The 72,089-nt window shown below is 35.1% G+C and overlaps 2 protein-coding genes across 2 annotated transcripts; both read left to right on the top strand.

Annotated features, from left to right (window-relative positions):
• The first annotated feature begins 23,147 nt into the window (after positions 1 to 23,147).
• LOC108322086 (senescence-specific cysteine protease SAG39) lies at positions 23,148 to 24,263 on the top strand. Its single transcript, XM_017554057.1, has 2 exons — positions 23,148 to 23,586; positions 23,671 to 24,263. The coding sequence occupies exons 1-2, from the start codon at positions 23,148 to 23,150 to the stop codon at positions 24,261 to 24,263; spliced, it is 1,032 nt and encodes a 343-aa protein (XP_017409546.1).
• Positions 24,264 to 24,542: 279 nt separating this feature from the next.
• On the top strand, positions 24,543 to 25,726 carry LOC108322087 (uncharacterized). The gene is made up of 3 exons (XM_017554058.2): positions 24,543 to 24,683; positions 24,786 to 24,830; positions 25,094 to 25,726. The coding sequence occupies exons 1-3, from the start codon at positions 24,579 to 24,581 to the stop codon at positions 25,478 to 25,480; spliced, it is 537 nt and encodes a 178-aa protein (XP_017409547.1). The 5' UTR covers positions 24,543 to 24,578; the 3' UTR covers positions 25,481 to 25,726.
• Positions 25,727 to 72,089: the final 46,363 nt, after the last annotated feature.

Below are 72,089 nucleotides of genomic sequence, written 5' to 3'. Positions count from 1 at the left end.
GCTCAAATTCTTCCATCATAGGCACCAATTGGAAATCCCGAAAAGTGATACATCTCATTGGTGGATCATAGTACTGGGCTAAAACAGTAATGGTTGATATTTGAACTTCCACCTCTAACAGGCTCAACAAATTCCCATACTCCTTCCTGAATGCATCCTTTTGGGTTGTCTTCATTTTCTTCAGCAGTTCTCTCAGGCCATCCATATTACCCTCCTTTACTTCAATGGCTAACCTTTCCTTTAAAATGTCTGAACTTGAACCCCCCTTGACTTCAAATCTCATGTTAATTTCCTTTTTATCTTAAAGGCTTAGTCACAAATTTATAATTTCCTGACTAGAACCAGTGACAAGACCATAAAAATGCATGAGAAAAAGAAAGAAAAGAAAAAAAATGTATCAAAAGATATAGTGATATGTACAAGGTGTTGGATTTTATTAAGAAAAAATGAGGGTTATAAGGCCGCACAAATCTCCCATTGTGCCCTAAAGAAGGTTCAACGCTTTAGATTCAAGGTCAAGTATATGCAATCTCACAAGGATGGTCCCCTGAACCTACAGATCAATGGTCACTAGAGCTTTGACCCCCTTCACAGCATCTCCACAACAGTCGAGTAATCAACTAGGTGTAAAAACACAAATGAAGATAACAGACTCTAGTTGGGGTTCTCACGATAGCCAAACAGGAAGTATGTCCCAAGTGGCACCGCTACACAACCCCTCTAATTCCAAGTTACACTCGAACCCGGGTATAGGGTCCCACTCATGATATGCATAGTGTCTGTGTGTGAAGGGAGAATGCAATGCATACCCAAACCCTCACCTGCAAAATAACTAGAAAATTTCCCAGGCAGATATAAACATGTTTTGTACCCTAGGATTCAATATGGAACAATCAAAACAACTCACATGCAATTATGCAAAATATCAAACATAGATAAGAATATACAAGTACGAAACAGGAAGGGGATGTAAAACATAAAGCAAAACCACATCGCATTAGAGCATCTAATTAAACGGCCTGACTCTCACAAGTCCCTAGTGGAGTCGTCATCTGTCGCAACAGAATCGCGACGGAACGACGATCCGAGAAAAGACGGGTTTTAGAAAAAAGAGATTTTGGAGTCGCCACCATAGTTTATTCTGGAAAACTACGGAAAAACCATAAAATGATAAGACACGGTCCATGAAAACCAGATTCTGGGTTCGGGAGTCGGTTACGCGTAGGAAAGGTATCAACACCCTACAATGCCTGCCCGAAGGCAATACCTTTAATTAGATGTGCAAAAATGATGTGGTCTACAAAATGTTTAACTATCCCCTAAAATAAAACTCTAAAGAAACAAAATATATTTTTTAGATTTTTGGGCCCGACAAGGATTGACCTTGCTCCTACGTATTCTCATTCAAAATGAGAAATCAGGGTTACGTAGTTCTTTTGAAGCTATTTGAGAAAGTTTGTTTGGAGAATTGTTTGAGAATTTTGTTTGGAAATGATTATGAATAATTTTGGATTTTGGGGAAGTGAACCTGACAAGGACTAGCCTTGCTCCTACGTATCTCCACTTTTGATGGAGAATCAAGGATCACGTAGTTCTAGCTGAGAGATTGTTTGTTGTTTGAAAATGCATACGTTTTTAATTTTTGAAGATTTTATGTTTTTAATATTTTCGAGAAAAAGAAGGTAATGAGTACTAGGCCGACGCGGACGGTCACACGAGTACTTGTACCTTTGGAATGATATTTAAATATTTTTAATTATTTTTAAAAGAGAAAGAATAGTATTAAGCACCTGGACGATGCGAACGATCACACGAGTGCTAATACCATTATTTACTTATTTAGGAAGGCTTGAGAGTATTGAGTGCTAGGCGGATGTGGACGATCGCATGAGCACTCATGCCATTATTTATTTTTTTTTATTGAAGATATTAAGTACTAGGCTGATACGGACGATCGCACAAGTACTTATATCATTATTTAATTATTTAAATAAGAGAGAAATGTATTAAACACTAGGACGATGCGGACGATCACACGAGTGTTCAACCTTTAAAACATATTTTGTTATTTTTATTAAAAGAAAGAGAAAAATGTTTTTAGCATAAGGACGACGCGAGAGGTCACACGTGTGCTTAACCTTTAAAACATATTTTTGTTATTTTTTATAAGAAAGAGAAAAGGTTTCTAGCACAAGGACGACGCGAGCGGTCACACGTGTGTTTAACCCTTAAAACATTACTTTTGTTATTTTTATAAGGAAGAGAAAAGGTTTTTAACACAAGGACGATGCGAACGGTCACATATGTGCTTAACCTTTAAAACATTACTTTTGTTATTTTTTATAAGAAAGAGAAAAAGTTTCTAGCACAAGGACGACGCGCGCAGTCACACGTGTGCTTAACCTTTAAAACATTATTTTTATTATTTTCTATAAGAAAGAGAAAAGGTTTCTAGCACAAGGACGACACGAGTGGTCACACGTGTGGTTAAGCTTTAAAACATTATTTTTGTTATTATTTTTTATATCTATTTTCTCCCTTTAGTTTGGTTAGAGTGCAGCAAATAAACAAAGCCCAATAAATAAATAAAAATAAAACACCAGATATAGGAGTGGGGTGATGAGTCAATATTTTATTCACTTCACTTAGCTTATTGTACCGAAATTAATCAGGGAATTGTTCTTAATTGTTCAGTATTTTCTCGTTTTTACTGATTGAGCTTAATCCGATCAGAAATTCTTATTTGAATTATCTGAGACTATTTATTTACATTATTAAGTGTTGGAAAATTTTGGAAATACAATATTGGATATAGGGATTAAACGAGGAAGGCACGCTGATTCCATGGAAGAAGAGAACAAATCATTTTCATTTAGATTGAGGAGCACATGGCTTATAGAGTCCCCATCAAGGACCTGTGCTACATCACATGAGAAGCTTTTAAAGAATATATATATATATTTTGGTTGGAATGCATAATACTGTTTTCAATGAGGAAAATAATTTTACATTAAAGAGAAAGTGGGTTGCCAAATTTTAAGCAAATGTCACGGCATGGGGACCATCAAAAGTGATCTTTTTCATTTTCATTCTATCAAAAGCTCACGGCCTAGTGCCATGAAAAATTTATTTTGGAAGCATCTAAGTTGGAATAATAGTGGGATCCACCACACCCTTTCTTGCTACGAGGTTTCCAATTTGGAGAAAAGCATTCAGTTTTTGTCTGGAACAATTCTTTGCTTTCATCCAAAATTTAACAAGTGAAGGAAGAAGGAGAGGGCCATGTCACACAACTTTCACGTGAAGCAACACCTTGATTATTAAATTTTAAGGATTATTGATTGATTTGCAAATTACACTACATAGCCAAATGAAGACAGCACAAAAGAAGAAAATGGGGAGCTCCAGAGGGAGTATATTTTAGTTAGAGGAGGCTCTCGCCTCTTTCCATTTTCCAGCAAGCTCTCTTAGTTTCTATTTTCCAAACAGTGTAATGTAGAATTTCATTTCTGAGCGTGTAGTGTATCACAGACAGTTTGTTAGTTTATTTTGGAATTTTATTTTCAAGTATTCAATCTTTTGATGAATTTCATTTTCAGTGCTTTTAATTTTACCGTCTCTTTTATTTTATCGTTATTGTTTTCTACACCGTTCAATTCTACCGTTTCTGAATATTTACTGTTTCATTTTTACCGTCTTTTACCGTTCAGTTTTTACTGTCTTTAAAATTTATTTCAGTGTTTTTAAATTCTATTTAACTTCCAGTCCACTTTAAATTTACCGCATTCAACCAAAATTCATGTTTAATTTCAAGTTTTTAATTTATTTTATTTTTCCGTGTCAAAAACATCTACAAACCCCCCCTCCACTTCGTGTAAAAAAATCTAAGACTAAACCTACAAATTGGTCCTTGAGAGACGACCTAGGAGTCACTTCCTAGAATATACTGCATTAATTTTATGCAATCAAATTTGACGGGTCGCGACGCCCGTATCATGGGGGTTATCATACAAGAAGTTACATACAATAAAAACTAAATAATCAAACAAATAATAAAAGCAAAGAAATCTATTAAGAATAGGAGGGCAGAGATAAAAACTAGGAGTGCAACTCGAAATTTCTTATCCAGGCCGCAAGATAGGGGTGCAGCAGCAAAGTTGAGGTGCCAGAAACAAAATGAGTCCAATGCTCAAACCTCCTTTTTTTTGTTTGCAGAAGCGGAATGGGCTTAAGCCCAAACAGAAGGGGTGTGAATGGGAAATACGTCTCAACAGGAAGAAAGGAGGCAGCCCACGCTAGGCCCAAAACCTCTTTATTCAGAAACTCATTAGGGGTTCAACTGAATCCTCTCATTTTGCTATTTGCCAACTACGAACCAAATCTCTCTTCTCCCAACCAGGAACTCCGATGAAGGGGCGTAACCTCCGCACGCACACTGCCGCCTCCGCCAGACCGGCCGCCACCAGCCGTAAACCAGGGCGCCACCCGTGCGTTGATCACCGCCATAGACCCCACTGGTTGCTGCGCCAAGCTTCTTCGAACCAGCCACCACGCCACTGCTTCTTCGAACCAGCCACCGCGCCACCACCTCTTCCAGTCTTGGCGTCGGCGGCAACCCCAAGCGCCACCGGAACCGTCTCCAACCACGGCGCCATTGCCTCTCTCTCTCGTCTCTCTTCGAAAATGACAACCCAGGGAGGGGTTCGCCTCCGCCGCACATGCACACGGGCCGCCGCCTCCATCGATTTTGACATCGCCGGCGACAGCAGATGCGCCTGAAACCACCGGCGGCCGCGGCGCCAGATTCTCTCGTCTCCTTCGCCCACGCCCATCGGAGCAGCTCTGCCCTCCGTCTTCCTTCCCGCGCAATGGAGAAACCCTCCTGTTCCACGACGTGTCTTCACCGTCATGAACGACGCCGACCGCCGCTTGCTAAAACTGCCAGAGACGTGCTTTCTTCCCCATCGAATCACTCTATCGTCTTCTCCGAAAATAACCTCAGGGAGAAAGATCTCCCTCGTCAACTTCCGATTTGGCGCGGCTCGAAGACAGGGGTTTTCGCTTCCTCTCCTTCTCTTCTTCACGCACGGCCCAGACTCGCCGCCGGTACACGCGGCTGATGCCGGCAACCGCCCTGACTCCGCCACCAACGGGCTGGGATCCTAACTTAAACTTTCTCTTTCAAGTTGGGCTTACCTTCTTACAGATCCACCGCCGCGAGACGCGGCTCCTTACCGGTACCGTTGATCACCATCACTAGACCACGACATCGTGGCTGGAAATATTATGTTTCTTGCTTGAGGATTCCATTTTGTTGATGATTGGAGATGGCTTCAGTATAGAACGAATGAGGTTTGGCAAATGATTTTTTTCTGTTGAAGATGGTAGGGGAAATGAAGAAGGTGATGTGTGAAGAGAAAATAATGAGTATTGTGTTGTTCTGTTGGAAGTGCAGGTGATAAAAGGATGTCATTGGAGATGAGGAATTGGGAGTAAAAGGGAAATGTGGTTGGGGTGGTTACGGGTCAGAGGAGCAGAGGGGTGGAGAGCAAAAGGGGAGATCGTGTGTCAGTGTGCGTGAGGGAGGAACTCAAACACTTTGGACAAAAATACTGCATAAGGCAAGCTTGCCATTAGAAGTCTTGTTTCCTTCATCATATTGTCGCTAATCACATTTGCTCATTTAGTTTGTATATGCCTTTTCAACACATCAATCAAGTATATGTCTTTAGATGTTAGTTAGGCGTGATTACTCCCCTGGGAAGCATAATCCATGCCAAGACAAATGCACAGAGTCTATCATCTCGTTTCATGCCTCATGCTCTAAAGAGATTGTAGTCCCTAGGTTCATCTGGGTATTTGAGACATGCCTGATATAGGGAAAGCTTATGAAGCCTAGGAAACCCATGATGGGATTTTAAACCACCAAGGTAAAAACTAATTATTGTTGTCCAAATCTCTTCATTGAGCCTAATGTTTACGCCTTTGACTCTAAAGGTAACAATACCATCGACAACTTTCATATTGGCATAGAAAACCTTAATTAGATTGGGGTACCAAGTACTTGTCATTTGCACAAAAATGATCTAAGCCTAGACAACTAGTCTTGGAAGAGGAATCCTTCGTTGCAGAAGTATTGGATGTCTAGGTATTTATGTGTGATAATGCTTTGTACTCTTCAGTAGCAAATGAAGTTCTTCTCTGCTTCATCGTTACTAATCTAGCCATCAAGATCAGTAGCCCTTGTCTTCTTTGTAGTGCATTTGGAATATTTTGGATTTAGAAGATGATGAGGCCATGGTAGTAGTGCTTGATGTAGAGGATTACGGTTTTATGTGTGTGAGAGATGACGCAAGGCAGGTTAAGGTTTATGAGTTTTAATAAATTTAAATTTGAATATTCAATGTTAGTTTATCTGCCTTTCCCTTTTCTTTTTAAAGTTTCAAAATTTAAACAAATATGAGTATAATGAGGATTGTTTATAATCAGTTAATGGAATAGTATAATTTATTAAAGCAGAGAATAATTAATTCATTTAAGTGAATAAAGTGTATTAATCGATTAGATAAGTGAGCTAATTGATTAAAGCAAATAGCAATTTTACAACTTGATATGATTTTAGTAAGATTAATCGATTATAGAATCGGTTAATATTGATATAGACGTGTAATTTCTACTGAATTAGGATGAGCATGCAACATCTAAGATGCCTAATTCATTTCTAATGGTGTAGAATTTATCCATAGGAAGTGGTTTAGTAAAGATGAGTGGTGTCAATGTATTCAATCTTACATTCTCTTTTTCAGACATGATTCCTTATAAAGTGATGTTTGATCTCTATATGCTTAGTCTTGGAGTGAAGTATTGGATTTTTAATTAGGTTTATAGCACTAGTATTATCACATTTGAGTATTTGATCTAGGTAGATACCATAATCTTCCAATTGGCTTTTTATCCATATTGATTGAGCACAACAACTACTAGTTGCAGTATACTAAACTTTAGTAATGGATAATGCTACACAAGCTTATTTCTTTGAGTGCCAAGAGATTAAAGAAAAACCTAGTAAGTGAGGTTTCTTTACAGTTGTTCATCTTGAACTTCTTTAGTAGCTTATTGCAGTATTTTTATTGATGGATAAAAATGCCTTAGTTGAATCATTTCGGAGGTCCCTATTTGTGCATAATCATCTCAAATAGGTCGTCGTATATTTTTGTCCCAATTAGGTCCCTTTTTTCTGTAAAATTGAGCTAATTTAAACCTTGTTGTTAATTGGACTAGACGACGTTAAAATTTCTGTGTGTTGGCTTGCTGACTGCGAAATTTTTAATAACGTGGCATAGTGTGATCGCCTTCCATATAGTCATCATTAACATAATAAATTATCAATTCCTCAAAAATATGCACGACGTCATTTCCTCTTTCTTCACCTCCTATTCCTATCGAGCCTCCCGTATGCTACCTTCCATTGTTCAAAACATTTCTCATTCTTTCAGATATCAGAAAAGGGATCTTCACCTTCTTCGTTTTGATTCCAACTTCCCAAATATGAAACTCATACAGAATATCTAGCTCAAACCCGTTTTCCATCTTTGCACAATTCAAAGCCCTAACACTCCAAAAATGCCATCACCGTTAACCTACCCTGTGGTGGTCGACGACAAGGACCTCTACAATGCCGCACTATGGGCCATGATCAACTCCGCCTCCGCCTCGCACTCCTCTTCCAAGAGAAAGGCCCTTATCACCTCCAAACCCGCACAATGCCATCCCCCTTCCTCGATCTCCAACCCGTTGCCACCACTGTCGAAGTTTCAGAAGGTTCTTCGCCACTCCGACGACAACGGCGAGGTGGTGCAAGACTGATGGCCCCACTTCCTGCCGTAGAAGGCCTGAGGTTGTGTGCCTCCAAAGAGAATAGCCTTCTCACGCTGATCAGGAGCGTGCAGAGGACGTCCCAACCGAAGGACTTCTCGTCGCCTGATGCGCAGGAGCTAAGCTGCTACACATAGGTCTCACCGAGGTAGTGCTTCGCGAGGAACGACGTAGAGGAGAAGGAAAGCAACGTTGGACATAGCTTGCTTGGAACGTTTCCTTCGGTTTCGTTGCTTAAGGAGTACCAAGATGTTGCTTTGGCGGTGATTATCTTCATAACTTTGTTTCAGTATTCGAATTTCAGTTTTGTGGGAAATTAGATGTAGGAGACGTTTCTCTGTTAAGAATTGAAGTTTTTGTTTTAAAGTGAAAATCTAATTCTGATCACAAAACAATACAATCAACAAATGTAACTTTTTTCTTCCATACAGTCCTCATTAAAATAAATTCCACCTAAGGCGACCACGTCATTAAAAATTGTGCAGTCAGCCAGCCAAGACACATAAATTTTAACACCGTCAGTCCAATTAACAACAATGTGAAAATTGACTCAATTTTATAGAAAAAAGGACCTAATTGGGATAAAAAAATATGAGTTCCTATTTGAGACGATTCTTCACAAATAGGGACCTCCGAAATGATTAAACCAAGATGCATTTTTGTGCTTTGTTTCACTTGTAGTCCAAGAAAGAAGTTGAGTCTCCCATCATGGACATTTCAAATTCTTGCTGCATACACTTAGAAAACTCTTTATATAATAGTTGATTAATGGAGCCAAAAATTATGTCATCTACATATATTTGCACAAATAAAAGATCACTTCGAGATTTTTTTTTTATAAAGAGTATAAAATCAACTTTACCTCATTGAAAATTACTTTTTAGTAGAAATTCACTTAACCTTTCATACCTTGATCTAAGTGCTTACTTTATCTATATAAAGCTTTCTTTAGCTTAAAGATGTGATTAGAAAATTCAATGTATTGGAATCTAGGAGGTTGTTCTACATGCACCTCTTCTTTAATAAATCGACTTAAGAAAACACTTTTCATATCCATTTGGAGCATTCTGAAGTTCAACATTGATGCAATGGCAAGGAGAATTCTGATTGCTTCTAGTCTAGCTACTAGTGCATAGATTTCATCATAGTCAATTCCCTCTTCTTGGCTATACCCTCTTGCAACCAATCTTTCCTTATTCTTTATGATAGCACCAGAATCATCCATTTTGTTTCAAAACACTCATTTCATTTTAATCACTTGATGAGCACAAATTCTTGGTACAAGCTCTCACACATTGTTCCTCTTGAAATGATTTAATTCATCTTGCATAGCTAAGTACCGATTTTCATCCCATAAAGCTCCATTTATTGACTTTGGTTCCACTTGTGACACAAATGCAACGTTCATCCATAACAAATGCAAACTTCTTAAAAACATTTAGGGTATCACATTTAGATGAGATAAAGAAAGTCCAAGTGAATCTAGAGATGTTATCAACAAGTAGTAATGAATAGTAATTTCCTCTTATACTTCTTGTTTGAGATGGGCCAAACAAGTCCATATGTATTAATTCTAGTGACTTCGTAGTGGATATATATTATTTTTACCTTTCCAAGACCTATGATTTTACCTTTGTTATTATCACCATATGTGACATGGCCACTAGTTTTGTAGGATATATTGTTGAATTTGATTGCATCTTGAGTAATGTGCCTTGAACAACCACAATCTAAGTACCAAATGGAATTTTTTTTCCTTTTTTATTATCCTGTAACACAAATTAGAGAATAGTGGCAGTTAAACTTGCATCCTTTCATGTAAGGGGATTTCAGTGGTTCCTTAGGAACTCATTTAAACTTTCCTTTGCGAACACTAGAATTCTTGTAATTGCATGAATTTGATGTATGACCTAGTTGAATGTAGTAAAAACATATAATTGAATAAGGTTTTCTTATGTCAATAAACTTTCTGGTTTTTAATAAATTATTGTTACCAGCATAACCTATTTTGTCTCTATTCAGCATACTTTTTTTAGAACTGAGAAGAACATAAGATTTGAACCTCCTTGTGTGAACTTAGAGAGGGTATTCATAAGATATTTGATTCTTTCCATTTTTCTTGAAAAATTTTCACAATCCTGATCACATTTCTTATTCTCATGCATGGTATTTTTAGAGGTATTTCCTAGAGATTCTAGTTTTGATTTTATACTTTCATTTTCACTACTTAGAGTCTCTATTCTATTTTCCAACCACTTATTTCAATTTTTATACTTATTATTTGAGAATTAGAGTTTCCTAGCTTCCTCGTGTAATTCTTGAAATGCATCAAGTAGTTGATAATACTTATTTTTAATCCTTTCAGAATCAGAGCTACTTACATTGCTTTCAATTGATGCAGATCCAGCCATCAAACAGAAGTTTGTGTCTTCTTTAAGACTCTCGTTGGATTCAAGGGAGGTGCTGGATGCATTGTCCTCTCATGCAATGTATGCTTTCTTTTTCTTTTTGTGTCTACTATCTTCATTCTTTTCTTCCAGCTTCTGTTTTAGTTTGAGTACAGAGCACTTTGGCTTGATGTGTCCTATTCTTCCACACTTAAGGAAAGTAGGACAAGTAAACTAGTCCTATTTTTTAAATGATATTTTGTTCCCTACAGAAGTATTGTTAGTTTATTTTTATACTATAAAATTTAGAGAACCTTTTTATCATCATATTTAAGGCTTCACTATCAGAATTTTCAACATCTCTGTCATCTATAAAGTCGGTTTTCCAAGAGATAGATTTTGCAACACTCTTAATGCAGATTTTGGTGCTATGGTATGCCTTTTCTCTCAATTTTCCAAACAAGTTAGCCATGTTCATTGTGGAGAGATTTCTAGATTATAATATTGCAATGACTTTAGGTTGCCAGGTTCTGTTTAAGATCTTCAAGATTTTGATGTTCAGTTCCTCCTTATCAACGGTTTTTCCAAGAACCAATAAATGATTGATTATATGAGTGAATCTTTTTTGGACATCATATATGCTTTATTCATTCTTCATTTCAAACATATCATATTCTTGAATCAAGGTTTTCTTTCACGCTCTATTGACCTCATTCATCCCTTCATATGTGACTTTAAGAACATGCCACATCTCTTTAATTGATTGACAAATAGAAACTCTATAAAATTCATCCAGGTTAATGTAGAGGATATAATATTTTTTGCTCTCACATCATATGTTCTCTCTTATTTTCATCAAGGGTCCATTGTGCGAATTCTTTAGGCATAGTCTTACCATTTTCAATCTTTTTGGGTTGAAAGGGTCTATTTACAACAACATCCCATACACCTTTGTCCACTAATTCTAAAAAGTTTTTTAATCTTATTTTCTAAAATGGGTAATTTTCTCCAACAAACAGAAGTGGACTGTTTATGGATGCCCCTTCAGCAAATGTTTAAGATATATTGGGCATGACAGGATCTTTTAATCAATTAAGATTTAATTAATCATCTTTGATACAAATTGTTAGAATTATAGGATCAATATATCTCAATCAAGAGGGGTGAATTGGTTTAAAACTATACCTTTCTTGAAAATCTATGGTGTATTAAACTGTTTAAAATGAACTTTTCAACCTTTTAAATATTTAACAGATAAAAAATAAAGAAAATAGAACAAGACACACAAGATTTTATACTAGTTCAACTCTAATGAGATTATAGACTTACAAAATCTCCTATGTAATCTAAATCTCCAATCAAAATAAGAATAACTTCTTCTAGTAGGGCTACACACACTAACACAAAGAACCTTTCCTACACAACAAGTATATAGTAATAATTAGGATTTACAAGAAAAGTAAAATAAATTAATACCTCTAGTGCAGATACTATAGAAAAATTAGAAACTGTTACTCTTTAGCCATTGCCCCTCATGCTTAAAGGCTTGATTTCATCCAATTGATGCTCTAACTCTTTAAGAATGCTTGAAGGTTGTTCTTTCTCTGCATATGAATGTTATTACAGTGTATTTCATGCTTGGAAAAGAAATCAAACCCATTTATAAAGCAAAAAGATAATACTGACAATTTTAATTGATTAGGTAAGTAACTTAATTCATTAAAACAGAGAACAAGCTTCTTGATGTGCATTTTTAACCATTTTAGCAATCAGTTAATAACATGGTTGTACAACATATGCATTTTAACATATTTTATCAATTAGTTAACCATAACAGGAACATTTAAACATCATCGTGAACAAATTAACCATATTTGGATCATCATTAAAGTTATTTAGCTCTCCTAACATAATTGACACATCATATATATATATATATATATATATATATATATATATATATATATAACCTTTTGTTAATTATTTAAACTTAATTAAATAAAAAAGATCATAAAAAAATTAAAAAAATATGACTCGAGTGAAAAAGAAAACTAAAACTACATTTAAAAAACTAAACAAAAACCAATGATAAAATAGTATTTAATCCAAAAAAAAACATAAACAATATGTGTTTTTACAAGCAAAGTTTCAAATAAAGACAAAGTCACATTATAATTTAGAACTAAAAACATAGTTAATCATAAAAGAATATATGTTTTTAATAATTTTATGTTAAAATAATATAATCAAGTTAAATATAAGTTTGTCGTAAAATAATTGTTGGAATTTAAGAGTATTAAAGACAATTTTTCAGATTCATGAAGAGTTACGATTATTTATGAAGAGTTACAACCATTCATGAAAAGTTAGAATTATTCATGAAGAGTTACAACCATTCATGAAAAGTTACAATTATTCATGAATAATTACAACCATTCATGAAAAGTTACAATCATTCATGAAGTAATGTAACTAATTAGAATCTGTTATCTATTGGATTTGAAATATGCCTGATCAACATCTATATTAAGGGATCATATGCTCTATTGAAAGGTGTGACTTTTTCTCTACATTTTGTCATTCACTTAACACACAAATCAATTCGTAAGAATTTTATTCTTGTTTGACGCTAATACTAATAGTGAGTATTATCGTTGTATTTCTTCTTTGTATCTCAAAAGAGGATTTCGTGATCCCCTTCACTCTTATAAGGGACGAAATATTGCTTTTAGGAAAGTGTATATTCACACCTAGAAGATTATATCAAGTCTACATTGTTGTTCATCTTGTTTCCCTAAGTTCTTGGAAAATTGTTCCAACAATCTAAAAGCAATATCTTCTCTAAGATGACAACAATTTGTGAGATGTCTAAAAACTTTCACAAATTAGACAAGTTTGAAGGCGTTGGTTTCCGATGATGGCAAAAGAAGATGCATTTCCTTCACTCAGCTCTAAACTGTGGCATGTGTTCTAAGTTCTCCCCTGTAAGACCTGTGTAAAATAAAAATATACTTTTATTTTACTATATTTTGTGTTACTAAATAATTAATTATGATATGTATTTGTGTAATGAAAATATTAAGAAAGTGAATAAAATAAATTAATTAGAACTAATTTTATCTTAATTTTTGAAAATTGTTTGAAAGAATAGTTAAGTAATGTTTCCTAGTTGTTTTATTTTCATTGGTGGGGAGGTGTGAGTCTTATAGTGATAAAAATAAAATAAAGGTGAGAAGGCTTTGTTGGGTAGAGCACGTGAAAGTGTAAGAGGCTTGAAGGGAATTTTCTAAAGTTTTTATGCTTTTGGCTTTTCATGTTTATGATAGGAGAGAGAACATAGATTTATACTTGTGCTTCCTCTTTTTGCATGATTTGAGTTTCTGAAGGTGACATTGCCGGCAGTAGGTGTTGAAATATTTTTCCATAGCTTGGCTTCTTTTGTTTTGTAGGGTTTTGGATAGATTATAGAGTTAAGTAAAAGAAACATATAGTTAAGTTGCATGGTGCGTACAAAACATGAGTAGGACTTAATGAGAACCCTACCATCTTATATAAACCATATTATGTGTGAGAGAGTGGAAAAATCTACTAAATAGTAGGCTTGGAGGATAGTTTTGGACGAGTGGAGAACATTGTTACTACGCAAGGGAAGGAAGGCATCTTGTTGGTCTTTGCTTTGAAACTCAAAGGATTTTGGAAACTCACTGGAACTAGAGGTAAGGGGGGAAACTAGGATTTATATAACTGTATGCATGTTGGGGTAGTTAAAAACTAGACTATATATGTATGTTTGATGGTGCATGTATATTGTATGATGGGTAGCAGGTAAGGGAAGCTAGATTTATTTCTTTGATTGTTGAAATAATCTGTATTTGATGCAAATCTGGGAAGAAGGGGATGAAATTGGGGTTTCTGGAAATCTGGTGCAATTCTGCAGAATTCTGCAGAACGCGCGTTCGTCCAAATGGCTCGCCCAATTAGTGGTCGGCCAAAATACTTGAGCGTTCGGTTTTATTTTCTGATGTACCAGCGTTAGCGTTCGTCCTTGGATTAAAGTTAGTAACATATTAGACGTTCGTCCCAACAGTGCTCGACAATAGTGGTCGGCCAAATAACCGTTCGGTCTTGTATCCTCTAGTAACGAGCGTTAGCGTTCGTTCTGGGCTTGTTTCGGTGAGCGTTCGACGATCGGTCTTCGTGTATGGGTGACTGTAGTGTTCGGCTGAATTTAGTATTATCAGGCTGGAATCCTGAGCGTTCGGTTTTGATGTTTTAGTGAATTAAGCGTTCGATCTAAATTTGATATTTTAGGTTTGAATCCTGAACGTTCAGTTTTTGGGTATAAGTGAGCGTTCGGTTTTAAGTTGCTTATTCTTAAGTTTTGAATCTTGAACGATCGGCTTTAGGGTATTAGTGATTAATGAGCGTTCGGCCGTTAGTTTCTGCTGATCGGTTAAGTCTTGATTTTAGCACCGTTCGGTTAGCTGTTGATATATGTCGTTCGGTCAGGGCTTATTTTAATACCGTTCGGTTGAAACCTGAATTGATAGTGTCCGGTTAAGTGTGAATTTAACACTGTTCGATTAAATCATTCGGCTAGGATTCTAGACGATCGTCCAATACTTTAGGTGTTTGGCAAAGTGAACTAGGGGTTCGATCAAGAATCAAAACGTTCGTCCAAATGGTGTCCGGATTAATAGTGTTTATTTTGAGTGTTCGGTATTAGTGAGTATAAGCGTTCGTAGTTCTATCAAGAATCAAAACGTTCGTCCAAATGGTGTCCGGATTAATAGTGTTTATTTTGAGTGTTCGGTATTAGTGAGTATAAGCGTTCGTTCTTAACTTGTAATTCTTGGGTAGCAATCTTGAGCGTTCGGCCTTAAGTTGGTATTCTTAGGTTTGAATCCTGAACGTTCGGCCTTAGTTTAATTGTGATTGTGAGCGTTCGTTCTCGATGATGTTAATCCTCAGGAGGTACTCGTCAAAGGTAGTGTTCGAACTAGGTTTAATCTTTGAACGTTCGTCCGAATAGTGCTCGGTTTTAACGTTCGGCCTGATAGTGTTGACTCCAGCAAAGTGTTCGGTTTAGTGTTCGTCCGAATAGTACTTAATCTGTGGTGCTCGTTTTTAGCGTTCGGCCAAATAAAGCTCAATCTATTATGGTGCTCGGTTTGTAGCGTTCAGCCTGATTATGCTTGATCTTATAGCGTCCGTCCAAGTGGCATTCGGTGAATAGTGTTCGACCAAATAGCGTTTGGTAAATAGTGTCCGTCCAAATAGCGTTCGGCGATAATGTATGAATCCATAATTTCTTTGGTAGTATTTTAAAACAATTATTGAGAATTGTTGGTTATTTTCTTGATCTAATATTGGTTTATTTATACATGTTATTGAGAATATGTATGAATTCGTGATTGAGCACGTTTATTCTGTTGGAGGTGGTACATACACTATGTTATTTACTTGTAACTTCATCTGTCTTTTGAGCATTTTTTTGCTAGTCTCGCGTGAGACTGAGATTCGAGTGTCACCTTCTTCTGCGCGAGGAGGTGAATGTCTCGCCCAATGACTTCGGCTCGTGTTGAGTATAGTGCATCGTTACGCGTAGTATCGATGTTTTTACTCGTTAGTCCTTGAGGAGTCGGGGAGATAGGTCTGAAGTCGCGATGGAAGACGACTCGAGTCGCCTGTTATTGAGAACAGGTTATGACGACGAATTACAAGTAAACGACATTAGTTTATGAAAGACTAGTCTGCAATGTCATGTGTGTCGATTTATATTAAATCATGGAAATTATTATAGTTTATATGTAATGGGTTTATGATGTGATATTTCTGGTTACTCACCCTGAAATGTTGTGGTTGTGGTTTCCACCTACGATGATCGTACTTGTACGGGAGTAGATGGTATTGCAGATAAAGCTGGATTGGAATAGCTCTTCGAGAGAGACGGGAAATAAAACTTGTTGGGATTTTTATAATGTTTTCTTATTTATGTTCGTTTGATTTTGTTATTTTAAGAAACAATTAAGATTTGGTTTGTTGTGATGTATGAACTTATTATGTGTGTATGGTTTGTTTATGTGTGGTATATTTAAAAAAAAAATAAACACTTTCATAAGATTCATGCTTCAAGATTATTATTATTATTATTATTAATATATCCTATAAGGGGTGTTACATCCCCAACCCAAAGAAAGCGAAACTGAGACATTGGAGGAACAATGGAAAAGAAACAAATGGGAGAATGATTATGTCTATCATGGTCACATTATGAACGGTATGTTTGATCCTTATTTTACATATATCAATATGTGGTTTCTGCAAAAGAACTTTGGGATCAACTTGAAAGTAAATACATTTCTGAAGATGCATCAAGCAAGAAATTCCTGGTTAGTAATTTTAAAAATTACAAAATTGACAAACTACCACCAAATTGGAAAGATGTTAGAAATTCTCTAAAACATGATAAAGATGGTATGAATGTTGAAAAATTGGCTGCTCATCTTCAGATAGAAGAAACAATTCGACTGCAAGATGGTCAAAAGAATTACAATCATCCTAATTCTTCTACTGTTAATATGGTGGAAGATGAAAAAACAAAAAACAATACCAAATAACAAGGAAAGGCCTCGTAATTTCTATAAAGGAAAGATGAACAAAAGGCCAAAATTTAGTAAAGAAAGTCAACAAGCCAATTGTTGGGAATGTGGCAAGCCTGGTCATTTAAAGAGGGATTGCACAATCTGGAAAAAGAAGATGGCCAAGAATGGTGATAAACACGGTCAAGGCAAGTTTAGCCAAGGTCAACCGAAAAAAGGTAATTGTACACAAATTGCACATAATTTTGTTTTGAATTTTGTGGAGATGGTTTCTTAAATCTTTTGTGTGCAGACTGATGATTCATGGTGGATCAATTCTAAGGATGAAGCCCTAAAAAAATTTAAAGTTTATAAAAATGAAGTAGAGTTACAACTAAGTGTTAAAGTTAAAAGATTGAGAACGAATAAGGATGATGAATATTATGATCCAATTTATTTTCAATCTATGGGTATTATACATGAAACAACTACAGCCTATACACCACAACAAAATGGTGTAGTAAAAAGAAAGAATAGGACCTTAGAAGAAATGGTCAACTCCATGCTGTCCTATTCAGGATTAAGTGATAGATTTTGGGGTGAAGCCGTGTTAACGGCTTGTTATATTCTAAATCGAGTTCCAATGAAAAGGAATGAGGTAACCCCATATGAACTTTGGTATAAAAGAAAGCCAAATTTGAATTATTTCAAAATTTGGGGTTGTCGGGCAATTGTAAAAGTAACAGAACCCAAAAGCAAGAAATTGGGAGAAAGGGGGATTGAATGCATCTTCATAGGATATTCTGAATATAACAAAGCATATAGATTCTATGTAATAGAACAAAATAACTATGTATCGCTTCATTCAATTATAGAATCAAGAGATGCAATATTTGATGAAAAGATGTTTTCTTCAACTCCTCTCAACCCCTTGCAAGAAATATGTTTCCATCATATGACTTTCAACTTCCATAGAAAACAAACTCTATATCAAACTGTGATAACAACCTCCATGGTTAGGTTGGGCCAAAGCTAGGAGATATGCACCGATTGTTGTTTCCTTGGATGGATGGTGTGAAAATGTGGCGGTAAATGGTCCAAGGATGATGAGCTAAGGTATGGATGGTGTAGAAGCTCATGGCCTCTAGGAGATATGGTGGTGGTTGTGTAGTGTTTGGTGGTTCTAAGAGATGTGAGGCTAACTCAAGAAGGAATGTGACTAGAGGGGACTCTAGGGTTGTTCTACTCTTGATCTAGGAAATGTATGGCCAAATTTGAGATGCAAAACATTAACAAAGTTCCAAGATGATTACAAGAGAGGAGACACTTCTCTATATAGGCAAGGGTGTCTCCTAAAAATGCTAAAAGCATGATCTCCAACCTTTGCACTCATCGGCCAAAAATAATACCCTTCTAGGATGGAGACAAGTGTCACAAATCCTCTCTAATGATGGAGGGACATGTGGCCACTACCAAAAAGAAAACCTCTTCAATCCTAAAGTGCCATGTGACCACTATGAAAGGCAAATCTTTTCCAATGGAAGTATGACACATGGCTCACTTTTCACTTGGTTTGAATGCCAACCATATGCTAATAAGGACATAATACAAGTCTTAAACAAATCTACACTACATGGTTGAGTACAATGGCCTTAACAAGCTACATTACTCTTCAAGTTATTCTCCATGATGACTCCAAAGGTGGTCCACAAGGTAGAGTTGATACCATCTTTAAGGATGACTTCCACTCTTCTTGAAAGTGTTTGACCATGGCTAGGGTATTTGTCATCAGACTGATATTGATTAATATTCATTTTATTGAACAAGAAACTTCTCGATTGACTTGTAAATATTTGTAGGTATTCGGAGGTTGTCAAAGGAATAATTGATCGGATAGAGAAAATTTGAAGATAGTATAATGTGAAAGTATTTGTTATAAGAAGTGTATTTTGTAATTGTCTTAGTTCTGGAAGATTTTGTCTTATATCTGGAAGATTTTGTCTTATATCAAATTGTAGAGTACATGGATATTTATAGACCTATAGATTATTATAGAAAATGTTAGCCTAACTTATCACTATAAGAAAAATGATTTTATCGGCGTATATTTACTCACAAATTATTTTCTTTTGGTAGATGCTAATTACCAACGGATTTATAGGTGGTCGTATGTGTTTCATTTACTAATGGATATATCTATCAGTAAGGTTTTGTTGATTTAATTTGGTAGATATATCCATATATATGTTCATCAATGAAATAAGGTCAAAATTTAGGATTTCCCTCCCCTAATTCACATTGACGAAATATTTCCTCTTTCACTCACGATCTTGTCTTCCGGAAGCTTCATTGCCTTTCACTCCCCCAATCGCCATTGCCCTTCACTCCCCACACCTCGTTTTACTTTCACTCGTGTTCTATGATGAAATAAGGTTAAAATTTCAGATTTCACTCCTCTAAATTCATTTTGGTTGAAATCTTTCTCTTTCACACTCGCTCTATTGTTCCCCAACCTCCACTGACCTTTACTATGATGTATTGGTGCTTCCGTGAGGAGGGTGCTATGATGACGTGAGCCTGCTTGTTGCGTGGAGGGTTCTTGGTTGACAGACTTTTGGTCGAGGGTCCCTTGTGGGGGTTTTGGTGTCGTCATGGTTTACGAGGGTTGCCATTGCCGAAAGAGGATATCGAGACATCTTGTTGTCGAGGTAAGTTATGTGTTTAGAATGAAATGTAAAAGTTGATGCCCATGTTCTTTGATGTTAAATGTGTGTAATAATAAGAACTACAATTTGGTTGAGAAATGTGGTTTCATAGTGTGTTAAAATTGAAGCCAACGTTGTTGTTTTGTGTCATTGGAAAAATTGGCCATATGTTGTGCACAATGGATTTCATCTCTTTTTGTGTATAATGTTGTTTGATTCACAAACATGATTGATTTTTCACTGAAATCAAGGGTAACCAAACCTTAAACTAGCCTCAACATTAGGGGTAATTGAACCTTAATCTAGTCTTAACATCCTTAATACCTTAAACTAGCCTTGTTGAAGACACAATGCAATATTCTGGTAATTAATTCCTTGAAGGTTGTTCTAGGATCAGAATTAAGCATCCTTGTCTTTAGATGGGATATTTTCTCTCTCTTTGATGACTGATCTATCTACTTCTAAGTCTCTATACCTGAGCAAATACCTTTTGAATGGCTCTGTATAGTCATCAAAGCTAAGAGACCATAAGGCCCATCATATATCATCTTCGTTCAGAGTCTTGCTCCTCTCCTTTCTTCAATTCTTTGAACCCTCACTCGTCACAAAGCATATAAACTCCTACACTGTTTCCTTTGATTCCTTTGAGATTTTTGCATTAGGAGGTAGAATCCGCTTCATGATCCTCCCAACACTAGTTATTGGCAACAAATAGTCTTGTCCCCTAATGCCATTGTTTTTAGTATTAGAGTAACTTCCAACACTGTCTACCATCTTTGGAAGGGAGCAAGGAAGGAATTCAACTCCAATAGACAACATGTGAAGGCTTTGTGTGTGAGTGTGTATAGGTATATATATATATATATATATATATAGCCACCAAAAAACAAAAGGAAATAAGTGTTGTTAAGACAAAATCGTCTATGTGCATAAATGCTTTCATGTTTTGAAATTTAATCAAATAACATTGAAACGGGATAATAATCAGAAAATGACTTAGGATGAAAACACAAGACTTAGATCCAAAATCCCAAACCCACAAAACCTAAAACCAAAATCCCCAATATAAGAAAACTTAGATAGACACTCAGGTTTGTAAATAATAGAAAAACATCTAGGACAAAACATCTAGACACATGGCTAAATGATGTTGTGCCTAAAATGTCTAAGAGAATTGAAGTTAAATGCTTGATGCTTATCATACTTGAGAAAGGTATTCAATAAAGCTCTCGAAAACATAATAGGTCGAGACAATGTCTTTGACAAAACATTTTAAAATACATAAAAGTAAAATACAAAAGAAAGCTTAAACAAGTTAAACCCTATCCGTCTAGAAAGATACAAAAATAGAAGAAGTGTTTACTTGACTAAATGATACCATGAGCTTAATCAGTACTTCGTCTAACGATGAAGTATCTATCCACGCTTGGTATCCGTGGAGATAAGAGCTTAATTGCAAAATGCTACCTAACGGTAGAAAATCAAAACTCACTTTGTTGTTCTGAGCAAGCATTAAATGACTTTAAATGCTCAACATTCAAAAACAACAAAAGTGATAAGAAAAGATATATTTGTTGCATGTACAAATTACTCTATTCTTGTGGATACTCAATGAACGGATGACAAAATAAAAACCACATCATCTAAATTAAAAAGAAAGACATTAACTTACATATTCAATAAATCAATCAATCATTTTATTCCATGGGAAGAGAACTTCTTGGCTTTTCCCATTTGTTCAATGTGAGGAGAGAATTAAAGTGCTTCATAAATAGGAATATTTGTTATCCACTTAACTCTATATTCTTCATTGCTTTCTTTTTTTTTCCTTTGTATTGGAGAATTACTCATCCTCTTTCTCTCTCAAATGCTCTCTTCGGTTAAATAATTTTTTCCTCCATAACAAGTGTTCAGATTTGTTAACAAAAAACAAGGAATTTACAAAGTGATGCACCGTCATATGAAAAATTATTTCACCTCTACCAAAATCCACCAATGTTGAGCAGTACCACAAAAACGATCTTTCCAAGTGAAAAATAGGCGTAATAACCAAATCAACCTGAAAATAAGAAGTGATTGTGTAAAACTAGACGTCAAGACTATTTTATAAGCTGAAATCAATGAAAAAAGTGTGAAACTAAGTAATCTGGATAGGTATTTATAACTTTAAAATACCTTCATCATAGTTCTGGTAATTGGACTCACAATTGGTTATAACTAAAGTGGTGGAAAATACCCTAGATTTTTGCTTAACTATACTAAAAAAAGGAAGGAATAAAAATATAATAATCAACATTTCTTGAACATCTAAACCAACTTATGAAAGAAACCTTTCAACATTACTCTACTAAAAGGTACATACCTTTCCTCTCAGTGCATATCAAATTAATGCCTCAATGTCTTTTCCCTCTATCTCAAACAAACAGTCTAGAACGACTATTTTTTTCATAGATTTCTAATGGGCAAAAATTCATCGGTAATAGTGGTGTCAGTAAATTTATCAATGAAATTTTACATCCGTCAGTAGTTATTGAAGAAAAAAATTCGTCGTTAACTACAAAAAAATTTGTCGATAAATTTTATTAGTAAATATTGCATTCTTGTTCGTCTTCTTCCCCTGCTTTCTTTCTTCTTTTATTTTATTTTTACCAATCCAAAAATGAACACATTCCCAACAAAATGACCTTTTTGCTTCAGTTTATATCAAGACGAAAAACCATTTTCTTTATCTCATTTTAATATATCTCGATTCTCAAACCGTTGTCAATTGTAAAAATAATTGCTCATATCTCCTCCCTCATGTCCTTAGAGTTAGAGTATTTTTCAAGACCCTTAAAAAAAATCATACTCATTAACCAAACCAAATAGGATATCAAGGAGATTAAAGTAACTTACATTTAAAGATGCAGGCAGAAAAGTTATTAATTAGGAAACTTTAATACTTTACATGTCTAAATTAAATTAAACCGTCTTAAAAAATAATACGCTTTCTACTCAATTTATGAGGGCATAAGTTGGGACTTGCATAACTTTTTACTAGTAAATTAACTAGTTGGAAGAACAGGTTAACTTGAGTAATTAAACCTACTACTTGGTTTCAGTCTTGTTATTCTTTCGGCTTGGCGATGGCGTACCCTGTTACACTTGATTTATTAATATTGAATAAAAGATCACTTTCAATAAACATATTGTTTTACTATATATATATTTATGTGTCAAAAATATATATTATAATTTGATTTTGGAAGATTCTAAGTTTTCGTTTGCTAGTGCATTAGCAATTTGCCTGCACAGTTGATAAAGCTTTCAAAGTTCCATTTTTTATTAGTCAGCTTTTCCAACACGCACAATCCTCTTGAGAGGTAATTTGGCAGTATGGTACATGAAGCATCTACGTTTGACAAACAATTTGTCCATAACAGCACAACCAAGCTATAATTTCTTATTACCTACAAGAAAGAGGTGCTTCGAGATTTCAGTTGAAAGGTGAAAACTAACTTATAATTCAACGTTAACATGCCTATTTAAACACCACAAACAATCCTCAATACCACTCCACAGCACACTTCCCTCAGCAACAAATACAAGAACAAGCCATCATGGTTGCAAAAAGTCAGTTCTATTATATTTTACTGACATTGCTTTTCTGCATGGGATTCTGGAGTTTCCAAGTCACATGTCGCACTCTCCAAGATGCCTCGATGTATGAGAGACATGAACAATGGATGAATCGTTATGGCATAGAGTACAAGGACCCTGAGGAAAGGGAAAAGCGTTTCAGAATATTTAAGGAAAATGTGAATTACATCGAAGCCTCCAACAATGCTGCCAATAAACCTTATCTGTTAGGCATTAACCAATTTGCAGACCTCACCAACGAGGAGTTCATAGCAAGCAGAAATAGGTTCAAGGCCCACATGTGTTCCTCAATCATAAGGTCAACCACTTTTAAGTATGAAAATGTGACTGCAGTTCCTTCTACAGTGGATTGGAGGCAAAAGGGTGCAGTTACACCCGTGAAGAACCAAGGTCAATGTGGTAAGCAAATGCTTCATTCTTCATTCGCATTTCCAAGTCAAATTATAAACTCAATCGTTATCTAACTATTAATTTATCTTGTAGGATGTTGTTGGGCGTTTTCCGCAGTTGCAGCAACTGAAGGAATTCATGCACTCACTACTGGGAAACTGATCTCTTTATCTGAACAAGAACTTGTTGATTGTGACACAAAAGGTGTGGACCAGGGTTGTGAAGGTGGTTTTATGGATGATGCTTTCAAATTCATCATTAAAAATCATGGACTAAACACCGAAGCCAATTACCCCTACAAGGGTGTTGATGGAAAATGCAATGCAAAGGCAGAAGCCATCGGTGCTGCAACCATTACTGGCTACGAAGATGTCCCTGTTAACAATGAGAAAGCCCTTCAGAAAGCGGTTGCCAATCAACCAGTTTCTGTAGCCATTGATGCCAGTGGCTCTGACTTTCAATTTTACAAGAGTGGTGTCTTCACTGGTTCTTGTGGAACTGAACTGGATCACGGTGTGACTGCTGTGGGATATGGTGTTAGTGATGATGGGAGCAAGTATTGGTTAGTTAAGAACTCATGGGGAACAGAGTGGGGTGAAGAAGGCTACATTAGGATGCAAAGAGGTGTGGCTGCTCAAGAAGGACTATGTGGCATAGCTATGATGGCATCTTATCCTACTGCATAACTATAAAACTTGTACCTTATTTCTAAGCTATGTTCTTTTGTGTATAACAGTGTATTCTCTTATGAATCATTGCATTTGGATATATCACCAATGATGAAATGAAAAATTTGTCTTTTGACTAAACATGTTATGATGGTTCATAATTCATATCGCGGCTTTATCTATTCATTTAATTTAATAAGTGTAATTGTAACTAACACTAACTAACGCGCGTGCAATCGTGGTATAAAAGGAGACGCTTTCCTCTCTCTCATTCCGTTATAAAAAATGGCAGAAGAATTACCATCAGCGATTCCGCAATCGCAAGGAAGTTCCATGAAGAAACGGCCTTCGAAGAAAGACAAACTATGGCTGGACGACTATCTCCATCTCCTTCATTCTCGCCAAACGCTTCACCTAACAATCAATCAACTTAACCAGGTTCCATTCATTATGTGCATTTTTCAATTCTCATTTTCATTGTCAATTTTCTTTCGATACTCTGCATTTCATCGTTAATTTTTCTTCTTCCTATTGCCACAGGTCATCCGCATTCACGGATTCAAGAAAATCCACCACGCTCCCAAGGTTCTTTTCTCCCTCAAGCTCTATCTTAAGTTCCTTTTGGTTAGTAACAAAACTTTGAGGGAAAACGTTGCCTATTTCACCGTTTTCTCCTTAAGTTTTTATTCCTTGATTTCTTTTAAATTCAACGCGCTTTAAGATTAGAAGTTCTAGATTGCCTTGGTAGTTTAGGTCTCTGTCCGGAAATTTTCGAACAACAGGAGATGATTATCGAATAAGTTTTCGTTTTGAGAAATTGAAAAAACCTATCTCGAATCCGTGCGCAGAAGATGCTGGTGGAGGCGGTGGAGTCGCTGGATCTTGTAGATGTGCCGCGTTCGACCTTGCGTGACAATGTGTCGACGTTTGCGGCGGTGGCACTGGTGGACGTGTTGGCGGATTTGGCAGAGCTCAAATGGCAAGAGTGCTGCGAAACCTCCGTCGAGAGAATCAGTTTCTCCGAAGGCAAGAGCGTGTTGTCTGCTTCATCTGATGAGAGCTTCCGTGTCACGAGCCAGTCGAAGAGGATGGACAAAATCCGTGACTTAATCCCTGAAGATTCCCGGAGAAGCCTGAAACCGACAAAAATGGTGCCAAAGCGGAAGAGGAGTAAGGTTCACACTCTCGACTCTGTTGCCTCAACAGCAGATTGCGCTTCTCTTGCTTCCCGTTGAGTCAATGAATGAAATTGGTCTGTATATATGAGTAAAATGTTAAATAGGAGAATGGATACGACACTAGATATGAATGAGTTCCGATGTCAGGATATTCTAAACGTGTCTCACCAAAGAGGCAAGTGTTTTCCCTTTGAACTGTTAGCCTCTTACTGTCATTTTATTTGCCTTCCATCTTCCATATTCTATAGTAAAGCTTAGAAGTCAAAACAGTATGCAAGTATAATCTTCTGTGTATGAAAGTTACTCGTCTCTGCACCTGGTCTCCGTCTCCGTAAACTTTGATAGTGTCTTTTGCTATCTGGATTATTCAATAACCACAGTCAGAAAAAAGCAGCAAAATTGAAATTGTAGATATAAAGCACCAGAATGACATGATTCTCACACTCGTACATAAAATAAATATGATATTACAATACTACCTAATTACGTAGTAGTCGATGAACATATCCCTTAATTGAAAACATTCAGTTTAGATATTCTTAGTCAATCAGTGGTAACTTAACATTATTTTTTCATTTCACTGCATATATGTTTGCCTATAAAAGGCTTCCTTCCTATTAGGCATGACTTTTCAATTAAATATAGTGAGAGGAACGGATTTCATCCTTTCATTACGGAAATTTTTTTTGAGATCATAATTCCGATTATTTTAATAATACAATATTATAAAAAAAATACTTAATATATATAAAAATATTTAAATAATAAAATATAAAATTATCTTTTATAATAATAAATAGTATTATTGAATTAAGTATAATTAGTTGTGATCTGATGGCACACTTATCACAGAAAATTTAGCACCAGTATGATAGCGAAACACTAGGTGCACTAATGCAAAATATGTTTTCAATGAAGTGCGCTGACAGTTGACTTATAATACCATAAACCATAAATCAATAATATATATTCTAATGGAAAACAATAGAATATAATGAGGTATATGAAAAAAATACTTCAAACGTGTAAAAAATTTTAAAATAGAAAACTTATGAGTGAAAACTAAAATTACAAAGCAAAGTCTAAAAACTTTCAAACGATATCAATGAATCTTATATTTAATTCTATTACAAGAAAACATAAATTTATAGCATTCACTAAATTATGATAGAATTACCATATGTCAAAAGGACGTCAAGAAAATTAAAATAAATAAAGTTAATAGTGATTCACCGAATATTAACCTTATATGTTTTAATATTTATATTTAAGTTAGTATGTGACATTAATTATAAAAAAACTAAAACAAATATTAAAAATAAATTAGCAAATATTGATTTTATTTAATTTTAATATTTTATTTATTTGAGTCTATTGATTAAGTGAATATTAAGGATTAGAGAAACTAAAATAAATATTAAAGATAAATAAAGTTAGCCATAGGGTTTAATGAACATTAACATTACTTATTTTTAATATTTTATATATTTAAATTAGTGTAACTAAGAAGATTTTAATTACAAAAATAAAAAAATAAAACTAGCTAAGGTTTAATGGATATTAATTTTTTTTAATATTTATATTTATTTAAGTTACCATACACTAAATTATATATTATAAATTTATTTACATTCTTCAGTCGAATATGGATCGTATATTATTTTTAATCTAAAAGTCCATATTTAAAAGATGTCAAATCTTCCTACTCATAATTTTTTTTCTCATTTTCTATATAAATTTCATTACACTCACATTCATAAATTTACTTATACTATATTTTTCATCCATATTGGTTGAAACTTATCTTTTTCATCCATACATTTCTCCTTCATTTACATTTTGTTCATTATCTATTATGTCCATATTCTTATATCTTCATCTCATTCATACTAATCATATCTTTTATCTATATTATCTTTTTCATTTATACTCATTTCCTGATATCTATATTATCTTTTTCATTTATACTCATTTCCTTAATGTATTATAATTGTTCATTTTTTTTTCATTTATATTATTTAAACATGGAGCTATTATACAATTTCCTTTAAGTTACTATTATTAGCGTTGTACTTCCCTCCATCCAAGTTGAAAAATAATATTAAATCAATATAATTATTCTAATAATATCCTACAATATGTACTTATTATTCTCGTAAAAATACAATTATTATTTAAGTTACTTATTCCATATTAAATTATATATTATAAATTTATTTACGTTTTTCAATTGACTATGAATTGTACATTACTTTTAATTTAAAAGATGTTAAATATTTTCATTCATAATTTTCTTCTCACATTTTATATAAATCTTATTACACTCTCATTCATAAACGTACTTACACTTATATTTTTCATCCATATTCGTTTAAACTTATCTTTTCCATCAATACATTTCTCCTTTATCTACATTTTGTTCATTATCTATTATGTCCACATTTTTATATATTGATCTCAATTCATACTCATCTCTTTTATCCACATTCATCTTCTTCCTTGACACTTATTTCCTTAATGTATTATATTTTTTTTTTCGTTTATATTATTTCAACATGGAGGTACTGTACAATTTTCTCTGAATTACTATTATTAATGTTGTATTTCCATCGAAGTTGGAAAATAATATTAAATCAATATAATTATTCTAGTAATATCCTATAATATGTACCTATTATCACTAGTACAAAAATAGCGTATAATGTCACACGTTTAACATTCAATAACAGAAAAGCTAACGTTAATCATGACCGGTGGCACTGTTGTAAATAAATTCATTCGCTCCACGTCGGTTGGATTTTACAATCTTTGTTTTAGAGGAAATAACGCCAAACGTACAACAAGCACGACGTAAAACAATAACTTTAGTAATCACTTAACGTCATCTAAGGAAACAACTAACGTCCAATACAAAATAAATAAATACTAAATATTGATTTACTTAATATGACATCAACCGTAAGAAAAGATTGACGTTGTATATTACAGCCAATAGTTATTTTTTATTTTTCTTTTAAATCAACCCATAAAACGTCGAACGAATATTGGCTTCGACGTTTTCTTATTTAGTCTCTTTTTTATTATTTTTTCCTTTTCTTTTAAACCAACCACAGAACGTCGAATTCTTTCACACATTTGACGTTTTATTTGCCAGAAATTATGTTTGTAATTTTTTCTTTTAAACCAACCGATAAAACGTCCTTCTACTGGTGGCTTAGACGTTTTATTAAGCGGTTGAATTCGAAGGGTCATCACATATTATGTCGCATTATGTGGGGATAGGACGTGATGGGCTCGCAGCAGTTGTTCTTTGTTTTTTATAAATACAGATTCGGAGCCTTAAATAACCTCTACACCTCCATTTATAAAATTTCTCGTAACAACTCCTTCAATATTGGACGTGTATCTCTTCGTTTTGACATAGCATTTATCATGGCATGCCAACAGCCTTTTCCCATATACGTGGACGTCGAGTGGTGTCAGCATATGACATGGATCTCTTCGTTTCAAACACAACATTTATCAAGCCCAACCAACTGCCTTTTCCCATATAAAGTACACGTCAGGTGGTGCCAATGAATGACGTGAATTTCTTCGGTTCTTACTAACAACATTTATCATCATGTCCAGCCAACTTGTCACTTTGTTAACATTTTTTCTTTTTTTCTTTTGTTTTCTCATAGCTCTTTCAAGGTCACAAAAGTTTGGGTGATGCATGAAGGAGTTATAGAAAACAAAAGAAATAAGTTAACAGATTTGAATTTTGTTTTAAGTAGTACCATTTGAAAACTTACACTACATAACTTCCCTAACTTGTCACTCTATTGACATTTTTTCTTTGGTCTTCTCATAACTCTTTCAAGGTCACAAAAGTTTGGGTGATGCATGAAGGAGCTATAGAAATCCAAAGAAATAAGTTAACAGATTTGGATTTCGTTTCAAGTAGTACAATTTGAAAAAATTTTCTTTTGGTTTTCCATTCATTCCTCCACTAAACGAAGACATTTGTTTGTTAATGTTCAAGGAATGGTGGAAAATAAGAGGAAAATGTTAACGCTTATGAATTTTGAAAACATTCAATATTTCTCTACGTCAAACGGGACGAGAGTTCGACGTCAAATGATCTTATTTTTAATTATCTTGAAGTTGTTTCCACCCTAAGAAATCATATAGCTCTGAAATCTAACTGAAGAAAACAACTCCAAGACAATTTAAAAAAAGAATCATACATTGCCAAATGATGAAGTTGAACAACTTTTTTATAAATTTATTTTAGTTCTCAAAATTGTTTCAACATTAAATATATTGTGAACCATATTTCTTTTTCCTCAGCACTTTCCTTTCAGTAAGATAACTTAACCATTTCTGTACTATAAAAAGCATTTTGTTGACTTGAATTTCAAAGGCCACATTCATATGAACTAAGGTCTGAATGCAGCACATTGAAATTCAAGTGAGGAAATTGCAATTTAAAGAACAGACATGTTTCTAAATCTACGGAAAGGAAAATGCCAAGGAGATAAAAAACATGAATCCTAATATGTTCAATACATAAACATGAGGCAAGGGTTTACACGAAAAGCACATCTATATTTATAGATGAAACGGTGTCGTCCAACTAGTTAAGAATCGACGTGCAATAACATTTCATCATGAAAAAGTAGTACATCATGTAATTATGCCTATTAACTCTCACTGTTCACCATCTAGTATGAACGTCGAAGATTAGCCGAATAGGACGTTCAAACATCATTCAATGAAAAAGTAAAAAATCTCTTTGGATTCTGATATGAACTGCTTGCTAACTAAAAATACGTCAAAGATCTATGGGGCTTTGACGTTAAATTGAGAGTTTAAAAGAAAAAATAATAATAATAATGGAGCGACTAGGGATAATGTGAAATTCAAGCTATATTTATAGATGAACTAATGACGTACATTATATCATGAAAAAGTAGTACATCGTGTAATTATGCTTAGTAACTGCCACATTCCACCATCTTGTATGAACGTCGAAGCCCAGCTGAATTTGATGTTCAAACGTCATTCTGATAACGGTTCAGAAACCGTTATTTTTATACGTAATTTTGATACTTAATGCACCCTTTTTGGCTTAGAAGCTTGCTTGGACTCAAGATTTTGTTTTAGTTTTGTGAATAAGAGAGTTGAGGATATGCTTTATGATTTTATCACTAAATTTCCTTGATTTTGTAGGTTTTTGGAATGATTTGAAAGAAGATTTGAAGTACCGAATGATTGGAATGCAGAAAAGTCAACCAGTCAACCAGAAAAGTCAACTAGTCAACCAGAATGCTGAAAAGTCAACCAGAATACAGAAAAAGTTCCGCTGAGCGGTAAAATACCACTGAGCGCCACTTTTAAGGTGCCAAAATCACCGCTGAGGGGCAAAAACAGTAGTTGGGGGCAAAATGGATCATGCACTATTACCGCTCAGCGGTAAAATACCGCTGAGCGCCATTCTAAGTGGGCTTGGACCGGTTTTCTTTTGTTTTTATGGGCTTGGACTTGTTGATGGAAGCTTATCCATGCTTGAATGACTTGGCCTTGCAGATGCAGCGGATGAAAAATAGTATTGGTGCAGTGGATGAAATACATCAGAGTGGATGCAGTAGCAATTGGGTGAGATTTTGGTGTATTTGAGTGGAATAAGTATGTGTGGGAACCTCACAGCTCAGAAGGCCTTCCTACAATGGAAGGAAGCTAGAGGAAAGGGAAGAGAAAGTAGAGAGAATTAGTGACTCAAGAGCAATAGGGCTGGCAATGAATTTCAGCAGCAATTTACTAAGCTCAAAAGTAACCCAATACAAAGAAAAGGCCCTCTTATTTATAGGTGAAGAGGAGCCTAAATTCTGTTTGTAATTCCCTCCTAAAATTCAAATTATTCAGATTTTGATCAAGCAAAATCCATGCCTCATTCCAGCTCATCCAGCAAGGTGTGTGCTTCCTTCCAAATCAGCCAACATTCACGTGGAAAATGTTGGTGCATGCCGTAAGCACCTCCTTTGCTTTTTGGCTCCTTTGCTTGGTTCTTTCTTGGATGGCTCAATCATATTCTCCAAGATTTATTAATTCCTACAAAACAAAATATAAGTGCTTTAGTTAAGAGAAGAAGGATTTTTATAAGTAACCTTCCATAGAAGTAAAATGTTAGATGATCCTTCTTCTTCTTGAATCTTCCTAGCCATTGCTCTAGTAAGAGGTCCAATGTGCTTTCTTGATGGTTTTCCATCAGACCCTCCCTCTTGAAAAAGATCTGTCCTCAGATCTGCTTCATCCTGTTGATCATCTCCTGTGAAAGGAATTAAATCGCAGATGTTAAAAGTAGGACTGACACCATAACTTTCAGGAAGGTCTAATATGTATGCATTATCATTTATCTTTTTGAGCACCTTGAATGGACCATCTCCTCTTGGACTAAGTTTGGATTTCCTTTGAGAGGGAAATCTTTCCTTTCTCAAATGAAGCCAAACTAGGTCTCCTTTTTCAAAAACTATTTTCTTTCTCCCTTTGTTGTTGTATTCTGCATATTTTTGAGTTTGTTTTTCAATTTGGATTTTAACTTTCTCATGTAACTTCTTGATAAACTCCGCTTTAGAAGCACCTTCTTTATGAAGAAAAGAAGATGATTCTGGAAGAGGTAGTAAATCAAGAGGTGTGATAGGGTTAAAACCATAAACAACCTCAAAAGGAGAAAGATTTGTAGTCTTGTGGACTACTCTATTATAAGCAAATTCAATATGAGGTAGATGTTCATCCCAAGATTTGTTATTTCCTCTTAATGTTACCCTTAATAATGTAGATAAAGATCTATTTACTACTTCAGTTTGCCCATCAGTTTGTGGGTGACATGTAGTAGAAAATAGAAGTTTAGTTCCAAGCTTTTCCCATAAAGTTTTCCAAAAATGGCTTAGAAACTTCACATCTCTATCAGACACTATAGTTTTGGGTAAGCCATGCAATCTCACTATTTCTTTAAAGAAGAGTCTAGAGATATAGCTAGCATCATCTACTTTGTGGCAGGGTATAAAATGAGCCATTTTACTAAAACGATCTACTACCACAAATATAGAATCATACCCCCTTTGAGTTCTTGGCAATCCTAAGACAAAGTCCATGCTTATGTCCTCCCAAGGGGTATTAGCTATAGGAAGAGGTGTATAGAGTCCATGAGGCATAATTTTGGACTTAGCTTGCAAACAAGCTATACATTTAGAACAATGCCTTTGAACATCTATTCTCATGTGTGGCCAATAAAATTTACTTTTCAAAATGTTTAGAGTTTTATCAACTCCATGATGGCCCATGAGTCCTCCTCCATGACTCTCTTTGATAAGAAGTTTTCTAATGGATCCTTGGGGTATACAAAGTTTTCCTTTATTAAAAAGATACCCCTCAGAAAGATAGAATCCATCAAAAGGCTTCTTAAGACATGATGAATAAGTGGATGCAAATGTTTCATCATTTTCATATAACTCTTTTATGTCATCAAATCCTAATATTTGAGATCCTAGGGTTACTAATAATGCATGTCTTCTAGATAAAGCATCCGCAACAACATTAGTACTCCCCTTTTTGTGTTTGATGACATAGGGAAATTGCTCAAGATATTCCACCCACTTGGCATGTCTTTTGTTTAGCTTTGCTTGCCCTTTAATGTACTTGAGAGATTCATGGTCAGTGTGTATGATGAATTCTCTAGTTACCAAGTAATGCTCCCAAGTTTTCAAAGCTCTAATGAGGGCATACAACTCTTTGTCATAGGTAGGATAGTTTAAGGTAGGCCCCCTAAGTTTTTCACTAAAGTAAGCTACGGGATGTCCTCCTTGTATTAAAACAGCTCCTATTCCTACCCCAGATGCATCACATTCTAGTTCAAAGGCTTTGGAAAAATCAGGCAAAACTAGAATAGGTGCATGTGTTAACTTGTGTTTCAAAGTCTCAAAAGACAACTCTTGCTTATCACCCCAAATAAAAGGCATATCTTTCTTGACTAGCTCATTTAAAGGAGCAGCTATGGTGGAGAAATCTTTCACAAATCTCCTATAAAAACTTGCTAGCCCATGAAAACTTCTCACCTCTCCTACATTTTTAGGGGTTGGCGATTCTTGTATAGCCTTGATCTTCTCTGGATCAACATGTACACCTTCTTTTCCCACTTTGAATCCAAGGAAAATCACACTTTCTTGACAAAAAGTACATTTGTCAAAGTTGGCAAAGAGATGATGTTCTCTAAGAAGAAGCAAGACTTTTCTGACATGGTTAAGATGTTCTTGAAGGCCTTGACTATAGATTAAGATATCATCAAAGTAGACCACTACAAATCTGCCTATGCATTCCCTAAGCACATGATTCATTAATCTCATGAATGTACTTGGAGCATTGGTCAAGCCAAAGGGCATGACTAACCATTCATACAAACCAAACTTGGTCTTGAAAGCAGTTTTCCATTCATCTCCTTCATGAATTCTTATTTGATGGTATCCACTTTTAAGATCAATTTTGGTGAAGAGATTTGCTCCATGTAATTCATCCAACATGTCATCTAGCCTAGGAATGGGATGCCTATACTTGACAGTTATGTTGTTGATGGCCCTACAATCTGTACACATTCTCCAAGACCCATCCTTTTTAGGTACCAACAACACAGGCACAGCACAGGGACTTAAACTCTTTTGGATCCACCCTTTGTTCAACAAGTCATTAACTTGTTTCTCTATTTCTTTTGTTTCCATAGGGTTGGTTCTATAGGCTGGCCTATTGGGTAGGCTTGCCCCAGGTACTAAATCTATTTGATGTTCTATTCCCCTCAAAGGTGGTAATCCACTTGGTACCTCTTTGGGAAATATATCATCAAATTCCTTTAAAAGTTTTTGCAACCCCTTTGGTAGAGAACCAAGTTCATGAGTGATTGAAACAAATGCCTCTTTGCAATAAAGAAGGAAATGAGGTTGTCCAATAAAAAGATTTTTGGAAATATTCAAGGTTTGAGGTTGGACAACTTCATGTGCTGAGGCATGGGTTACCAAATTCTTTCTTTCTTTCCTACTTTCTTGTTTCTTTTCTCCATCCAACTTCTTTTTAAGAATTATTTGGTCCTCTCTTACTTGTGAAGGTGTAAGAGGACACAAAATAATTTTCTTTCCCTTGTGTTGAATGGTGATTTTGTTGGTGACTCCATCATGTAAGGCTTGTTTATCATATTGCCAAGGTCTTCCAAGTAATATGTGCCCAGCTTCCATTGGTACTATATCACAAACAATTTGATCTTCATATTTGCCAATGGAAATAGGTACACTTACTTGTTCTTTAACTACTATTCCATCATCCTCTTTGATCCATTGAAGTTTGTAAGGTTTAGGATGAGGAGTAATGGTTAAACCAAGCTTCTCTACCATTCTAGAACTACAACAGTTGCAACAAGAGCCACTATCCACTATCATTGAACATGTCTTTTCTAAAACTTTGCATCTTGTGTGGAATAGGTTCTCTCTTTGTGACTGTTCTAATTCTACATGTTTACTTTCTAGGAGTCTCCTTACCATAAGTAAGTCACCCTCACAAGGTAAAGCTTCTTCTTCTTCAGAAGTGGATGTTTCAGAATCACTATATGAAGAACCCTCACTTTCACTCTCATGCTCAAGGATGTAAGTTGACTTTCTATTGCGGCACTCAGATGCATAGTGCCCTTTTTCCCCACATCTAAAGCACTTAGTTTCCTTACTCTTATGATCTCTTGAAGGTTCTTTGACTTTTTCTTTTCCTCTCTCTCTCTCTGTCTTCATATCTTGGCTTGGTTTGACTACCCTCCCTCTTATACTCTTTCTTATGGTAAGAACTATGAGGGTAATCTTTCTTGGTGGAGCTTTTCCTCTTTAGTTGTTGCTCAACCCTCACACAAAGTTGGACTAACTCATTGAGATCATTGTAGGGTATAAGTTCAACCCTATCTCTTATGTCATAGTTAAGTCCACTTTGAAACCTAGCTATTGTTATCCTAGGTTCTTCTCTTATCCCAGCTCTCAACATGAGTAACTCCATTTTTTGTCTATATTCCTCAACACTCATGTTCCTTTGTTGGAGTTTATGGAGTTTATCCATTATCTCCCTATCATAGTAGGCTGGTACATGCCTCCTCCTCAAGGCAGCTCTCATTTCATTCCAATACCTAATGGGAGGTAAGTGTCTTAGCCTATGGTCCTTGACTAAGGCTGTCCACCAAATTAAGGCATAGCCTTGAAAGCTTAGAGAAGCCATGGTGACTCTCCTTTCATCATCTATTTGGTGGCACTCAAACAATTGCTCAACTTTCATTTCCCACTCTAGGTATTCTTCTACATCATCTTTTCCATGGAAGGAAGGAAGATCAATCTTAGGCTCTCTTGGGTAATGCTCTCTAACTCTATGTTGTCTTCTAGGAGGCATTTGGTAGTGGTCATCATTGTGATGACTACTATTTTGCTCAATTTCACTTGGAGAAGATGATGATTCTTCTCTTCTCCTATGGGAAGACCTCTCTTTCTTTTTATCTTGATTAATCAAAAGTTGACTAATCATATCTTTGAGCTCACTAATCTCTTTATCCCTTTGTTCAAATCTTTGCTCAAATTCTTCCCTTAAAGACATTTCACTATTGGGTTTCAAACTTCCTTGCACACTTGATTGACTCATTCTTGTCAAAGGAAAAGGTTTTCACAAAGTTTTCAAAATATTTGACAAGTAATGAGTGAAAAGATTTTCACAAGCTTTCTTTGTTTTTGGTGAAAAATTTCTAAAGAGATTCTAGAAGCAAAAGATGTTTCTAAGTAGCTCCCAGGAAGAAGAGGTGAGTCACAAATGGACAAGCTTAGAAACCAAGTTCTTCCTTAGCCAGAGTTTCCTTAGAATGTTCTTTTACTTTAGTTTCTAAGTAGAAATTCTTCAAATTCTTTTTAAATGTTATGAACCTACAAACCAAAGAAAGGTTTACTATATGCTAGGCTATCCTAAATACCACGGAGACCTAAAAACAAAAGGATTACTCAAGACATTTAAGGAAAGCAATAAAGATGCAAGAATGTAAATGCTAGACGACCCTAAGTGAAAGTGCAAGTGACACTTGGAGCCCCTTGACACACTTCCACACTAAGAAAACGAAATTGGACTATTACAATGTTCAATTGTGAACTTGGAATTGCTTCAAGAGCATTTTTCCAAGTCACTTGGCTCAAAAACAGCAAAGAAAAAAAAATACAATTTCTAACAGCAAATTCCATGATATTTGATGTAAATAAACTTGAAATGAGGCCTAGAAGTAATATGAGCTTTGTCTTCTTGCTGCTGCAGAAAGCCACTCAAATTGAAGGTGTGAGTTGCTCTTTTTCCAGGGTTGAAATGCTGCTGTAACAGAATTTTCCAGCTGTTGGACAGTGGTGTTTGGGCTGCTGTTGAGTCTACCTTCTTGCTCCACTTTCTATGCTCAAACCACTTCCTAGGAGGCTACCAAAGTAGGAGAAGGATTCTGGTGCTGGATGCCCCAAACAGCTTGCACATACACTCCAAAACTCAGCAAAATCACACCAAACAGATTAAAAATTTGCACCAAATTTCTGCACACTGCACCAGTATAGGCTGCTGTATTGAACACTTTAGATGCCAAAAAAAATAGACACAAACAATTGGACAGCACACAAATGAAAGTAGGTACACAAGATGAACTTATCAAAGGTACTAGAATGGATGAAGAAAGCAAGAAAAACACAAGCACAGCTCAGAAATTATTCCAAATGCAAACTGTTTGATAATTTTCAGAAGTGTTTGATAAAATGCCCCAATGAATTTCAGATTTTGTTTTTGATTTTTCAGGGCCTGTAATCTGGATTGGTTGGTTCTAACAGCTTTTTAACACTTGATACTTCTTCCTTTGATCATGTATTTTCATTTTTAAACATTGAACCAGCTTTTTCACAATCCAGCAATGAATTTTACACTAAAATTACCAAAACAGTGGCTGGAAAACAGAAACTGCACTAGAAAAATGAACTAAAATGGTGGTTTTGGAACCCAAAATGAGTAGCAGTGTTTCAGCAGCTTGGATGAATGTTCAAAAAACTTTTATTCATGATATTAAACATGTTTAAACTCTTAAACAGCTGAATTAATGCTTACTACTCAAATTCACTGGTCCACTTCCAATTTTAACTCAAAATTGATGGTTTAAGTATCCAATCTGCATATAACTTCAATTTTGACCAAATGAACAGTATTAGCAACTTTTAATCATCCATTTAGACTTGTTCAAACTGTCCAAACACACAGAAATAGCAGGATTCGAAAATCACCCTTGCTATGGCCAAATTATGCAGCAAAAACCATCAATGAACCAACCAAATTTAGCTTTTCATGGAATCAAAAACTGGACAGCAAAGGAAATGACTCTAAGAAGTGTAAAAACACAGATCTAAGCTAGATTTAATGTGCTTAGCATGACCAAACTCAGATTATACAATTCAAGGAAACTTAGCACGGTGAAAAGCTTGGATTAAAACAGTAACAGTGATTTGAAACCAGATTTCAAGCAACTCAACCACTCATTTTTCAATTCTGTGATTATTAGGAGTTGCTATCACTTCAAACACATGTAAAAACAGTAAACAAACTTGTACAAAGCTTGAAAATAAAGAAATCTGGACTGCATCAGCTGATATCAAATTAATCCAGAAATGATGTTTTATGCAGATTTTTCTACTGGAATCAATATTTGCAATGCTAATTGGCTCAAATGATCAAAGCTGGACATGTTGCCATTGCTTTATATGATCAACATAGAGCTAGCAATTGCTCAGGACACACTTAAAACGAAAATGAAAGCTAGAACAGAATCAAATACTTGATGACAGAGTTGAAAAAACTGCACAACAGGACATGACCATAACATTACTGGAAAATGAAAAAATAAAGGTAGAAATGACTCAAACAAATAAAATTCACCGTTTAAAATGAAAGATGGACATAAGGCACTGTAAGAACACAAAATTAAAGGCTGGAACAGAATTACAGAAGCAGAATTAAAACTGAAACAGAAATAGAAAACAGAAACAGAAAACAGAAACAGAGATGGAATTCAGCAGAATTAAATTGCAGAATGAGAAGAAATGCTTAGCTCCTTGGTGCGTGGAGAACCTAAGCTCTGGATACCACTTGATGGAAGCTTATCCATGCTTGAATGACTTGGCCTTGCAGATGCAGCGGATGAAAAATAGTATTGGTGCAGTGGATGAAATACATCAGAGTGGATGCAGTAGCAATTGGGTGAGATTTTGGTGTATTTGAGTGGAATAAGTATGTGTGGGAACCTCACAGCTCAGAAGGCCTTCCTACAATGGAAGGAAGCTAGAGGAAAGGGAAGAGAAAGTAGAGAGAATTAGTGACTCAAGAGCAATAGGGCTGGCAATGAATTTCAGCAGCAATTTACTAAGCTCAAAAGTAACCCAATACAAAGAAAAGGCCCTCTTATTTATAGGTGAAGAGGAGCCTAAATTCTGTTTGTAATTCCCTCCTAAAATTCAAATTATTCAGATTTTGATCAAGCAAAATCCATGCCTCATTCCAGCTCATCCAGCAAGGTGTGTGCTTCCTTCCAAATCAGCCAACATTCACGTGGAAAATGCTGGTGCATGCCGTAAGCACCTCCTTTGCTTTTTGGCTCCTTTGCTTGGTTCTTTCTTGGATGGCTCAATCATATTCTCCAAGATTTATTAATTCCTACAAAACAAAATATAAGTGCTTTAGTTAAGAGAAGAAGGATTTTTATAAGTAACCTTCCATAGAAGTAAAATGTTAGATGATCCTTCTTCTTCTTGAATCTTCCTAGCCATTGCTCTAGTAAGAGGTCCAATGTGATTTCTTGATGGTTTTCCATCACTTGTTTTCTGTTATTTTTATGCCTTTTTTAAGGACTTGCACGTCCTAGGGTTTGTATCTTTTGATGGCTTAAGCACAGAAACACACTTTTCACCCCTTGGGGGTAGATTTGGGGATGGTGACAGCTCTCCGCTTCTCTTTCTCGGTTTTTTCTATCTCTTCCATTCTTTCATTCCATTATTCATCTAGTTTTTCCATGACAATGGAGGGCTAAACCCTATTGTTGTTGGGAAAGATGTAACCTTTGTAAACTCTCATGTATTGAATTTGTGTTTAAAAATCTTCTTTAAGATACATGCTTTCTTTCATTAATTGTTAGGGTTTTTCCTCTTTGCTCAAAGCATGCATTGTTTAACTCATTCGATGTCATGATTATTGATTTTGTCGATATGGACACATACGGGAATATCTAGAACTGGGGAAATTCTCCCAAAAGCAGTATTGCCTAGACATAGGGATATGAGGGTTGGTTGCCTTTAAGCTTCTGTGCTTCAGAATTAATTATTAGGAATGCTAGGAATTGTATGAACTTGTAATTAAGGATAGGATTTCTTCGCAAGGTAAATTAGAAAGTGGCATTAACATTAATGTAAAAGAAAGATGAATTCATATATGCATGAGAGTGAATTAGGTTAAATCTAAACCCCAACAACAATATCATCAACTTCATCCATTCTTTCTTGTGTTTAACCTCAATTGATCAAATTGCATTCATGCATTCATGTTTATTTTATTGCATTTGCATTTAAAACCTAAAAATATGTTCTTTAGAGTCTTAATTAGTTGAGTAATCACATAACTGTTTAGTGCCATGAGTCTCTTGGGAAAACGATATTTGGTCTTACCATGTTTATTACTTGATACGATTTGGTACACTTGCCGAGGGTTAACAAGTTTTTGGCGCCGTTTTTCGGTGTTCATAAATTTGTCATGAAGTTTTTGGCGCCGTTGCCGGGGACTCGTGGTTTAACTATTCTATTTGTGTGATTCTTGATTATTTTTGACTTGTTTTGAATTTTGTTTTTCTGTTTTTATTTTCTATTTTTATTTTCGGTTTTTATTTTCGGTTTTTCTGTTATTATTATTTTTTGTTATTATTTTCGGTTTTTATTTTCGGTTTTTATTTTATTATTTTTTTTTGTTATTATTTTCTGTTTTTATTTTTATTTTCGGTTTTTCTGTTATTATTTTTTTTTGTTATTATTTTCGGTTTTTATTTTATTTTCTATTTTTTTTCTTCTTTCTATCCTTCTATCTTTCTATTTTTTTTTCTATCTTTCTTTCTTTCTGTCTTTCTATTTTTTTTATCTTCTTATCTTTTTATCTCTTCATTTTTTTTTCTCTTTTTAATTTTTTATCTGTTTTTGCTAATTGGGTGCTCTAGTGTAGTGTTCTTTAGTGTCTATAGGATCAAATTCGAAAATCTGTACTATGAGCATAAGCTCATCAAGAGCAGAAGCACAACATCTACTGATGGATGCCAGGTGATTGAGTATCTACTAAAGGATATTATGCTATCAGACACTTACTGATGAGTGTTGATGAAAAGGATTTGCATCTACGGATGGATGTTAGTGGAAGAGTATCTACTGGAGGATACTATGTTTGTATACACCTACTGATGGGTGCTGGTGGTAAAGATATGCGTCTACTGAAGGATGCTGGAGGATTTTGGGTCAGGCTCGTGACGTTAAACAAGCGCTTATTGGGAGGCAACCCAATTTCTGACTTTTTCTTTTGGATTTGAGTTTACTTTGCAGGAATGACAACATCTACTGATGGATGCTGCTATGACGAGGGTGATGAATCATAGCTTCTACTGATGGATGCCGATGAAGATGAGAAAGATTAGCATCTACTGATGGATGCTGCTATGATGAGGGTGATGAATCATAGCTTCTACTGATGGATGCCGATGAAGATGAGAAAGATTAGCATTTACTGATGGATGCTGGAAGATTCAAATGAGAGCATCTACTGATGGATGCTACAAGATGAAGATTTTTTTTTTGTTTTTTGTTTACTTGAATTTTTTTTTTTTGTTTATGTACTTGGTTTCATGAATTGTACACAATGGTTGGTATGATGTGATAAACTGTTGTTTGTGATGAGTAATATTCTTGTGTTTGCTCTATTGGTCTATGATGCATGTTGAGTTAATGATTGGTGAGGTTTTTTAAGCATAGATGGTGGTTGCTCATAGTATTGTTAAAACCAGATGCATGATTTCAATTATGATGCTAGGAAGAATGTTTATCTAAATGTTGGAACTTAAGTTAACCTGTGAGAGATTGAGCTCCAGAGTTTTTGATTGATTGAATGTTATTGCTTTGGAAGTATGATTGATTTTGCCTAATTTTGTATGATTGAACCACTTGCTTGCTTATTACAAATGATCAAGGCCATGTTTTTCTTCTCCCTTAGAGCCAATGTTTATAGGTGAACCCAATAAAGAACAATGTTTCTCTTTATCCTTTGCACCTTGAGCCTAAATTTGAAAAGTGGAAAAACCCTTTTTGAAATCCTTACCTTGAGTTAAGTGGAGTATGTTTTTGTGGTAATGGAGAATGGTTCAAGTTTGGGGTGGTGAGAAAGCGGAAAGAACTTTTTGAAATTCATTAAAGAGCATTGAGCAAAAGCAAAAAACAAAAGAAAAAGAAAAGAGAAGAAAAGAAAGAAAAGAAAAGGTTGAGCTCAATGAAAGGAAAGTTGGGAATAAGTTGAAGATTTGGTTTCTCACATAAAAAGGAGAAAGAGAGATTATTTTTAATGTGAATGAATGAATTATGCACTCTCTTAACTCAAGGAATTTTGTTGTCTAGAAAAACCAATTTTCTTCTTAGCCTAGCCTCAATACAAGCCTTGAAAAGTCCTTGTGATGATAACTTGCTTATGAGTGTGTTTGATATGTGGTTAAATGAAAGGCAAAGTTGATTCATGTGACATTGTGATGGTAGAGTGTAAGAGTGTCACCTCACTATACACCTTTGAGTGAGTGAAACATTTTTGAGTGCTTGAGTGAAATACTTTTGAGTGCTTGAGTGAAACACTATCTTTGGTGAGGAATAGTTCCACGCACTCTATGATAACATTCTTGCTTGGGTGTTGATTATTCATGAGGTTTGTATCTTTTGTGTATGTCTTGATTATGTGAGCACCATAGTTGAAGCTTGATTGGCTAAAGCATCATTCTATCTTGACTAATTTGTCTATGATGAGCAAACATGAGTGATTTACTTGTCCTAGAGGAAAATGCTTTTTGATGTGTTAAACCATTGTAGTATGATTATTTTGTTGAAGCCAAGTTACATTTTGCTTGAGGACAAACAAAGTTTCAAGTTTGGGGTTGTGATAACGGTTCAAAAATCGTTATTTTTATACGTAATTTTGATACTTAATGCACCCTTTTTGGCTTAGAAGCTTGCTTGGACTCAGGATTTTGTTTTAGTTTTGTGAATAAGAGAGTTGAGGATATGCTTTATGATTTTATCACTAAATTTCCTTGATTTTATAGGTTTTCAGAATGATTTGAAAGAAGATTTGAAGTACCGAATGATTGGAATGCAGAAAAGTCAACCAGTCAACCAGAATGCTGAAAAGTCAACAAGAATACAGAAAAAGTTCCGCTGAGCGGTAAAATACCATTGAGCGCCACTTTTCAGGTGCCAAAATCACCGCTAAGGGGCAAAAACAGTAGCTAGGGGCAAAATGGATCATGCGCTATTACCGCTCAGCGGTAAAATACCGCTGAGCGCCATTCTAAGTGGGCTTGGACCGGTTTTCTTTTGTTTTTATGGGCTTGAACTTGTTTTCTGTTATTTTTATGCCTTATTTAAGGACTTGCACGTCTTAGGGTTTGTATCTTTTGATGGCTTAAGCACAAAAACACACTTTTCACCCCTTGGGGGTAGATTTGGGGATGGTGACAGCTCTCCGCTTCTCTTTCTCGGTTTTTTCTATCTCTTCCATTCTTTCATTCCATTATTCATCTAGTTTTTCCATGACGATGAATGGCTAAACCCTATTGTTGTTGGGAAAGATGTAACCTTTGTAAACTCTCATGTATTGAATTTGTGTTTAAAAATCTTCTTTAAGATACATGCTTTCTTTCATTAATTGTTAGGGTTTTTCCTCTTTGCTCAAGGCATGCATTGTTTAACTCATTCGATGTCATGATTATTGATTTTGTCGATATGGACACATACGGGAAAATCTAGAACTGGGGAAATTCTCCCAAAAGCAGTATTGCCTAGACATAGGGATATGAGGGTTGGTTGCCTTTAAGCTTCTCTGCTTCAGAATTAATTATTAGGGATGCTAGGAATTGTATGAACTCGTAATTAAGGATAGGATTTCTTCGCAAGGTAAATTAGAAAGTGGCATTAACATTAATGTAAAAGAAAGATGAATCCATATATGCATGAGAGTGAATTAGGTTAAATCTAAACCCCAACAACAATATCATCAACTTCATCCATTCTTTCTTGTGTTTAACCTCAATTGATCAAATTGCATTGATGCATTCATGTTTATTTTATTGCATTTGCATTTAAAACCCAAAAATATGTTCTTTAGAGTCTTAATTAGTTGAGTAATCACATAACTGTTTAGTGCCATGAGTCTCTTGGGAAAACGATATTTGGTCTTACCATGTTTATTACTTGATACGATTCGGTACACTTGCCGAGGGTTAAACAAGTTTTTGGCGCCGTTTTTCGGTGTTCATAAATTGGTCATCACATTCAAAGAAAAAGTAATAAATCTAGTTTGATTTAGATAAGAACAAATTAACGTCCCGCCCCCCAGAACATGGACGTGAAAAACGTCGTTGGTAACAGCACACCATTATTGCTCTCAACTACATTAGATCATGAAAAAGTAGTACATCGTGTAATTATGGTTAGTAATTGCCACATTCCATTATCTTGTATGAACGTCGAAGCCTAGCCTTTTCTTGGACCCCTTTTATCTCACACAATAAAATAATACCATGTTTTTTTTTTATTTACATTTCATTTCATGTCTTATATTTATTAAATAAATTAGTTGATATATTTATTGCATAGCAATAATTTTTTTTTATTTTATTTTCTTCCACAATCTCGTACAACTTTTTCAAATATGATGTTAAGGGAATCAAATCATTTAGTTGTGTTCACTTGCAAGGAAAGGCGCGGAATGAATCAAAGAGAATTGCGGGATTGTGTACTTTTCAATCACCCTTGAAGAAGGTGAGATTTGGAGGGATCGAAGTTAAAAAGTTTGATGTGTCCCTCTATATTCATATAATTCCACTTTCAATTTTGCTACGTTAATATAATCGATTCTAAGTAATAAAGAATCGATTCCAAGCGTTATAAATTAAGAAATGCAAATGAGCTTTTACTGATTATTTATGGTGACATTAATAACAATATGGCTGGATATTGATCACATGTTTGTTAAAATACTAAAATGCAAAGAAATAATGCATGAGAGGGGTCAAATTTTTTTTTATAATAATGTTAATCATAGTTTTTATTAAAGCTTAATCATTTATACTAATTACTTATTATAACTATTAAATTTTTCAAAGTAATTTATTTGAATGTGGCCAAATTTTTGGTCTAAGAGTTCGTTTGAATTTTTATCGTCGTCGACTTTTTAAATTCGAATTTTTTATAACCGCTTATGTGGTAGCTCGTGATTGGTCCGTTTTAAAATATACAGACCAATAAAATAGTGACACATAGTCTATGGTCAAAAAGTTGTTAACATATCATGGTCCTTAACAAAATTTTGGTTGTGGTCGAATTCTGCCAAATTTCTATCATGGCATGGCCCGTCCATCTCGACTTTTTGCTTGGACTGGAGGTTGATAAGACAGAGATGGAGACGCCACAATCTAGCAGATTGATAAGTCAAGGAAGATTCGCCACAAAGATGTTAATCTTTGATAAGAATCAGAGTTCTAAACCAAGAACCAAGAGAATCCTCTCTCAAAAATGAAAATGCATATATTATGACTTCCAAAGTGTCTACATATGTATTTGGTGCCCGTATATATAGGTATAAATGTTTAAGGCACCTAAGAAACCCTAAAAGAAAGCCCAATGACATTGGGTCCAAAAATAACTTGAAAAATAAAAACAAATTGTTTGCCATTAAAAGAAAAATAGAATTTATTTAATTTCCTAAATTATTCTTCAAGAGATAGTCCTCTATCATACCTTTAGCTCGGGTCAGCCCATCCCGACCTTTGGCTCAAGCCGACCCGTTTCGACCTTCAACTTATGTTAGTTTGTCTTGACCTTTAGTCTGAATCAACCCATCCCAACATTCAGTTTGGGTCAACCAGTCTTGACCGTTAGTCAAACTTAACCTGCCTTAATCATCGATCCAACTCATTCTGTCTTAATTTTTGGCCAAGATCGGTGTGTCTTGACCTTTAATCCAGGACGAGTCTTGGACCTTCGATACACCCTAACTTTTCTCGATATACTATGTCTCTTCTAGATCTTTGGCTTGGTTTGATGCATCTCAGTTGTTAACTTGTCTCAATCCCTAGTCCTAGAGAACTCATCTCCATAATAACCTGTTTCAAATTTTTGTCCACAATAATCTATCTTAACCTTCAGTTTATCACTCAACTTAATTTTTATTCAAATTTAAAGTATTATTTTTTAAAAATCAATTAAAGTCTTTTAGTAGAATCATACCTATCTTTATCCTAAAATTAACACACCTGAAGAGACATTGAAGACTTGATTTTTGTTTTATCATATACCTATCTTAATCAAAAAAAATTTAAAGGAGAGGAAAGAAATATAAGGTTTGGGAATGTTGTTGAATCTAATGAAAAAAAAAATTATTTAGGGTGTAGGTTATTTTTCATTTTTTATATGAATAAAGTTAGTTTGACATGGATGTTAAAAAAACATTCATTTCACATGACTTTTAATAATATAATAATATTTATTATGATTTTAATTAGTGTGATCTATAACTAATACTCAATTCTCACAAATTATTATTATTATTATTTTCCATATGAAATTAAAATAATATTTTAAAGAAATAAAGTTTTATTCTCTTTAAATTTCACCCACAAATCTTTCTTATATTTTATAATATGTAAATATTACAAGATAAATTTACACAAATTTATAATATAAAAATATAAAAATATAAAAAAAATGTAAATCTTATCTTAAAATATAATGGTAAGGGGGAGGTTATGGAGGTTATAACTTGAAAAAAGATACGAAACGAAAGGAGGCTGAAGAAGAAAATGTCGAATATTCGTAGAGTTCGACGTATCCTTTGTCTTTTTTGAAACTCTTTGTCTTCTGGCTGACAATTAGTACGTCAAAGCTCAATAGAATTCAACGTATCGTTTGTCATTTTTAAAAGTGAGAGGTTAAAAACTCTACATTGTGAAAGACGTTCCGAGAATTTTATTCAGACATGGCTTCTTCATCATCATCATCAAGAAGAAAAAAGAAGGTTTCCCGGGGTTACAAGAAACGCAAACCCATCTGGATGGATAAGTGATGAAGAGATCCGAGGAAAGTTTTCATTCTAGAGAGTTATAAAAATTGTAGTTCCTCACAAGTATTTGGACCTGCAATTGTTCACGAAAGAAGGGTTCCTTTTTCAAGAATGGATTGTATATCAAGGGCTTACTATTTTTTCCAGATGAAAGGAGATTGTTATCCAAATTTGGTAGAGGTTTTCTACACAAACATGAGGGTTCTAAATGGGGTCATTCACTCAAGGGTAAAAGGTGTTAACATTATTATTGACGATAATGTTTGGTCAAATATTGCTAGACTAAAAGCTGAAGGTTTGGATTCTCATATCCATGATTCTGACTCAAACATTTGGCTATCAAAGAGAGCTATATATATATATATATATATATATATATATATATATATATATATATATATATATATATATATATATATATATATATATATATATATAAACTTCTTAAGATATCCAGGAAGGTACAATGGGGATAAGCTATACCTACATGATGGCTTAAATAAGGAGGAGAAAAGTATTGTTTATGTCTTGGCTTGGCTACTATTGCCTGGAAGATTTGTCGAGGACATAATGTCAACAGAAGATTTATTTCTGTTGAATGCTATCAAGACTAGAATCCCAACCAACTGGGTTGCGGTACTAAAAGGCCACATGATCGGTGCAGGAGATAAATATGCACACAAATTGCCATATGGAGTATTTATCAGCAAGGTGTTGGTACTCCAAGGAGTAGATGTATTTGAAGAAGACAGACTTTTGTGCAACAAGTCACAAGAAATTTGTATAGGAAGTTTGTTTTCTATTGGACTGAAAAGGACTGTGAATGGATGGTTCTTCAGAGATGAGAAAATTGCCTTCAATCCACAAACTGATTTTGAGAAATATGTTGTTGATGAATTTAGGAAGATGTCTGAAAGGGTTGAGAGAGTTGAAAATACTCATTTCAGACTAGAGAAGAAGGGAGATGTGCTAAACAAGAATGGCATTGGCTCTGAAAATGAAGAATCTGATGATGATTCAACTGGTGAAGATTCAATGGAATCGTCTTGATAAGAATAGGGACTACTTTTCGAAGTTTTTTTATTTATTTTGTAATCATGGCTATTAAGCCACCTCTGGTTTTATATACTGCTTTCGGTATAATATAAATGAAATGAAATGAAGATTTATTTTTGTAAACAATCTGTGAATTGTGAATGTTGATTGCACTGTATGTGGACTAACCCTCAATCTAGTTGAGAAGAAAAGATTATGCAGTTCTGATATTGATCAAAAACTGATCACTGATTTAAAAGTGCAAATTTCAGTACACTCCTAACTTGAATCGATTAAGGAAGAAGTAAAAAGAAAAAATTTCATGTCTGATTTTAAAGAAAAAACTTTAAAAGTGCAAATTTCAGTACACCTCTGGTTTTAAAGAAAAACGAATCATAAGAGCGCCACCTTTTGCTACTGGCAGAAGAAGAAAATGTCGAAGCCCCATCGAATACGAAGTTCTATTAATGCTCTAGTAAGAGCACGCCATAAGTGCTCCCAAGTACTTCAATTCCCTTCACGTCCTAGCCCCGCAGACTTCGACGTTCTGTGGGAGGGGAAAAGGAAAAAAGATCCAAAAGTGCGCTACATTTTGATACTGGCGGAAGAAGAAAACGTCGAAGTCTCATAGACTTCGACATTCTATTAATGCTCTCGTACACCATTAATGCAGTTTAAAATAAAAAAGAAAAAAGAATTAAAAAGGTAGAAACTTTTGGCTTCCAATAGTACGACTAAGCCCCTTCAAATTCGACGTAACCTTTGCAATGTAAAAGAAAAAGAATAAAAGAAAGGCGCGCCATAAAACGTCGAATGGTTTGGGGCTTCGAAGTTTTATTTAAATAGAACGTCGAATTTAAATTGTATTCGACGTGGAATCTTTTTTAGTGAATGTAAAAACGTAACACAGTCTCACTATTTCTTCGCGCTTCCATTTCTGCTTGAACTTTCTTCTTCGAGGACGAGTGCGATAAAGAAAGAAGGTTAGTTTTAAGTCGTTTATGTGTTTCTAATGTCATTTGGTACTCATTTACTTTGTTTTTCATGTGGTTTGACCGATTGATTTTCGTTTATCTTTAGGCTGTTTTTCGTACGTGGTCAGCGAACTTCATCATCTTCTCCAGTGACACCATTTCGAGTTTGGTTTTTTTTTCCTTCAATATCTTTTACATATGATATATGTGTTCATGTTTGTGTTTTGTTTGTCGATTCTAGATGTATGATATATGTATTACGATAGATATTTGTGTTCGTGTACGTATAATATGATAGTTTTTTTTCCTTCAACGTATGGTAGGTATTTATTTTTGGTTATGTACATAAGTTAGTTCTTTTTTTTTACGTGGATTCTTTGCTTTTAGAGTAGTAGTATGGATCGAAGTTGGATTCATCAACGTCGTATTAGTGAAGAGTATGAGCGAGGGGTTTTTGAGTTCATAGAATATGTTAAAGAACACGCAAAACCAGTGAACGGGGCATATTTTTGCCCTTGTGTTCATTGTCTCAATCAAGTATATGAAGACTTGGACAACATCCGTGATCATCTGTTCATCTATGGAATAATGAGAAGTTATACATTTTGGACTTGGCATGGGGAAGTATTATATAATCCAACAACGTTAAGAGGTTCAGATTATGTCGACCAATGGATGAGTGATCATTTAGACGAAATGGTGTGTGACGTTGGCGAAGAAAATTTTGGAAGAGCTCATTTATACGGTAGTCTTAAGAACAATTCAGAGCAAGAGTTGTATCCATGATGCATCAATTTTACAAGGTTATCGGCTACTTTGAAATTGTTTTGTTTGAAAGCAAGAAACGGATGGACTGATAAAAGTTTCACGAAATTGTTGGAGTTGCTGATGGAGATGCTTTCGTTTGTGTGCAATGTTTTTTGCACCATAAATGATTTCCCAGCATATAGGAACTTGAGTGGTTACAGTGTGAAAGGTCATTTTGCATGTTTGATTTGTGAAGGAAATACTAGTTATCTTCAACTGAAGCATGGGCGGAAATCTGTGTACACAAGACACCAAAGATTCCTTCCTCGAAATCACTCTTACCGTAGATTGAAAAAAAGCGTTTAATGGAAGTCCTAAAGATGATGTAGTGTCCAAACCCCGTAATGGGAAAGAAGTATACAACCAGGTGAGGAACATTGTTGTTGTCTTTGGAAAACATAAAAAGAAGACCATTGAGAAAAACATTTGGAAAAAGTGATCAATATTCTTTAATCTTCCATATTGGTGTAAACTTGATGTGTGACATTGCATAGACGTGATGCATGTTGAAAAAAATGTATGTGATAGTGTTGTTGGGACTTTACTAAACGTTAAAGGAAAGACAAAAGATGGAGTGAAAGCACGACAAGACTTGGTTGACATGGGAATCCGTTCTGAGTTACACTAGAAATCCATAGGAAGACGCATCTATCTTCAAAAAAAGAAAAGAAATTTTTTTTTCAATGTTTACATAGTGTGAAGGTTCCACAAGGTTATTCGTCGAATATTAGTAGCCTTGTTTTTATGAAAGATTTAAAGTTAGTTGGTTTAAAGTCTCACGATTGTCATGTCTTAATGCAACAACTTTTACCAGTAGTTATTCGAGCCATATTACTTGCCTCTGTTAGATGTATTCTCACACGTTTGAGTTTGTTTTTCAATGTCATTTGCAAGAAAGTTGTTGATCCTTGACAGTTAAATGATTTGCAAAATGAGGCCATGAGACTATTATGCCAATTGGAAATGTATTTCCCACCCTCATTTTTTGATATCATGGTTCATTTGATTGCCCATCTAGTGAGAGAAATTCGAATATGTGGGCCTGTTTTCTTGAGGTGGATGTACCCGGTTCAAAGATACATGAAGATCTTAAAGGGAGATGTTAAGAATCAATTGAGACCGGAAGCTTCGATTATAGAGCGCTACATTGCAGAGGAAGCCATTGAATTCTGCTAAAGTTATATGCCAAGTTGTGAACCAATAGGACTTCCAAAGAATAGACATGAAAACAGACGTGAAGGAAAGGGAGTTCGAGGAGTGAAGATTGAAAGTGTTAGTGGAAAAGAAGTTAATCAAGCTCATTTTTACATTTTAAACAACACAGAGGATGTTATTCCTTACATTTCACAACACATTGATGAAATTAAGTCGGCACATCCACGTATGAGTAAAGTGGACACTTCATGAACATAACAAATCCTTTTTAGCTTGGTTTAAGAAAAAGATTTTAAAAATCTATTGAGACTAGCTCGTGGTCCTAACACTGATGTGGTCACTTTCGGCGGCTATTACATAAACAATTACTTGTTCTATTCAAAGGAGGAAGACGATAAAAGTAGAGTTCAAAATAATGGACTTACCCTACAAGCTAAGGTTGTACACTTTTCCAGTTCCAAGGATAAGAATCCAATTACAGCATCAATGAGTTATTTTAGAATAATACAAGAAATTTGGGAAATTGATTATATCACTTTTAGAGTTCCAGTTTTCAAGTATAAATGGGTTGATAGTAATTCTGGTGTGGTGACAAAAGACCTCGGATTCACTTTGGTGGATCTTAACAAAATGAGTTACATGGATGAACCATTTATTATGGCTAGTCAAACAAGACAAATATTCTATGTCACTGATCTAGTGAATCATAAATGGTCAGTGGTATTGGAAGGCAGAGCCATGCACACAACTAATGATGAAGACTCTCTAGATATACTTGAGACAAGCTCTTTCTCATCAAGAACCATTGAAAATAAGGTTGATGATGTACCCGATGAAATACATGCAACTCGATGTGATCACAACGAAGGCATATGGGAGAAATACGTCTCTTTATATTCTTTTAATTACTTGTACAATTTATTTATTTTGTCTGTTCTAAATATAATTTACTAACACTTTGTAAACAGGTATGACGAGCTCTGGATCAGGTCGGACGGGAGGAGGTGGTAGATCAATGACTCGGATGCCTGATGTCACATCCCGTCAGGTTGGGGATCAGAAGTTGACGGTGGAGTTTGATCCCCGATTGGGTGTTCATATTGGGGCACATGCAGTGCCGTTTAGGAGTTACTTGGGCGTGGTTGCAAAAGCACATGTCTCTATTGTCGCTAACTGTTGGGATGATGTCCAAGAGGTTGAGAAAAATCTACTATGGCAGGATATTTTGGTATGTTTAAGATGTTTTACTTCCATCATTGACTTATTTTTGTTGAACATGCTTTAACATTAATTTTGTTTTTAACAGCAAAATTGGGATATTCCTAATAATGAGAGGATAAGGAAGAAGGTTTTATCCCACATTGCAGTTCGATGGAGGGACTTCAAGACGAGAATGACACGTCTATATGTCTTTGGCTCTAAACAGAACGACACTCTTTGTACAAAATAGGTTTAATAGGTTCGGAGGTCCCTATATTTGTGTGTTCGTTTCAATTGGGTCCTCCAATTTTGGAAGTGATCAATTGGGTCCCTAATTTGGTAAAACTGAACCAATAATGCCCTTACCGTTAATTTTAGTGGACGGCGTTAAATTTAATGTATCGTGGCATGTTGACGAATCAATTAATTATGACGTGGCGCATAGGGGTAGAATTTATTTTATTTTAAGTTTAAAATAAAATCCTTTCTAGGGTAAGAACCTGGCTCTCACACTCTTCCTCTTCCAGATCCCCTTTTGACTTCAAACCTTCCTCACCTTCTTCTTCTTTTCCATTCTAAACATATTATTTTTATTTTTCTCAAACCACTGTCAGACATTCCAACAAAACAACACCAACTCCTCCATTAATCGGTAACCTCCTGCAGATCGATTCTCTTTAGTTTTTCATTTTTTGTTTTATTTATATATATATATATATATATATATATATATATATATATATATATATATATATATATATATATAAGCAAACCACACCATCTGAACAGAGATTGAGATTGCGACAATGGACGAAAGCGTGAGCGGAAAGCAGCAAAGTGTCTCTCTGCAAAATGAGATGGAAGAGGAAAACAGCGAAGGAAAATGATATTTTCTTAAACCTCGTTTTGATGTTGCAGCCAAAAACCATGGTCATAGATAGTTTTCTTAAACATTGCAGCCAAAATCACGATCCCACAATTTTTCGTAACCCTTCTTACTCACACAGGAAGATCACAGACCCAATTGTCAAAAAAAATTTGAATCGAAATTATGACACTATCTCTCCAAGTTTTCAACTTTAGTGAGAGAAAATGGAATTGAACTCCCCAGGAACGAGAAATTCCACTGCAAAAAGGGAAAGTGCAGAACTTTGAATTGGGAGAACCCAGAAACAAAATTTGAACAGGAATGGGACCTAATTGGGAACGAGAGAGTGGATTGAGAATTAATGGAAATTTGGGAGAGGAATGAGACAAATGATCGAAGGAAGAAGAAAGGAAATTGGATGAGGGTTCTGAACTGGAGATGAAAGGGTTATATATTAAGGATATGGTGATTGATGAGTGAAATTTGATGAAGATGATGGGGACTGGATTTCATTACATGAGAGAGAGAGGTAACAGAGATTGAGAAAAGGCGATTCTGTCACGAACCTGAACCGTAGACATTGGTGCGCCACCGCAACTCCGAAACGACAGCGGAGGGAGAAGTAGAGGTTGAGGGGGTTGTGGAGGAGTGCGGCAGTAATGAGACGGCGAGCGACGATGAGAGATGTGGCGGCAAAGGAGGTTGGAGTTGGAGAGGAAGGGGAAGGGGAAGGGGAGAAGGTTTCGGGAAAGGGGAAGGGGAAGGGGAGAAGGTTTCCACACAACGTGCCACGTGCTAATTAAAAGCCACCTCAGCATGCCACCTCGCTAGAAAGTTAACACCGTTTACTAAGATTAACGACAAGGACATTATTGATTCAATTTTACCAAAACAGGGACTCAATTGATCACTTCCAAAATTGGAGGACCCAATTGAAACTAACCCGCAAATATAGGGACTTCCGAACCTATTAAACCTACAAAATATAAAATAACTGAGGAGGAGTGAGTGCAGTTTAAAGCATCTAGACTTTCTGATGACTGGCAGGTATGTTTTTTAATATTTTGCTCTAGTCACACAAGATGTTAATTTGTGATTTATGCTTAATAATTTTCATTGTTTCATAGGAGAAAAGGATAGCCGCCCAGTAGATGCAGAGGCTTAATGATGCACCACACGTACTGTTATGTGGTGGTTATACGTTATTAGAGAAAGAGATGAGAAAACGTCGTACTGAGGAGTTAGGTCTTGAGTGACCTAACCTAGAACCTCCACCAGCTAGACATGAATTGTGGAAGGCTACATAGACAAAGTCCAATGGCCAGATGATATCCCAGTCGGCTCAGGAGATATCCCAAAGAATTGTAAGTGGAAACTTTTAACTAATTACCATAGTTCATAAAAAAATTATGTAACAAATTTTTTATGTGTCTAACTTTATTATGATATGCAGGATGAGTTGGTTGAGATACAGACTCAATGCACATTTGTGGCACAAGGTAGGGAGGACCTCCTAGTAGCAGCCACAGGTCAGCTAGACCGTCTAGGTCGTGTGCGTACTGTTGGAGGAGCTTCTAGATTGAGGGACTACTTTGGCCCTAAACCAAGAAGCACAAAGGCCATGCGTCAAGAAGTGCTTAGTAGCCCAAGGCAACAAATGCAAGTTGAGATAGAGGAGCGCATGAATGAACGCTTAAGAACCCAAGAAGCAGCGTATCAAAAGCTTTTTGAAGAAAAACTTGCGATGATCTCCCAACAACAACAACAACAACAATAGGAGGACGTCCCCACAGATGATCCTACCGCACCTCGTGTGAGCACCAAAGGCTCATGCTCTATTGCAGATCGTACTGATTACACTTGTCAGTATGAGTTTTTGGTTGATGAGGATCCTCTGCACGTAGTGGATGTGGGACGACAAATTGTAGGAGGCTAGACCCTTCATGGTGCTCCTTTATTGCCCACTCACCTGCGGGTAACGATTGATGAAGTTAGAGACCCCCAGGCTCGAGTGTTAGTGCCTACATCTGAAATCCAATTCGTGGGAGAGGCCTTAGGCACATTTATAGCTTGGCCTAAGGCTATGATCATGTCATATTTTGGCCAACCAGCAGTATTATATTCTTATTTTTATTATCTTAAATATTCAAGTTATAATTAAATGATTCCTAACTTTTGTAAATGTAACTTGCAGTTTTACCGTTCTAAGAAACAACCAATGGCTCAACCTGTGAATGAGGCTCATGAGGAAGTAGAAGACGATGATGATCCTTATCCATATTGACCTCGAGATTAAATAAGTTGAGAAAAGGACCGATAGAGTTGCTGTGGGAGTTAGAACATTTGGCCTCGAGTGCCATATTCCATTGTATATTGATTTCAATGATGCATTGGAGATCATTCGTGGAGAAACAATGTTGAACATTTCATGCATACAACTATGGTGCATGTAAGTTTTTTAATTGTTATTTTCCAATTTGTATATTAGTATTATTACTTTTTAATAAATATACTTAACTTTATTGTTATAGGTACATAGACTCCATCGCAATGGAATCAGGACGGGCGTCAGTTTATGGCTTTCTTGAACCTCAGACCATTCAACCATTTGGAAACACATTAGATTCCAGAAAATTATATATGCAAACATGGATGACTGAGTCTAATAGAGAGATGTATATCGCGCCATACATTGATGCGTATGTGTTTCCCAATATTGTCAACTTTTATCAAACTTTAATCAATAAACTCACTAGTTGTTGGTACATGATAGGGGCCATTGGCAACTAATGGTGATCATTCCAAAAAAAGCACCAGTTGTATGGTTTTGTTCTCTTCATAGGAAGATGAAATCAGAGTTGAAGTCCTTGTTACAAACGTAAGTATTACATTCATTCATATAAATTCATTATGATATTAATATATTAACTTATGTTTCTAATGTTTCAAATTTGTTTAGAGTTGTGGCTAGGACCAAAGGACAACAAATTGAAATTATATATCCTAAGGTTGGAATTCGTTGATCTTTAACCATTAATTTTCGTAGTCAAATTTAAACCATTACATTTGACTAAGTTCTTTCACATGTTTTATGTAACAAGCAGAATGATTCCTGGGCATGTGGCTACTACATCATGTCATGGATGAAGGCAATCATCCGAGCAGAAATCAGAGAAGATTGGACTGAGGTAGAAATTTACATTTGAAAATCTTACAAATGTCAATAAACTTTTCACAATAAAATGAATATAATAGTAAAGTTCCCTTAATTTTGCAGTGGTTCAACACTACCTCTACATTGTCAGATGCAGTAATAAAAAAGATAAGAGAGGAATCGGCAGAATATTTGAATAAACATTTTAAATAGCTATAGCTTTAGGTTTTTCCTTTGATGATAGTAGCATTTTCTTAGCTTTTAGTTTTACTTGTGCAGCTTTTTGAATGGATGAATTGATAATAGCATCGTTTAAACTATGAATAGATGAATATTGTGTATAGATGAATACTGTGAATAGATGAATGGAAAAATGGGTTCTTTTAAGTTTTGATGATAGTGTTGAGATTGTTGATAGAGAGAGCACTGGTTTAGCTAAATCTACAATCTCAGAGCTTCTGATTTTTGATGATGACAACACATAATTAATAACACATGTGTTCCTAAATGTGTTACATGTTCATAGCTTTCATGTTTATGATTATTTGAGAACATGTTTGTGTTGATTCTGTCATTGTTGTAATTCACTGTGTTTTACATGAGATCTTATCTGTGAATGCATGACATATGTTTTAGAAAAGGAAAACCACATGCACTTTTGTTGAACTTATAATATGTGGCAAAACAGCATATTTAAGTCGACTTCATTATGAAGTAGGTCGACTAAAACTCGTGGCTTTGAACAAAATTTTCCAAAGTGTGTTGTGAGTATTTTTGGAAAAAAAGTTTTCCAAAACTGCATTGAAGTGTTACAAAGTCGATTGTATGCGCAAGCTACTCGACTTAGTTAGTTATGTTTTGAAATTTTGTTAATGCTTGTGATGTCTAACGGCTATATTTTATATCTTTGACTAAGCATTGATTGTGAGTCAACTGTATTAAATGCGAAATAAATTAACTTGCTTTGACTGCTACTAACTGTTTGAGTATAATCGACTCTATTTGTAGCATAGTCGACTTAGGAGCGTCAGCTTTGTAAAAAACTATATATAGACGCGAATTTGATTTCTGCAGAGAGTTTTGTGAATCTAACGTTTTGATTGAATTGTTTCAGATTATTGATCTCTGGTAGAACGTGCTAAACCTCCAAGAATCCATCAAGAAAGACCGAGGTGTTCATTCCTTGGTGATTGCTTGACGAGCAAGAATCTGTGCGCATTGACTGATTGATCAACCTACACTTGAGGTGTCTGATACGTGATCAACTTCTTCTCTCAATCTTGTGAAGATTGTGGCTACCCTGTTGTGACTACAGGAAGAGAACGTGCGACGTTCTGGACTTTGAGGATTGTTCAAAGTGATTAAAGACTGCAGGAGAGGGGACATCTTGCTGATGTTCTTTGTTTGTATAGCCTATATTTTTATTAGAGGGTTAGAGAGGTGTTTTATATTTTGATGTGGAGGTCGCTATAAAAGCCTTGTTGTAAAAATCTTGATCATTATAGTGCATTTTCTTCCTGGGATTGGAAGGACACTAGATGTAGGCAGTTTGGCCGAACTAGTATAAAAACCTGTGTTTGAATTCTCTATCCTGCACTTTTAATTTTCTAAGTCGACTTTACTTTTCACGTAATCAACTATTTCTGCTACACTTAAAAAATCTTATTCCTTGCGATTCAAGAAACTTTTGAAAGATCATTCTTTTGTGAAAAAGATTTTTAAAGGACTCTGATTTTTGTGTTTCACCAATTCACCCCCTCTTGGTATTGAAACTAAGCCACTATTTTTCAACAATTGGCACCAGAGCTGGTTTTCATAAGATATTTGAAAAACAAGTCAATTACTTTTTTCTTTAAGTCGACTATTCCTGGAAAATGGCTTTTAGTTCTCAAACCTTTGGTGAAGGTGCATCAACAAATAGACCACTACTATTTGTTGGTGAAAACTATGCTGTTTGGAAAATCCGGATGCAAATCTTTCTTGAATCTGTGGATAAAGGTGTTTGGGATGCAACATTGAACGGTCCATATGATCCAACTCATGTTGTTAATGGAAAAACTGTTTTGAAAAATTTTTCTGAGTGGACTCAGGGTGAAAACCGTAGAGCACAATATAATGTCAAAGCACGTAATGTAATTGCTTATGCACTAACTATGGATGAATTTTTCAGGATTTCACAGTACAACACAACAAAGGAAATATGGGACGTATTGGAGGTCACACACGAAGGCACAGAAGAAGTAAAGAGAGCCAGAAAGAACTCGCTGATACAGGAGTATGAATTGTTCAAGATGAAAATGGAGAGACTATATATGAAGTACAGAAAAGATTTACTCACATAGTCAACCACCTGATGGCTCTACGAAAAGTGTTTGACAAAGAAGATATCAATATCAAGATATTGAAAAGTCTAAATAGAAGTTAGCAACCCAAGGTTACTATAATTTCTGAATCAAGAGATCTTACAAGCATGAATATGGCTACCTTGTTCGGCAAGCTAAGAGAACATGAGCTTGAACTTGGAAGACTAAAAGAAGAGGAAGAAATTGAAGAAAAGAAGTCCATAGGCTTGAAAGCCACTAGCAAAAAAGCCTCAAAGATTGTACCATCTGAGGATGAATCTGACGCTAAACTAGACAACAATGAGCTGATGTCCATGGTGGTAAAAAAGTTTAATCGGTTTATGAAAAATAAAAGTCAACTTACTGACCATGCAGGTAATGGCAAAGCAAAGAAAGCTATAAGATCAAACGTTGTTCAGTGTTATGAGTGTGGCAAAGAGGGTCACATTAAACCTAAATGCCCTGACCTGAAATTGAAGCAAAGAGCAAGCAGGAAATTTCCTCAAGACAAGAACAGAAAGAAGAAAAGCGCGTACATCGCCTGGGAGAGCAATGACTCAGACTCTTCAAGTGATGAAGACTCTGATCGCGAAGAAGAATCAAATATCTACTTCATGGCTGGCTCGGGACTAAATGACTATGATAGTGATGAAGAGTTCGAGAATGAGCCAATTGAGGTCAAATACGACATGCTGCTTGACGCATTTCAGGAGATCCATGCTGAAGCCATGCGACTGCAATATAAGGTCAATCGAGTAAACTCTGAAAGAAAAGACTATGAGTATAGGATTAATAATACGATTGATGATAATCAAAAACTTCAAAAGGAATTATATGTTGCTTTAGAATCTGCTAAAACTGTGATTACTGAGACTATAACAGTAGAAAAGAATTGTGAAAAATGCCCTACACATTTAGAGCAAATTGATTACTTAACTAGCACGCTAGCTAAGTTTACACAGGGTAGAGATAATCTGAATGTTGTTTTAAGTTCCTCGGGTAGAGCAGTATATAGACAAGGTATTGGTTACATAGCTCAAAGTAATAGAACAAATTGAAAGAAATTTGTTGATTTAAGTAAACCTGTCACACATGCATGTTTCTATTGTAATAACATTTGACATAATGTTAGAAACTGCTTTTATAGAAAGGTTGGAGTTCCTAAAGGATTATATAGATGGATTCCTAAGGAACATCTGTCTGCAACTGACAAGCAAGGACCCAAATTCAAATGGGTACCAGCATCGAAAAATTTAAATTGTTTTGCAGGATAACAGAGGCTACTGTAAGAGTGCACAACTCAAGGATGAGCTAACTTGATGATATCAAAGTTCTTGAGTATCTACAAGTGGTAACGATTATTATCTCACTGCATCATGCATAACATTTGTTTGAATGATTGCTTATTGAATGTATGATTGATGTTTGTTTGATTGAGATTGTTTTCTGTGAAAATCAATTTTTACGACTTTTAATCGATTGGATTAAGTACATAGTCGATTACATGTTACTTTATATGTGTTTCTGTTTTGTGAAAACCTTTTGTCATACAGAAGTCAACTTTGAAATTAATGAAATCGACTAGATATCTCTGTCATGGGCTTTCTATATTTGAAAATTTACATGGGTCAAAATTGAACTTGTGTGGTTTACTCTATTATATATATATATATATATATATATTTGAGTGTAGGTTGTGCTGACAGTACGAGAACTCTATCTACATATCTTCATAACCCTAAACTGAAAAACAGTGAGTACAAGAGATCATATCAAAATGACGTCTTCATCTCGACCTTTGAAAGAAAACAACGGAAAAGGTGTGAAATCAGCAAGAGAAGCTAAACCCGGAGGCTGGATAAATGATGATGATACTCCTATGAGATTTGCTGACGGTTGTGTAAAAATTGTTGTATCACCCAAATACTTAGAATTGAGTCTGTGTGAGAGAGAAAACTTTCAGTTTCCTGGATGGATTGAAACACAAGAACTCTCAACACTGGTTCAGATGAAAGGTGATTGGTATCCTGATCTCATAAGAGTATTTTACCACAATTTAAAGATGGTCAATGATGATATTCAATCAAGGGTAAAAGGTGTCAAAATTTACATTGATAACGATGTTTGGCAACAAGTAACTAGTCTAAAAGTCAAAGGCATTTTCTCTCATCTACCAAACTCTGAAACAAATCGTTGGTTAAAGAAAAAGGATATCTACAGAGGCTAGCTTAGATTTTCAGGAAGTGACACAAGAGAAAGTCCTTATTTGCATGAAGGTCTTAAAATGGAAGAGATGATTACTGCACATCTCCTTGCTTGGGTGATCCTACCTGGAAGAATGATGCAGGATGAAATGACTACAGAGGATATCTACCTCTTGCATGCTATAAAGAATGACATTCCCACCAACTGGGTAGAGGTTCTAAAAGATCACATGGTTGAAGCTGCTCTCAGAAACTCTCATTTTTTACCGTATGTTGTTCTTGTAAGCAATATACTTTTACTCCAAGGAGTGGATACAAATGGACAAAGAAAACATTCATGCAACTGCTCAAATGTTATAAATAGAAACACTCTTGTATCACTTGGATAGGTAAGGACTATGAAAGGATGGTGTTTTAGAGGAGAAGAAAATTTGATCTATGGTTCAGGGAGTACTTCTGTGGAAAATGAAAACAGAACGAATTTATCTCCCGAAACTACCTTTGAACATTTTGCTACTAATCAATTCAAAGTGGTGATTGAAAAACTAAATCAGCTTGAGTGGAAAATTGACCATGCTCAGCAACAAAGAGAAGAAGAAGAACAATCTGACAATGACTCTATGGATTCATCTGATTAAGAACAGGAGTGAAGATTTATACAGAATATGGGTCTTGTATTGTCAGCTTAGGGTCTATTGTTGTGTGATGATGTGTTTAGTTTGTTTGCTTTAATGTTTTAAGTGTTTCTTTTGTAGTAGGCTTTATAAGCCATTATCTTTTGGTTAATCTGATTGTAATATCTTTTGAGAATTAATGAAATCAGATATTTTGCTTAAATTCAATCAGTATTACTTAAAGTCGATTATGTGATGGATGAAGTTGAGTATGTTACTGTTTATTGTTATAATAATACATTTTGCATACTCATTTCTTACTTGTAATAATTCTTGCATTACAATGATTCTAAAATGCTTGATCTAGAAAAGATCTTGAAAGGTTTTACAGGAACATTGCTTCTGGTTGAACAATTGGAGATTAAGTCAAATGGACAAAAATGAAGTCGATTGCAATTGGGGATAAATTGATTACTGTTTAATAGGGGTTATAAATTCCATGATTTGGAATTTGGTTATTTTGTTTATTGATCACATATTATTAATTGTTTCTTTTTCAATATATCTCTGTTCTATAATTGATTGAAATTACTTGAGATAATATTGAGATTGTTGATTGATATTGTATTTATGCTTCATTGATGTATTTGCACAATTTCTGTCTTGATACAATACTGTCACATGCTTATACATGCTCTGAAATGTTCTGTGAAAACTGCATTGTGCATTTGGGCTCTGATTATAGAACATGCATAATGGCAGGGGGAGCATTGCATAGGATCTTAGATAATTTCACATGCCTACACTTAAGGGGGAGATTATATCTTTATCATGTGATTATCTGTGACTAGGGGAGCATCTGTGTTTGCTTTATGATTTAGTGATGCATCTCAAAAATAATTGATTATCTGAATATTACCTTTTTTGCTAATGCCCAAAGGGGGAGAATTATATTGATATATGGATTGATATTTGTTTGATAACTTGTATTGTTGTGTACAACATGGTTGATATTTGTTTGATAATCTGTATTGTTGTGTACAACATGGTTGTTTATTAATCATGGTTGTGCATCATCAAAAAAGGGGGAGGTTGTTGAGATTGTTGATAGGGAGAGCACTGGTTTAGCTAAACCTACAATCTCAGAGCTTCTGGTTTTTTATGATGACACACATAATTAATAACACATGTGTTGTTAAATGTGTTACATATTCATAGAATTCATGTTTATGATTATTTGAGAACATGTTTGTGTTGATTCTGTCATTGCTGCAATTCATTGTGTTTTACATGAGATCTTATCTGTGAATGCATAACATATATTTTAGAAAAGGAAAACCACATGCACTTTTGTTGAACTTACAATGTGTGGCAAAACGTCAGTTTTAAGTCGACTTCATTATAAAGTAAGTCGATTAAAACTCGTGGCTTTGCACAAACTTTTTCAAAGTGTGCTGTGTATTTTTGGAAAGAAAGTTTTTCAAAACTGCATTGAAGTATTACAAAGTCGACTGTATGCGCAAGCTACTCGAATTAGTTAGTTATGTTTTGAAATTTTGTTAATGCTTGTGATATCTAACGACTATATTTTATATCTTTGACTAAGCATTGATTGTGAGTCAACTGTATTAAATGCGAAATCAATTAAGTTGGTTTGACTGCTACTAACTATTATAATTGTCTGAGTTTAATCGACTCTATTAGTAGCATAGTCGACTTAGGAGCGTCAGCTTTGTAAAAAACTATATATACACGCGAATTTGATTTCTGCAGAGACTTTTGTGAATCTAACGTTTTGATTGAATTGTTTCAGATTATTGATCTCTGGTAGAACGTGTTAAACCTCCAAGAATCCATCAAGAAAGACCGAGGTGTTCATTCTTTGGTGATTGCTTGACGAGCAAGAATCTGTTCACATTGATTGACTGAACAACCTGCACTTGAGGTGTCTGATATGTGATCAACTGTTACCAATAAGGAGTATTGGTAAAACCTGAAGATGTGTTTTGATGATGCTGCAACTTATAGATTTTGGATGTAGTAGGAAAATATTTAAAAAAGCAACTTGTAGATTTTGAATGTAGTAGGAAAATGTTAAACATTGTAATTTTTACTAGTATAATCGATTATGGTTAAGCAATAATCGATTATCACAAGTCATACTTGAATAATCGATTATCACTTCATATAATCAATTATCACATTCTTGAAAACATGTAACGGACTTGAATAATCGATTATCACTTACAATAATCGATTTTTCATGGCAGTTGAGAGCTGACCTTTGGCACTCAGTGTACTTGGCTATATAATTTGATTTGGAGAAATCAGAAGGTAACGTTTTTTGAACTGAGAAAGCTTAGAACACTGTGTGTCAGAGGAACGTTCTTAGAGAGCTTTTTGTTCTTTGTTCCCTTGCTTGGTCTTGTGAAAGGAGAGGCTCGCGTATCGTGTGTCGATAGTCGGAGCAGACTCTCTTCAAGTTAGCAAGGTGCTCTGCCTAGTCTTGTGAAAGGAGAAGCTTGTGAATCGTTGGTCGATTGCTGGAGCGGTTCTCTTCAAGTTGGTAGAGTGGTTCTTTTCATTTTATTCCTGTTCATTATCTTGTAATCTGTTAAACCATTTTTAGTGAAAAAGGTTAATCACTATTTATAGTGATTAACGACTGGACGTAGAATCTTTTGATTCGAACCAGGATAAAAATTCTGTGTTGATCTTCTTATTCCCTACACTCATATTATTTTACGTATATCAACTGTTTGATTAATTTTCTGAAAGAAAATTATTTTTACTAAAAGGACAATTAATTTTAATTGTGATCGAATACGCTTCCCGCTCTCTAAGTTTTAATTCCGCTATGCTATACTCTTCGAAAAATACCCCCTTTGATACCATCATCAACTTCTTTTCTCAATCTTGTGAAGATTGTGGCTGCCATGTTGTGATTACAAGAAGAGAACGTGCGGCGTTCTGGACTTTGAGGATTGTTCAAAGTGATTAAAGACTGCAGGAGAGGGGACATCTTGTTGTTGTTCTTTGTTTGTATATGCCTATATTTTGATTAGACGGTTAGAGAGGTGTTTTATATTTTGACGTGGAGGTCGCTATAAAAGCCTTGTTGTAAAAACCTTGATCATCATAGTGCATTTGTTTTCTAGGATTGGAAGGACACTGGATGTAGCCAGTTTGGCCGAACCAGTATAAAAACCTACGTTTGAATTCTCTATCCCTGCACTTTTAATTTTCTGAGTCGACTTTACTTTTCACGAAGTCAACTATTTCCACTGTACTTAAAAAATCTTATTCCTTGCGATTCAAGAAACTTTTGAAAGATGATCCTTTTGTGAAAAAGATTTTTAAAAGACTTTGATTTTTGTGTTTCACCAATTCACCCCTCTTGGTATTGAAACTAAGCCATTCTTTTTCAACAGATAGCATTAGCGTCTTAGTTTTACTATTTAATTGGAATTGATGAATTGGTGATAGCATGATTTAAGTTAATTAATTATGTGAATATATGAATTAGAAAACTGGTTTCTGTATTTCAGGTTTGGTTAAATGAGCTAAAACGAACCAAATTAAAAAAAAAAACACTGCATGTGACGTCGAATTCTACACTACTCGACATTTATATTGTATATTAACGTCGAACAATGCACTAAATGATGTTCATATAATACAGTCGATATAACGTAAAAATGCAACGCTAGGCGAGAATCTCTACGGCTCAGCGATGGTAATGTCCGTCATCAACATGTTCGACATCAAAAATTCCTTTAAATATAGGTATAATACCTATTTTGGTCCCAATTTTGATTGGGAATGTTCGAAATGGTCCCAATTTTTTTTTTGCTGTTTAATGTAGTCCTAAAGAATGTAATTTGTGTTCAATTTGGTCCTTTTTCCAAACGCCGTTTAAATCGTTAACGGCCAGATGTCCAGATGTGCAATTACAGAGTGAAATGTCATGTATTGGCTTACGTGGAGTCCTTTGTGGCGTTATGAGTTGGATTTGTTATTTTTTAAATTCTATTTTATGAAACCCTTTACAAAGATGAAATGAGGGTGGATTCTCAAATTAGGTTTTTTACTTTTGTTCTTTGAAAGTCACTGTGACGTTGGATGTTAACCAATCTTCTTCCCAATCTTGGTGGTTAATGAGCCATGTTTGCTTCCCAATCTTCCTCTTCTTGTTGCAATAGCTTGGGACACCAAACTTATCATTGTTCACATGGTGGTGGTTCAATGGGGCTAGGGATAATCCCCACTTGCAATTATGGTGAGATGGCAGTAGTAAAAATGGCTAGAACTTCAAGAATGCGGGAAGATATTTTTGGTGTTGTCGTAACTACAAGGTAATCTGAATAACCCCTGTGTTGTTTATGTGATAGTAATTAATATTGTGTTTGAAGTTTTTGTTGTTCATGAATAACAGAGTGGAGCTAGTAATGCGATGTGTTGCAACTATTTCAAGTGGTGCAATGAAGAAAATGTTGATGAAAGGGATGTTATTATTGGGAGGCAAAGGAGGAAGATTTATGATCTAGAAAACACAGTCAAAGCTTTGAAGAAAAGGATCCAATTATTAGTAGCAGTGGCTGGTGTTGTTAGTGTAGTGAACATAGTTATGTTCTGTGTGTTTTTAGGATGATGTGTTGTGTGTATTTTGGTTCAACTGATGATGTGTTTTAGGTGGTCCCAATCTGGTTGAATGTAGTGTTTTTAGTTCAATGGAGTTGAACTGTTGTGATGTTAAGGTTGTGCCTATGTCTTTTGTAATGAATGAAGGAATGAAATTTGTTAGTAATTAATTGTTCAATTTAGTCCCCATTTCGGTTAATTATTTGCGAATATGGTCCCTATGATGATGACTAATGTGTCCATAAAGCAATAAACAACAATATCTTTGCAATTGTATAAAGCATAAAAATGATATCTTTGCATAAAATAAACAAAGGTCATGGTTACATGTAAGGATTTAAATTGTAAAGTACATCAAAACATATCCAGTGCAATTTCCAAATGTTTAGCACACAAGTAACCAATTCGAACAAAACAAAAGTACAGCAACATTATAACATTATCAAGCACATGGTCTTCTAATTGGTAACTTGTCCCTTCTTCTTTTCTGAGTTTGTTCTTCTCTGGATTCCTATGTTGGTTGTGGAGGTGCTTCAGATTGTTGTGTCATTTCCTCAGTTGATGGTTGGGGTGGTGATTGAGATGCCTCTGGTAGGTCTGCTTCATGTTGAGGACTTAATGGGCAATTATTTCTGTTATGTCCAAGTTGACGACAAATACTACATTTTTTGCGGTGGCCACCTTTGATCATCTGGGTCTCATCCCTCCTTAGCTCCCATTGCTCCAACCTTCTTTTTTTCTTTGGTCTGCCAGGTAATTTTCTCTTGAATGGTCGGAGGACATCTAGGTAGGATGTTTTTTCCCATAACAAGTGGCCATTGACTGGAAATATGATGGAGGCATATGTTTCATCATACGTGGACCGTCTGAAGGAAATGGGTACATAATCTTTTGGATCTAAATTTAAGAACTTCATGGTTGCAATTGCATGGTAGCAAGGGATCCCAGTAATAAGCCATTTCCTGCACGAACAATCTTGACTGTCCAGGATAACTACAAACTTGTTTGAAATCTGTGCAAAATGCCTAACTTCATAGAGTTTTTCTGCAGATCAACTGCCATGAAGTATTAGATGAATACAAGTTAAAAATTAAGTGATCAATACCGCCATTTTAATCACAAACCAAGTGCCATCAACTAATAGTGGGAAAGAAAATGCGTACCTAGGGATCCAATTTTTGGATAAATGTGACTCTTTTGTAAGTCTCTTTCTAATCTTGGGGCAGATATCAAAGTCCATATTACACATCTTAATTTTGTCAGTTGCCCATCTTTTCATGAGGTAAACTCTAATTTCTTCAAGCATGGTTATAAGTGGCTTTCCTCGTGCATCAACAATCACACTATTAAAACCTTCACTCATGTTATTGTTTAGTGTATCACAAAGTGCTCGACTTGTAAATCTAGATCTAGACCAATACCTGTTACAAGGAATAAAAATTATGTTTATATCCACCCTACATGTCATCAATGTATTGTTAAGGAACAAAGAATACCTTGGCGGGATAGCAATTAGGTATTTGTAAGCTTCTTCATTCACTTCCTTTATATTTAACATTTCTCTTTCCCAAGCTTAGGGGTATGTACTTGTAGCAGCCTTCCACATCAGATTCTTCAAGTTTTGCCCAGAAAACTTTTTCCTGAAACTTGCATATAAGTGTCGCATGCAAAATCTGTGCTCTACCCCAGGTAAAAGTTCAGACATAGCTGGCAGTAAACCCTATAAAAAAGGGACCAAATTGAACATTTTAATCAAAAATGGGGACAAATTTTGATATCACTAATACAATTAATCTTACGAAACAAAACAGAAACATATAAGAAATACATTTACCTTTTATTGATCAGACATAAAAGAGCATGAATTGCATACTTCAGCAGCACCCCCAAGGTCTTCTATCAACAAGTCCAAAAACCATGTCCAACTATCTTTGTTCTCTACTTTCACAATTGCATATGCCAGAGGTAACATCTAGTCATTAGGATCTCTACCAATAGCTATTAATAACTCCCCCTTATACTTTCCTTTCAAAAAACATCCATCCAAACCAATAAATGGCCTACAAGAGAGGAAGCTAACCTTGCAAGCTTTCAAACAAACGTAGAACCTCTGAAATGTTGTCTCACCATTGTCACTATCCACTTTAACTTTTACTATTGATCCAGGGTTACATCTAAATAATTCATGTGCATAGTCATATATTCTTTTGAACTGATTTTTATAACTACCTTCAACTTTGCAAGATGCAATTATCTTTGCCCTACGAGCTTTAGAAATTGTGACATTAGTATTCCATTTCCTCAAAGCTTTTGAGCGTAGTTCATTTATCTTCAAATTTGGATTTTCATGTAGTGAATTATCTAATGTCTCACTCAACCACCATTTTAATGTTGAATTGCCTACTGCAAGTATGATTATCCAAAAATTTTCTCAATTGCCATGTCCTACATCCTTCCAAATACCCATAATAAGCCATCCATGGACAACTTTTTTGGGCACCCAAACATCTCACTCGTACCCTTCTGTTATCATTCTTAATAAACTTCAAATTCCTCCCACCATGGACTGCATAACTTCTAACAGCATCCATAAACTCATTTTTATCCCTAAACTTTGTTCCCACTTGTATTCAGACATACTCTTTTGCATAACAAATGTCCCAAATGGACCACAACTTTGCCTTTCATCACCTGCATCATCACTTCCACTTTCTTCTAGAGTGGCCAAAAAATATAAGTCCCACTCATCATCAGACAACCCCCTGTCATATGGGTTTTTTTGGCTATGTGCAATATCATATGCACCCTCACCTCCACTTTCTTCATTTTCATTAACTTCCACTGATACAGTCCCTTCTATATCATTCAAAAGTACTTCATCAACATTTACATCAACATCCACTAGTCCTTCATCCCTTTCTCCTTCATCAACATCTCGTTGTCCTTCATGCCCTTGTCTTTCATCACCATGCACCTCCCCTGCATCATCAGACACACTTGAAGTAAAATCTTCAACATGTACTTCTTCTTCCACATGCACGTGTTGTTCATCCATGTCCTCTGCCTCTATTTCTTCCTCCCTCTACACCTGTTGTTCATCTTCCACCTTTACTTCCTCCTCCCCCCCCTACACTTCATCATCCGAACCATGCACCTCCACTTCATTATCCAAACCCTACACCTCCACTTCATTCAAACCCTGCACCTCCACTTCATCTCCATCCCCACCTACATGGCTATCTTCTCCACTGTCTAAACTTCCATGACAGAGCAACAGAACTTGTTCACTTACTTCATTTTCAACCACCTCTAGCTCATCATCCACACCGTGGACCACAAACAAGTGAACTTCCCCAAAATACTTAGCAACGTTTACCATGTTCATTGCACCTCTGTCATCAACCAACTTATGCAGAATATTTTCAACGCAATAAAATATGTCAGTCACTTTAATATACCCTAATTCCTTAATAGCATCTACCACTTCGAAATAACTCCATTTGTCAAGGTCCACACTCCAATATGTCATTTCCCCACCAACATATTCAAAAGAAAAATCATTTACTAGGGTTCCACTATGGTGGACCACAACCTTAAACCTCTCCTCAGACATCCCAAACACAAGCCTACAATATGAACTTTATGGGCATCGGACCACTACATAAACACTAAAAGTAACTGCTAACAGGTATGGGAAACCAAAACCAAAGACAAAAAAGCGACAATGACCTTCACACAACCAATTATAATACGTTACACAAGCAATGCCCTAAACAGTTTACACAAATGTTAAAAAAATTCTAACATTTCCAAAATCTAACAATCACAAACCAAAAATTTTCCACCTTTTACAGTGTTGAACAAAAATGTTAGATACGAATGCCACAAAGCAAAGATTACGAACGCAAACCTGATTTTCCCAAAGATGAATGCTTCCAATTCGAACAACACGTCACTAGTGTTCTCTCCCAAACCTGTTCTTCCCAATCTCGCAGATTTCCATCTCAAACCACGATCAAACTTTACAACTAAATACCTTTAATTTATTTTTCAAAAGAATAACCCTAATAAAAGAAATACAATTTAAAAAATAATAAATCGAACTCACAACGCCACAAAGGACTCCATGTAAGCCAATACATGACATTTCACTCTGTAATTGCACATCTGGACATATGGTCGTTAATAATTTAAACGGTGTTTGCAAAAAGGACCAAATTGAACACAAATTACATTCTTTAGGACTACATTAAACAGCAAAAAAAAATTGGGACCATTTCGAACATTCCCAACCAAAATTGGGACCAAAATAGGTATTATACCTTAAATATAAATATTTATTCAAATATTAGACGTCCTTCTCTCTATTAATCGACGTGTATATAAACAAAAAGTGATGTCGATCTATGTACTTCGACGTCAACGTTACGTCAAACTCTTCCTACTCGACGTCAACTTTACGTCAATTCCCCCTTACAAATGACGCCAAATCTTGCTTTAAATATAAATATTTATTCAAATATTAGACGTCACACTCTTTACAATTCGACGTGTCTTTAAACAACAAGTAACGTCGTTCTACATAAATCGACGTCAACGTTACGTCATACCTCTTTCTATTGGACGTCAACTTTACGTCCCGTCCCCATACCTATGACGCCAAATCTTCTCTTAAATGTAATTATTTATTCATATATTAGATGTCGAACTCTGTAGAACTTGACGTGGATATAAAAGAGTAACGTCGGCCTATGGTATTCGAACGACAAACTTACGTATCCCGCTATAACGTCGAACTCGAATGCGTCGGTAAAAGCCAAAAATATTTGACGTTGTACGTTGCTTTTGTACTAGTGTATTCTCGTAAAAAATATAATTATAATATATCATAAAAATATTACATCATATAGTTAATACAATCACTACAAAAAAATCATCTAAATTGTGAGGGTTTTATATATGGTAATTGTTTAAAACATTTACTTTTTATAATATATTATGACAATTAAAAGACTGTCACATTTTACATGTAAATTAATAGTTCTAACTATCATTTTTTCAATAAATCTTAGTATTTTGTTTTTACTTTCACTCTCACTCTTACTTTAGTGCTTCTCCTTTCTTTCACTCTGCTTCCACTCTCACTATCCCCTTCAATGCACTGTTAGGATTAGAGTTTCTCTTGGCAACAGGTTCTTCCAATTGCATGAAAGCGATTTTGTTGTTGGCTCAATCACGAAGAGTAGTGTTGCTCGCAATGGTGGTGCTTTCGACACCAAAACTGTGATGGTGTTATTTCGCTCTGCCCATGGAGTTCTCGTTACTGGTAAACTATAGTACACCTTTTCTTCATACATGTCTCTCGTTTGCAATTTTTTGTTTTCAATTGTGCCTCAAGCGTACCTTGATTCTAAGGTCATGCTTATTCACTTCAAACTATTGGTTTTACACCTTGCATGTGAAAAACAAAAACATATGCACTTTTTAATATGTTTTTTCATTAAAGTGTAATACAAATTTTAGAAGAATATAAAAAATCCTAATATAAAGTATTGAAATGTAATGCAAAGTTTAGAATTATGTAGAAAAGCTTAGGAAGAAAAGAAAGTCAAGAACGTTCTACATAGGTGAAAATTCAAACAATTCACATAAGATGTGACTATCCTTTTCTAGAATAATCTATGGATTTATAAATATCCATGTACTTTACCATTTGGTGTATGACAACATTTAACACAACGTACACAACTACAAAATACACTTCTTTCAACTACGTAAATTGAATAAAGTGAAGCGGTTTTAGTGTGTTGATTGTTTAAAAAACTTAAATGAAGTTGTAATTGTTGATTTGATTTATTATTACTGTTTTGTTCAGGTGAGTAATTTCATGAAGAAAATTGTACATATTCTACATCAACTGAAGTTTTTTAAGATAAATCTCAAAATGTCAAGAGAGTTACTTTGCATAAGTGCGGGCAATGGGAAGCTCGTAAGTGAAATTGTGTTGGCTGTTTTTCATAACTATTAATGTAAGACCCAAGAAAAATATAGGATTTTAGAATAAAGTAGTATTGAGACTTTAGTATAGTTTTCTATAAAATTTGGTATGTTTAACAAGGTGTTGTGTAGCTTACTTGGTGAGAGCTCTTTGAACGGGCTAAGTGGTCTTGTGGTTACATCTTTGTTAGAACATAAATGTTATGTTATTTATTTGATGTTATT

Source organism: Vigna angularis, chromosome 5 (genome assembly GCF_016808095.1).
Source record: "Vigna angularis cultivar LongXiaoDou No.4 chromosome 5, ASM1680809v1, whole genome shotgun sequence".
NCBI classification, from domain to species: Eukaryota; Viridiplantae; Streptophyta; class Magnoliopsida; order Fabales; family Fabaceae; genus Vigna; species Vigna angularis.
Note: the sequence above shows the minus strand (reverse complement) of the source record. Positions and strands in the feature narration are given on the sequence as shown.

Bases quoted from the DNA above. Each gene is read 5' to 3' on its own strand.
- LOC108322087 (XM_017554058.2), top strand. From the start codon at position 24,579: ATGAAGAAACGGCCTTCGAAGAAAGACAAACTATGGCTGGACGACTAT. The intron at 24,684-24,785 runs GTTCCATTCATT...CTATTGCCACAG, and splicing joins CAATCAATCAACTTAACCAG to GTCATCCGCATTCACGGATT. The intron at 24,831-25,093 runs GTTCTTTTCTCC...ATCCGTGCGCAG, and splicing joins AAATCCACCACGCTCCCAAG to AAGATGCTGGTGGAGGCGGT.
- LOC108322086 (XM_017554057.1), top strand. From the start codon at position 23,148: ATGGTTGCAAAAAGTCAGTTCTATTATATTTTACTGACATTGCTTTTC. The intron at 23,587-23,670 runs GTAAGCAAATGC...TTTATCTTGTAG, and splicing joins GAAGAACCAAGGTCAATGTG to GATGTTGTTGGGCGTTTTCC.